At 53.1% G+C, this 60,948-nt stretch overlaps 1 protein-coding gene across 5 annotated transcripts; it reads left to right on the forward strand.

The window, feature by feature from the left end:
* The first annotated feature begins 34,656 nt into the window (after positions 1-34,656).
* Positions 34,657-60,579, forward strand: Inf2 (inverted formin 2). Of its 5 annotated transcripts, none has more exons than XR_008218442.1 (23): positions 34,657-34,790; positions 45,779-46,178; positions 47,245-47,360; positions 47,432-47,591; positions 48,063-48,096; positions 48,966-49,107; positions 49,623-49,764; positions 49,972-50,784; positions 51,239-51,384; positions 51,481-51,542; positions 51,952-52,054; positions 52,229-52,314; positions 52,741-52,841; positions 53,581-53,651; positions 53,727-53,834; positions 54,188-54,258; positions 55,032-55,152; positions 55,497-55,661; positions 55,854-55,956; positions 56,118-56,279; positions 56,819-57,448; positions 57,531-58,023; positions 59,923-60,579. XR_008218442.1 is itself a non-coding variant. In XM_052739121.1 (23 exons), exons 1-22 carry the CDS (start codon positions 43,976-43,978, stop codon positions 58,020-58,022), a joined length of 3,858 nt encoding a protein of 1,285 aa, XP_052595081.1. In that variant the 5' UTR covers positions 43,911-43,975; the 3' UTR covers position 58,023; positions 59,923-60,579. The 5 variants fall into 5 exon arrangements, 2 of the variants coding, with proteins under 2 accessions (XP_052595081.1, XP_052595082.1); XR_008218441.1 differs by lacking the exon at positions 34,657-34,790 and adding an exon at positions 43,909-44,041 and having other exon boundaries at positions 56,822-57,448; XR_008218440.1 differs by lacking the exon at positions 34,657-34,790 and adding an exon at positions 43,911-44,041.
* Positions 60,580-60,948: the final 369 nt, after the last annotated feature.

A 60,948-nucleotide genomic window follows, 5' to 3' on the forward strand; every position in this document is an offset into this window, starting at 1 on the left:
CCATCACGGACAGAAGAGGCTAACGTCAGCCAGGGCCAAGGATGTCTCCGGCCCGATTCGGGTGATCAGGCATAGCTTTGGGGCCGAAGCTCAGCGGGAAGGACCCCACGGTTGGAAGATGCTCGTCAGCTGAGCAGTTGCAGGAATTGACACCATGGACCCCAGCTCACCCAAGAGGACTCTTCTGGGCCATCAGGACCTCGGCTCCAGCCACAACTGGGCAGCTCCAAGATGGTGAACTCTATTGCAGATGGAGACCATGGGATGCTGGAAATGGTCTGCCAGGGCTGTGGTAGGCCAGTAGGGGTGGACCCAACTTCTGTGAACTTTGACCCTTTATCATGCTCAGCATTCAAGAGCCCCGGGAGAGGCCAGCAGAGTCCTGCTCAGAAGCAGTAGGCCAGGTGTGAGGACCAGAGGGAAGCAGGACTTAGGGATACCCAGCCGGTCATGCTTCACTCTCCCGTGATGTTCTGTGGCCGTGGGTCCCATGGCAACTTTGTGCATAGCACTTTGAAGAGCCCTGGCTGTCTGAACCATGTTCACGAGCTGTGGAGGGTGGGAGCCCAGGGTCTCCCACCCTCTCCAACATCTGCTTCCGTCTAGCCTTCCTGTGAGATGTGAAGTGTGGATATCTCGTCATGACTTTGATTTTCACTCCCTGCATGCTGGACATCCCTTCATGGGCTTGGACCATTCATACATCCTTTTTGAAGAAACTGTATCTTAGTGTTCATTTTTCTCCCTTGTGGCTGCTGCCTGCAATCTTCTGTCTCTTCTCCTTCTTCTCTCCCTCCTCTTCCTCCTCTTCCTTCCTTTTGAAATAGAGTCTCACAGTCCAGACTCACCTAAAAATCACTATGTAGCCCAGGCTGGCACTAACTCACGGCAATCCTCCTGCCTCCATCTCCCAAGTGCTGGGATTATAGGTGCGAACCACCAGCCCAGACTTCTTTCACTTTTATTTTACTTTTATTTTTTAGCTTTATATGTTTTTATTCATATGAGTGTTTGTCATGCATATGTATATAAGTGCATCATGTGCATGCCTGGTGCCCTGGGACCAGAATCACAGACGGTTATGAGCTACGATGTGGGTTCTGGGAACTAAACTCTAGTTCTCTGCAAGGGCAACAAGTCCTCTGAACTGCTGAGCCATCTCTCTAGTCCTTAAATTGTTACGTGTTTATTTATTTATTCATGCATGTATTTGTGTGGGAGGGTATACATGAGGAGGCCAGAGTATAACCCACCAGTCGGTTCTCTGCTTCCACGGTGTGGATCCCAGGGATTGAATTCAGGATGTTAAGCTTGGTGGTAAATACCTTTCACCCACTGAACCATCTGGACAGCCCCTTATTTAAAAAATGTATATAATGTGTTTTCATTATATTCACTCTCCATTACCCTTTCTTCGCCCCATCCCACTCCCTCTGGGTCCCTTCAAGAAGTCATCACCCTCCTACACATATGACCTTTTTGTGACACAGAGTTTAATTAGTGTTTCTTGTGTGCGTGTGGGTGTGGGACCATGTAGAGGAGCATGAGCAGCTTAACCAAGAGCGAAGCTACATCACTGAAGGAAAGTAACCCCACTCCTCCAGCTGCCAGTAACTGCAAAGTCTCCTCAGAGAGGAGCAGAGCCTCGGGAGCCCCTCCTGTCCATGCTGGAATGCTGACCGGCTTGATCTGATGCAGATAACTGCAGCTGCTCTGAGTCCAAGAATACGACAGCCATGCTGTGTCCAGAGGCAGCATTTCCCGGCACCGGTCCCCACCCTCCATCTCCTGCATTCTTTCCACCTCCTATTCCACGATGTTCCCTGAGTTTGGGGGTGTAGGGGTGACTTAGATGCCCCACTTAAGGCTGAGCCCTCAAAAGAAATTCTCGATTGTGAGTCTCTGTATTAACTGCTGACCAACCGCTGCAAAACATTTCCCTGACCAAGGCTGGGTTTTCACTTCTAACGTGTTTCTCTTCATCCTTAGCATTGCCTCTTGTTCACTCTGTTCCCTTTACTCTGCTGCCGACAATGTTCTTATTTATTTCTAAGTCCTCCTGTTTCCTGTCTGGGTATTGTTAATTTTCATTTATCTGATGGCCTGTGGTGTCATTGCCGTCATGGTTCACCTCTGTCTTAGTGTAGGAAGACTGACTGTGAGGCTGTGAGGAGGAGAAAGAGGCACGCAGACCCAGCACTGCACATCCAGCACCGCAGACCCAGCACTGCACATCCAGCACCGCAGACCCAGCACTGCACATCCAGCACCGCAGACCCAGCACTGCACATCCAGCACCGCAGACCCAGCACTGCACATCCAGTACCGCAGACCCAGCACTGCACATCCAGCACCGCAGACCCAGCACTGCACATTCAGCACCGCAGACCCAGCACTGCACATCCAGTACCGCAGACCCAGCACTGCACATTCAGCACCGCAGACCCAGCACTGAACATCCAGTACCGCCGACCCAGCACTGCACATCCAGTACTTCACACCCAGTACTGCAGAGCGACATTTCTTGCAGACTTACAGACTGAAGCATAGCACTGGGCAACAGCAAGACCAGAGATCTCCATGATCTTGTGAGGAGGGGGCCAGTCTATACGGTGAGGATGAAAGTGACTTCATCCTGTCTGGAATGTACCTGGTTTACCTTAAGCCACTGTCTAAACACCATGTGTACCTCTGGGGCCAAGGCTAGCTGTGAGCCTCCAGACTCTGATGACAGCCAGGGCTGGCTGTGTCTTTGTGTGTGTGTTATTGTTAAATGGTTGCTAGGATAAATGTGAGGAAAGCCCACGGGGGCTCCCCCGGGCAATTGTGATGGTTAACACTACAGTCGTCCACAGTCAAGTCCAGCAGAGCCCTATAACTGCCTTGATGTGCTGAAGCCAGTTTGGAGTGTCAGGACCTGCTTCTGTGTGTGGTAGCTGACTTCCCAGACTGCTGTGGCCCCTGGACCCTGACTCCCGGATCCTGGGTTTCTGCTGTGGAGTTCTAGCCAACTAGGCTGACCAGTTAGGTGGTCAGCAGGTTGGAGTCCAGTGTTAACCTCTGGGGCTGGATCAGAAAAGAGACAATCACATGATAGAGGCCATCCCGCCGTGTGGACAGCAAGCATCTTCAAGAAAGCCACACTAAGATGTGCCATCAAGAAACTGCCACTGGATGTGAGTCCTTTTAAGCCTTCAGATGGTGTTGCCCGGCTGCCTAGTAACCACTGAACCTGTACACTGGGCTCCCACAAAAGCTACTCTCAGCCTGTTCACAGAAACCAAGAGAAAACCCCGGGAACCAGGGCTAGAGTGGTCTTCCAGGCGGCCGTAGGGACTGGTACACACATGAGAGGGCTCATGGTTGAGAGAGGAGTGTCTGCTATCCCTGTCCTTGGAGTATTTCCTGTGCGGTCCTGAATGTTAGCAGCTGGTCCAGTTTTCCCAGTGTGGATCCAGGATCTCTCCTGTCACATTCCCATGGCTCCTGACCCAGGGCTTCTCCATGTCTCTTCTCTGCCCCTCCCTCCCTCCCTCCCTCCCTCCCTCTCTTCCTTCTCAGCCAGCTATTCTTCAAGCTCTGGCCCGCTCAGCTCCCTCACGCCCTCTAGATTCTGCTGAATTTTGCTCAGCTGCTCAAACCTGTCCCTCCTGCTGGTCCAGGGAGCAGCTGAGGAGTCCAGGAGTCCCCCAGGCCACTGAGACCCTCTGGCTCCCCAGGGTGGAGCTAATAGCCGTGCCTTCCAGCCATTCTGGGAGTGTAGTGTCTCTGCTCATGCCATCCTGTGGATTCTATGTGGTTTAGCAGCGTGGAGCCACGTGTCCCGTGTCCTTTTTCCAGTCTAGGTGGTACAAGGATTGCAGACAGATTTTTCTTTGGGCCACCAGCTCACAAAAAAATAACATGGAGACTTATTATTAATTATGAAACTCGGCCAATAGCTTAGGCTTGTTTCTAACTAGCTCTTATAACTTAAATTAACCCATTTCTATAATCTACGTGCTGCCATGTGGCTCGTGGCTGTTACCTCTCCTCCTCCATGTCATGCTTGTTCTCCATCTCTCAGGGTCTCCACCTTCTTCTTCCCAGCATTCTCTCTACCCCAAAAATCCTGCCTAACTATTGACTGTTTAGCTTTTTATTAAACCAATCCAAGTGACACATCTTCACAGTGTACAAAAAGATTATTCTACAACATCTGCCATGCTTCCTGCCAGGACAATAGTAGATTAAACCTATGAAACTGTAAGCAAGCCCAAATTAAATGCTTTCTTTGATAAGAGTTGCCAAGGTCATGGTATCTCTTCACAGTAATAGAACTCTGAATAAGACAGGAGGAAAGGGTTTATTTGGCTTGCACTTCCACATAATAGTCCATCACTAAAGGAAGTCAGGACAGGAACTCAAGCAGAACAGGAACCTGGAAGCAGAAGCTGATGCAGAGGCCATGGAGAAGTGCTGCTTACTGGCCTGCTCCTCATGGCTTGCTCAGCCTGCTTTCTTATAGAACCCAGGACCACAAGCCCAGGGATGGCTCCATGCACAATGGGCTGCGCCCTCCCCCATCAGTCAGTAATTAAGAAAATGCTCTGCAGCAGGATCTTATGGGGACATTTTCTCAACTGAGGTTCCCTCCTTTCAGATAACTCTAGCTTGTGTCAAGTTGACATAAAACAAACCAGGACACACAGACACAAAAAATAATAAAATGTCTAAAAATACAAATTCATTGAAATTAAAAACTCAGCTGGGCATGGTGGCACGCGCCTGTAATTCCAGCTATTAGGAGGTTGAGGCAAGAGGACGGAGATTTCCAGGCCAGTTCAGGCTTTGTTGTCTTGGAACACAAACAGCAAACTCAGTTGTCATCTCATGCTTGTTAGAATGAATACAGTCAAAAACATCCTAAAATAGATGAGCCACTGCTGTGCACACCTTTAATCCCAGAACTCGGGAGGCAGAGGCAGGTGGATCTCTGTGAGTTCGAGGCCAGCCTGGTCTACAGAGTGAGTTCTGGGTTAGCTGGGGCTATACAGTGAGACCCTGCCTCAGAAGAAATCCCAGAACAACAAGGGATAGAGGGGACTCAGAACGTTGTGCCACGTTGGTGGGAATGTCGGGGCGCAGCTTCCAGGAAACAATGTGGCATTAAGTAAGTCACAGTGTGAACAAGGCTGAAGGAACTGCAGGCGGGGCCCAGGGCAGGCACAGAGGCTCGTAGCAGGACAGAAGCCACCGGGGCAATGGCTCTGGTGTCCACACAGAGAGGCCACTTCAATCTAGAGAGGAAGGAAATCCTGTCACACTCTACAACACAGATGAACTTGAGCCCAAATGTTGAGCAAACAAGGCCAGACACAGAGAGAGGAGTTCCCACAGGACTGCAGCTCATGGCACTCCCCTAGAGACAGGAAGGAGGGTGAGTCTGGAGGGCTCCAGCTGGGGGGTGCTGAGGGACAGGCAGCCAGTGGAGCTGAGGGACAGACAGTCTGTGTCCCTCTTAGCCTCCCTCACCCAAGGTCCAATGCTCCCTGGGCAATGGCTGCTGCCCTGCCCTTCTTAGGTTCTGTCTGTCCCTCCAGCCCAGAATCACTACCAACAGCACAGCCCCTATCTCCCTCTCTGCCCTTATGCCTCTCAGGCTTCAGCTCCCAGCTCTGAGAGGGGCAGGAGCAAAACCCACAGTGAAAACAGGGAGGAGTTGAACTCTGTCCCTGGACAACTGACGCAACCTAAAAGCATCTTCCTCTCCCTGGGGCACTGAGACAGGGGGTTAGCATGGTGAATCCTGTTAAGCCACTGTTAATACCGATAATCCTTCCTTGTAAGCATCCATTTAATATTGACTTTCCCCTTGAATAAACTATAACCTTGGTGCCCAAGGCCATTTCACTCCTATGTAATGGGTGACCTTTCTCTCACGCCCTGGATAGCTAGTAGAGTTAAGTGTCAGGCCAGCGGCCACTGCTTGGACACTCCACACTTCCTTGAGGAAGCCGCCCTGCAGCAGCAGCTGCTCGCTACTGAAACTCAGCTCCCGCTTCAGGAGTCACTGTGCCCGCCCTCACAAATCTGGTTCTGGTTGACTCTACCGCCATTTTCGCCTAGGCCAGGGGGAGAGCATTTCCCCTGTTGACCCAGCACAGGGACTTCTGTGATTGGTGGAAGTGTGGAGGGATCATGCCAGGATTGGTGCAGAGTGCTCCAGTTACATGAAAGACTACCAGGATGGTGCAGTCAGACTTGCATTCCCCCGACTCTAGCCGGGAGACACCTCATCATGCTGCCCCTTGGTGTTGCAGCATTAGACCCCACCTAAACCATCTCTCAAGTGGTGGGGAAAACAGACTCTGCTGAAGAATTCCAAACATTTAGGGAGACTCAGGATGTGGGAAGTGAAAGCCAGGCACGGCTCAGCATGAAGGGCCAGGCAGAGGAAGACCTCAGGGTGGAGTCATGTGACTCCACTTCTCCCAGCTGACCAAGGTCGACACTGACTGTGACCTCATAGCCACAGCGCTCACCCTTAACCAGGTGTAGAGAAGACAGTGGAAGCTTTGTAACTGACACACACCCCAATCGGGTGGCCATGCCATGCGGGGGACAGTACGTGCCACCTGACCGGGGCTTCTCTGGGCTGCCAGTTAAGACAAAAGTGTGAGAAGCTGTCTCCACCTAGAAAGCCCTAAGGAGACATGACAGCTAAATATCACATGGGGTTCTCACGGATGAAGGACGAACTTTAGTTGGCAGTAGGTCAATAGGTTCCTGAGCAGTGACAGGTGGAACTGGGGGACACTTGGTGCTGATCACAGAAGGTGAGCCACACTGTTTTGAACCTTCTCTGTAATCTAAAATTACTCTAAACTTCAAAGTCAATTTTTTAAAAATATGTTTAGTGTGGAACTCACAGAGTCAATTCTGCAGGATCCAGATGGGAACAAGCCTCATCCCTCTTGCACACTTCTGAACCAGGGTGGAGTAAGTTTTCCAGTCAGACGGCACCATGGGAGGGGGCAAACGGAAGACAGCAGACCAGCCTGGCTCGGCCATTGAGTTACTTAAGACTTTTAGTCTCCTGTGGGCATGATGGTGCAGACCCACCTTCCAAGCATTCAGGAGACTGAGGCAGGAGAATTGCAAATTTGATTAGAGTCTAGTCTACAAAGCAATTAGACCAGCCTGATATAGAGAGTGAGGCCTTCACCCCTCCAGCAGCAGATGTTCTGAAGAGACACTGTGGCCCTTCCTTTCAGACGATGAAACCATGGGCCCTAGAAACTGGAATTTCTCCAGGAATGCCATACTAAAGGAAGGCAGTGTCTGAAGCCTGGTGTCTGCCAGAAGAAGGACTTGTCTCCCAGGAAGCAACTTCACACAGCTCTGACAACTTGTCAAGCCAAGGGAGAGACTGGAACCCAAAGGGTCATTGATGGGCAGGACCACACCTTGACCAGAGCTGCTTAGCTATGCATATCTCTTGCCTTCCATGTAGACTTAAGCTTCATGTCAGCACCTCAAAGATGGACTTAGGGTGTCACTACACCTCTTTATTTGTTCTTCACAAGTAGCCACATTGAATAAATCTCGCTCCTCTGATTTTCACTGACTTGTCTCTTTAATAAGCCACTGAGGACAGATTGCCAAGTCATGCTTAGGGCTGCCAGAGCCCAAGGTTTGACCCAAGAACTCCCAAATTAACTTACTATTTTGAGTGGGGGGAGGAGGAAAAAAAAGATTTTTAGTATAAGCTCAGAAATAAAATGGACAAACTTGTTTCTTTCTTAATTATACTTAACTGGTTTCAAATTCAAGATTAACTCTCGCCTTATGAAGGGGCTGCCAGACTCTGTGTGTGTGTGTGTGTGTGTGTGTGTGTGTGTGTGTGTGTGTGTGTGTGTGAATGTGTACATGTGTGTGCACACGTGTGTGTACACAAGTGTGTATGCATGTGTGTCCATGTGCATGTGTGTCTTCACCAGAGGTTAACGTCAGGCATCTTCCTCAATCACTCTCCACGTTGTTTGTTTGTTATTTATTTATTTATTTATTTATCTATGTATTTATTTAGACAGGGTCTACTAAGTAGCTTGGCTGGTCTGGAACTCTCTATGTAGACCAGGCTGGCCTTGAACTCACAGAGATCTGCCTGCCTCTGCTTCTCAACTACTAGGAGCTGTGTGCTACCATGCCTGGTCTCCCCTCTTCTCATTTTAAATCTATTTAAATTTTAAATTTGCTTTCTTTGCAAACATGGATTAACTAGATCTTATAAATCTCAGCACTGGTGAATCACTTCCCATTGAATTCTAAGAGTTTCTGTTTTCCTTCCCTATGGGGTCACGCAGTGACTGTGGTGGTATTGTGTTCCCCAAAATATTGTGCACCCTAATAAACTTATCTGGGGTCAGAGAACAAACAGTCACTAGATACAAAGGCTAGAAAATGGTGGCACTCACACCTCTAATCCTAGCACTCCAGAGGTAGAAATCCCTCTGGATCTCTGTGAGTTCAAGGCCACATTGGATACAGCCAAGCATGGTGACTCACGCCTTTAATCCCAGGAAGAGAGCCTTTAATCCCAGGGAGTGGTGGTAGAAAGCAGAAAGGTATATAAGGCATGAGGACCAGAAACCAGAAGCATTTTAGCTGGTTAAGATTTTAGGCTTTGAGCAGCACAGTTCAGCTGAGAGCCATTGGGATGAGGACTCAGATGCTTCCAGTCTGAGGAAACAGGACCAGCTGAGAAGTTGGCCGGGTGAGGTTAGCTGTCGCTTGTTCTGTCTCTCTGACCTTCCAGTGTTTACCCCAATAACAAGCTCAGGTTTGATTTCATTAATAAGAACTTTTAAGATTCATGCTACAGGTGACCTCGTGGCAGATGCTTGTCTAAACACGGGGTGTGCAGTCACTTACTCTTCCCAGCATCTGTGTAGCATGGGACTTTCACTTTCTGTAGAGCACACAGATAAGCACCAGGGAAACCAGGACTGTTAATCTCCTTCAAGGAAGGGATGTATAACTGTTTTCCACCCGGGAGGCTGGGAGTGAATATCTTTACGTTTTACTGTGCACGTGAAGATGGGATAATTGTTACCAGGAAACTTTTTTCCAAAGTCATACTGTACTTAAATATGTCTGAAATAAACTGGCCTGGCGTCAGAGTCTAGAAGTTTGAACGGGCACTGGCTAAGTCGTGCTGAACAGAGTTCCCTTCTTGCCTCACCTGTTTTTTTTTCCCCTGCCAGCCATGAAGCTAGTTGGGACACACACACACACCCAATTTCCCATCATTTCCAGATGGCACAGAGCAGTGAAGACATTTGCCTAAGTCATATAGAAATGACAGTAGCCCAGAGTCAAGACTTCTGCCCTAAAATTCCAGTATCACTTCTAGATGACAGTTTGTAAATGCACAAAGATAAATGCTCCAAATTACACAGGAAATCAATTATTTGAAATACAATTACCAAAGTAATAAAAAGTCTAATTTATTATAGAGTAATAAGTGACCTTTCTCACTAATACATTCATCAAGATCCAGCCCCAGGGCTCAAGGGCCAAAAGTACAAGAACAAAACTTCAAGGCAGCATAATCAGACAAGATACGTGTCCTGCTGGGATGGCTTTGCACACTCTGCGGGACCACACAGCTCTTCGCCTGCATTAGACAAGGGTTGATGAAGTAGTCAGTACACAGGCTTCCATTCAAGCCCACAAAAGGAATTCTAGTGACGCTAGTTTAGGACACTAGGTCAGAGCTAGCCCCCTCCATCTCCTGTGACCATGACAACCTAAACAAACCCAGGAGCATCCTGCTGTCCATCCTGAGGCTCCCCACATGAATGCTTCTTCAAACAAGTAGGCTTGTGAGGGTAGCTGTGCGGCTTTTTGTGCCCAAAGACACTCTTCTTTCATCCTGATACTGAACAGTGGCTTCTCTGAAGACTCCCTCTGGTCACTTGCTTTTCTTCAGTTCCATGGTACATGGCTGTCTAGATGCTTTGGGAACAAGGACCAGGGCACCTGACTTCTGTGGGGATCTTCTCATTATTTGGAAGCTTTTAGAATTTTCTTTGAGTCAGAGCATAAGTCATGTCTGGGGCTGTCCTTCCATCTGTTTGTCCTTCTGCGCTCTGCCAGTCTCAACCATGGACTTCGGGGGTGGGGGACCTTCTGGTTCTCTACACACCACTTCCCACAGGCTCTGTCCCGTCCAGGGCTTAGGCGGCTCAGCCCCCACACCTGGCTGTCTTCATCTAACCTCCCGAGGCCGCTTCTGCGTCTGCCCTCCTGATCACCCATGTGTCCCTCCTGCACTCTCATGACTGGTGTCATTCAGTGACATCGGAGCTGGTGTTTCCCTTCTTCTCCACGGTGTCCTTCTCCTTATCTACTTCTTCTCTCCCTTGATTCCATTTCTTCATGCTTACTTCATTACATTTTATTTGTTTGTTTATGTAATGTGTGTGTCTGTGTTTCTGTGTTTCTGTGTGTCCATGTGTGTCTGTGTCTGTGTTTCTGTGTGTCTATATCTGTGTTTCTGTGTATGTGTGTCTGTGTCTGTGTGACTGTGTGTGTTTATGTTTCTGTGTGTGTGTGTTTCTGTGTATGTGTGTGTGTGTCCATGTGTGTCTGTGTCTGTGTTTCTGTGTATGAGTGTGTCTATGTGTGTGTCTGTGTCGGTGTGTATATGTGTCCGTGTCAGTGTGTACGTGTGTCCATGTGTGTCTTTGTCTGTGTGTCTGTGCTTCTGTGTATGTATGTGTCTGTGTTTCTGCGTATGTATGTGTCTGTGTTTCTGTGTGTGTGTGTGTATGTGTCTGTGTTTCTGTGTGTGTGTGTGTGTGTGTGTCTCTGTGTGTCTGTGTGTGTATGTGTCTGTGTTTCTGTGTATGTGTGTGTCTCTGTGTGTGTATGTGTGTGTGTGTGTGTGTCTGTGTCAGTGTGTATGTGTGTGTCTCTGTGTGTGTATGTGTCTGTGTTTCTGTGTGTGTATGTGTCTGTGTTTCTGTGTATGTGTGTGTCTCTGTGTGTGTATGTGTGTGTGTGTGTGTGTCTGTGTCAGTGTGTATGTGTGTGTCTCTGTGTGTGTATGTGTCTGTGTTTCTGTGTGTGTATGTGTCTGTGTTTCTGTGTATGTGTCTGTGTTTCTGTGTATGTGTGTTTCTGTGTGTGTGTGTGTGTGTATGTGTGTCTACTGCATGTGCTTGCATGTGGAGATCAGAGGATGACTTGCATCTCTCCCTCTACCATGTGGGTCCCAGAGATTGAACTCAACTCGTCAAGCTTCAACAAGCATCTCTGGCAGTTGGGTCGTATCTCTAGTCCATCTGCATGCTTACTTTAAATGCTTGGTTCCTCTATGAGACAGCATTTCACTGTGTATCCCTGGCTGGCCTAGAACTCCTATGTAGACCAGCCTGGCCTTGAGCTCACGGAGATCTGCCTCCTGAGTGCTTGAGTTAAAGGTGTGTGCCACCACGGCCTGCTTGTTTTTGTTTAGAGGAAGGATCTCATGTAGTCCGGGTTGAGAAGTTACCATGGAGTGGAGAATGACCTAGAACTCCTGACCCTCTGCCTCTACCTCCCAGTACTGCACTACCGCAAAGTGGTGGTGATCCACTCAGGCCGGCTTTGTACATATTAGATAAGCATCCTATCAACAGAGCCAGACCCCCAGTCCTTCAGTTGAGGACTTGATAACACATATCATCTGTCCTGGCAGGAGCCCAGGCTCCCTCCACAGGGAGAGTCCAGGAAGTGGCGATGCCCAGGACTCTGGCTCTGAGAGACCTGATAGGTTTGACCTATAACTAGGAAGGCTCCCTGGTGACCCCCAGGCCTGGCCTAGGGCTGTAGACAAAGGAGAGGGCCCGAGGAACCTGGCTACTCTGGCCACCTGGGCCCATGGGTGATTGGCTGCAGTGGGGGTAGAAGACACCTTTGCCTTGGTCACTGGGATCTCTGGGATAACCACCTGAACAGCAGCGCCAGAAGACACTGCCACCATGTGCAAAGTGTTGAGAGGGCAGGAGAGGAAAGAGAAAGGGAGGGGCCTCACACCAACACGGGGCCTGCGCCCAGCCTCCCCACACACACGCGTCACCATATGCTCCCATGCGAGGCCTACACAGTTCCCTCAAGCCTCTTGGCATTTTCTCTTCCTTCCTTCCTTCCTTCCTTCCTTCCTTCCTTCCTTCCTTCCTTCCTCTCTTTCTCTCTTTCTTTCCTTCTTTCTTTCTATTTTTTGGGGGGCGGGATGGGGGGTTGGATTTTCAAGACAGTGTTTTCCTGTGTGGCCCTGGTTGTCTTGGAACTCGCTCTGTAGACTGAGCTGACCTCGAACTCACAGAGATCCGCCTGCCTCTGCCTCGCGAGTGCTGGGATTAAAGACGTGCGCCGCCACCACCACTGCCTGGCACCTCTTGGCACCTTCTATGCTCCAGTTCTCACAAGAAAAGCCAGAGAGAACCCTGGCCAGACGTCCTAGCTTAAGAAAACCTAAGAACTCAATAGCCTAAAATTTTTTTCTTTTTTTTTTTAATTTCTATTTTATGTGCATTGGTGTTTTGCCTGCACATGCCTGTGTGAGGGTGTTGGATCCACTCAAACTGGAGTGACAGGCAGTTATGAGCTGCCCTGAGGGTGCTGGGAATTGAACCCAGGTCCTCTGGAAGACCAGCCAGTGCTCTTAACCACTGAGTCATCTTTCCAGTCCCCAGCCTAAAAGTTTTCAAATGAGGCAAAATACAGAGGAGACATCTCAGCTTCTCACTGCCTGGGAAACAAGCGCTCCTCCCATGAAGGTATGAACGCCCCGAAGTCCTCTAGTCAGGGACCGCTGGTCCTGAACCAAGCCCAGGGTGGGTACCTTCTCACCTCCTCTACTGTAGAAAAGACTTTATGGCCTATTAGCACCTGGAATGTGAGCCCTGAGGAACTAGGCAGACCAGGGTGGACCAAGGGACACCTAGGGAAGGAAGTAGAGGAGGGTCGCCATTTGCTCAGATTCGCGGAGTGAACCCTACTCGGGGAACATCACTAGTGCCTCGCTGAGCCCAGGCGGCCAGGCCCTTGGGTGTCTGAATCTTGGCACAAGCTGTCTCCTGCTCTGGAGCAGAGGCGGGTTACAGGTGCTGTCCAGCCACCTTACAGGCTCACGGTGTCCTGGGAACTGGTCAGATTTCAGCCAGTCGCTCAAAAAGAAAAGCTTTGTGTCCCTACATCCTTACATCCCTCGAACGTAACAGCCCTCTCCTCCACCCCTTGTTACATGCCAGACACTTTTTTGGTACAAGGCCATGCTGTCCTTGGAGCCAAGTATGATGGTTTGAAAGAAAATGCCCCCCAAAGGGAGTAGCACTATTAGGAGGTGTGATCTTGTTGGGGGAAGTGTGTCACAGTGGGGGCGGGCTTTGAGGTCTCTTTTGCTCAAGCTTCTCTCAGTGTGACCGTCAGTCGACTTCCTGTGGCCTCTGAGTAACACTATCAGCTCCAGCACCACCTCTGCCTGCACAAAGCTATGCTCCTCATCACGATAACAGACTGAACCTCTGAAACTGTAAGCGAGCCCCCTCCGTTAAATGTTTTCCTTTATAAGAGTTGCCATGGTGATGGTGTCTCTTCACAGCAATAAAAACCCTAATTAAGATAACAGGTAACCTCAAGAAACTTGAGGAATGGCAGTTTGGGGCCAACCAGGGGCACCACGGCCATGTTCCCAGCACTCCTCAAGTTCAAGCACACTAGAGAGCTGAGCTTTGAGGAGAGCATAGTTCTGGGATTGCTGTATGTAGACAGAGGCACAGGACCTCAAGGGAAGAATGTGCTGAATCTTGTTCTGGGTCATCCCTCCACCGTGGCATGGGGCCGGGTAGTGGGTAGCTGTTTGAGCCATGCCCTGAAGCACCACCCCTAGTGAGGCAGCTGTAGCTGTTACACCTGCCTATGATCTTGAGGTACCGGCCTCTGGGGCATGGCCACCGTGAGACCCTTAAGACCTGGGATGCACATACACTGGCCCCTCTTGGCTACCTCATGGTTCTGGATGCTGAGATCTTGGACCCAGCCATTCAGCGTGGGACATAGTTCAGCTTTCCCAGACCCTATGATAAATCTCCTGTGGTTGTGAGTTTACCCGCCAATAAATTCCTTTGATCATTAAATAGACTCTGTGGATTTAGCCCATTAGGACCATCCTTTGACACCCTCTGCAGCAGGAAGTTCCCATGCCGTGGCCCACACAGCCTCAGACACAGGTCTTCAGAATCAGAACTGCCAGGCTACTGAACGACACCGGGGAAAATATCCCCTATACTGACAATCAAGAGAAAGACTGGGGTTCATCAAATTATACTCCGAGCAAGCTCAGGGCTCACCAGAAAGGACAAAGTGGGTGATACGCATAACTGAATAGAGGCTGTGCAGAACAGTAGCTGTTACGTAGAGTTTTTTTATTAGTAGTAGTGTAACTCCCTTGATAAGCACAATTAAAAGCCAGGGGCAATCATAATCAAAACATATTGTATAAAAGTCTATCTTCAGTGAGAGAAAAATAGAAAAAAAAAGTCAGGGGCATTTGCTATGCACGTGTACACAGCAACATATTGGGGACTTTTGTTTGAACTGTATATAAAGAATTCCTCTAAGCCAGGCATGGTGATGCACACCTTTAACCCCAGCACTCAGGAGTCAGAGGCAGGCAGATCTCTGTGAATTTGAGGCCTGGTTTACATAGAGAGCTTCAGGTCAGCCAGAGCTACAAAATGAGATCCTACCTCAAAATAAATAAACATCCAAAAAGAGCTCTTTAAAGTCAATAAGAAAAGGGCAGATGTCTCCAAGGAGAAATGGGCAGAAGAACCTGAAAACACTTTCATCGGAGGCCAGTGAACATATGGGAAGGTGTCCAGACTTGTTATAACCATGGAACATGAATTAGAACCATAGTGTGACCTCAGCTGGACTGGTCAGGGAGGAGAAAGGAGTACTTTTAGTTATTTACAAGGACACAGGAGAGCAGGGCTCCTCTGTGTTGCTGGTGACTAACGGTGTATCCGCAATGATAAACTACTGGACCGTACCCATTGATGCTGAACATAGGCAGATCCACTCCCAAGAAGCACCCAGTAGAAATGTATGCAGAGCCAGCCATGAAGTACTACGAAACAGAGCCCCTATGGACATCATAGCCATCTTAGTCTGTATGTCAGAGGATCACAAAGGTGCCCAAGGACAGTCCTCAGAACACATCCAGTCATTCAGTGGCCCAAAGCTGTAGCAGATCTTTCTTTGGACTGTCAGCTCCCCAAAAATGACATGGAGACTTCTTATTAAGTATGAAAGCTTGCTCTTAGCTTAGACTTGTTCCCAACTAGCTCTTAAAACTTAAATTAACCTGTTTATATTAATTTACATTCTGCCATGTTGTTTTTTACCTCTCCTCAGTACCATACGTCTGACTTCCTCCATGTCTGGCTGGCGAACCTCCCATGCAAGATCCTTTTCCAGAGTTCCTAGCTCTGCCTGGAAGTCCCACCTATCCTCTCCTGCCTAGCTCCTTATTAAGTCAATCAAGTAACTTAGGCAGGTGAGATAAAACAGACACATCTTCACACAATGCACAAAAAGATTATTCCAACATCGCCCCCTTTTAGTCCAATAAAAGGCTCTTTCTCTAACTTCAGTAAACTATATACAATAAGAACAATCATCAGATAAGAATTACATTCACAGTGTCCAGTCCATTTGTATCTGGCAACTTTGGAGAAAGCACATTACTATCTATCCTGTCTTGGTGAGGCCAAAGTTTTAACCTAAATCACTTTCTATCATAACTTTTATTACCAGTCTAAAAATATCATTTTAGACCTTAAAACATTTCTTAAACAAATTAAGCTTTTATGTCTCTCAGCCTTTATAAACTTTACATATCTTTTATAAGTTTCTTTTCTGAATTTGGTGACAAGGAAAATGGTAAAACTATAACTATCTAATCTTTAACCCCATCAGAAACCTGAGAAGGATAAAATATTACCTGAGTAAACAGGAAGTGCCGAGCAAGCAACTTGCAAAACTTTAGAAGTGACGAGATATCAGGCTGCCTGGACAGTCACTCAAGGTTCCTCTGCAACATTGGGGCATCCATAGGCCCAGAATATCTGACAGACTTTTCTGTGAAGCAGGAATTTTGAAGGACTGGCCTACCTTGTTTTGGCAAAGTTTGACAGTCAACTTCTTTTGTGTCCTGCTGGTCCAATTTTTGAAAGCATACTGTCAGCTGTCGAGGCAAGGGCAGTTTCTTGCCCAGTGACTAGCTTTTCCACATTGAAAGCAAACTCCATATGGAGGTTCTCCAATGCCCATCATCTTCTCTGAAGTTGATTGGTACTGCCAGGAGCAGACATATCTTACTGTCATGAAAAGCCTTATGTTCTTAAAACATCTTAAATGCTATATTCTGTAGCCCTCTGAAGTGTTTGAAGACCATCTATCTATATAAAATATATCTCTGTTTAACCTTGAAAACATACCTAACATGACTACTAGTTTGATTGTTACAGATGACTAACTACTAACCTGCATTTCTTAATTATCCTAAATAGTTTATAATAATATCTTTCAAGGACTAGAACTTTATATCACATTTTTGAATGAGTTGCACAGGTACAATTCCTTAAATGAGAGTAGAAATATATATACAGTATATTATAACAAAAAGAACCTTAAATTTGTATCAATGTATAAAAATCCATGCCAATGTAAAATATTTGAAACTAGTAGTTGCTTTTTAGTTTAAAAGTAGATTCAATAATCTACCCTTTTATCCTATCATTCTTATATCCCTCCCTCCTTTTTTAACTAGATAAGAGAGAAAGATTAGAGGAAAGTAAAGTGAGAAAGAAAGAAAAGAAAGAGAGAGAATGAAATTACATTGGTCAGAGGCTTATAAAGGCAGACCCCTCAAGGCTATGTACTTCCCACGCCGTCCAATGGGGGCAAGCATACTTCCTGAGGTACTTCCTGCCTTTGTACCTCCTGCCTGTGTGTGATCAAGCACATCCTGTGTAGTTGTGGCAGCCAAGGCTGTTTACAGAAAGCGATAACACATGGCTTCCACGAACAACAGACCCCAGCACTCCAGGAAGTTATCTGTCCTTGGGCAAGTGGGACTTTCAGGTTAGAGGCATTTTTGTTTTGTAGTTCTCTTAAGCACAGTCATTTAAACTTAAAACATAACCTTAGCCATCACGTGTGTTTCTGTAATGACTCTAAGTCCTGACAGTTGACAACCAAGATAGACCATCACACGGGTGAGAGGCTTCAGTCCCCCTGCTCGATCACACAAAGGCAGGAAGTACCTCAGGATGTATGCTTGCCCCATTGGATGACAGTGGGAAGTACGTAGCCTTGAGGGGTTTGCCTTTATAGGCCTCTGACTAATGTAATTTGATGGGGTACTCTGGGAATCCTGGATATGGACCTGGCTCAGTGTCCATCATCTTGGACATTGTTTAGTAAAGCTTGCTTCAAATTTCACTGAAAACTTGTGGGGATGGTCTTATTCTTGCTTGGTGGGATTAACATTTTCTGGAGGCCCAGCAAGATCAGGCCATCCACCCAAATTCTAAACCTTCACTCCAGGACTCCAGGGCTGAAGGGCTGCCTCAGAAGATGTGCACCTTGAAATGTTCCAAGGCTCCGAAGCATGCTTTTGGAGACTACTGGAGTGAACTGCCACACTGAGAAAAGCAGCTACCACCTATGGTGGCCTCCCCTGTTAAGTCATAGTCCATCATCCTGGCCACTATTTAATAGAGCTTGCTTCAAATTTGGTTCAAAAAATGTGGTAATGGTCTTTTTCTCTTCCAGTGGGAGTAACACACACCCCTGGGTGTGTCTATGATGCTGTTTTCTGAGACATTTAGGTAAGCAGGGAACTCACCTGAATGTGGGTGGCACCACCAAAGGGCTGGGGCCGCAGCCTGAATAAGGAGAAGAAAGTGAGGTGTGTGCCAGTGTTCATCTACTTCCCGGCTGCAGACTCAGTACGACCATCTGGCTTACCCCTGCTGCCGTGAACACCCCTGACATGATGTGCTGCATCACCAAACAGAGCCCAAGGAAACCTTCATTCCCTCCTTCTACCCAGGGAAGTGCTCTTGGAAGTATGCTTACACTTCTTTGTCCTTTCGTCAGGCATTTGCTCATGGCAATGAGAAAAGTGGCTAACACACTCTGGGGTCTGGTTTGCTTTTCCTGATGAATGAGAATCAGGAAACTTTTAACAAACTAACAACTAATGAAACCGAAATTGTCTACAGAGGGCTGGGGAGATGTCTCCGTGAGCAGAGCGCTTGCTTCACCAGTGTGAGATCTGGAGTTTGGATCCCCAGAACCCAGGGAAAGGGGACATATAAAGGCCTCCCATAATTCCAGTCCTCAGGAGGGGATCCTTGGGGCAAGTTGGATAACTAGACTAAATCATATTGGCAAGCTCTGGGTCCAGCAAGAGCCCCTGCCTCAATAAAAAGTAAAGAATGGTCAGAGGAGACACTCAACATCGACTGTGAGCCTCTGCACACCCACACACACATGTGTACCGCACCCACTTAACCACATTTTTAAAAATTGCCTACAGAGAAGATGTAGATTTTCCTAAAGACAAGAAGAATACTAAAAGCAATGAACGAGGGGGGCTGAAAGACAGTTCAGGAGTTAAGAGCACCTACTGCTCTTAGGGAGAGTTCAGATCTCAGCACCCACTGGGTGGCTCACAATTGCCTATAACTCCAGCTCCAGAGGATCCAACACCCTCTTCTGGATTTCCCTGGAAGTGTATTCATGCACATATAATCATGCAAAGACACATACATATACACATAATTTGAGGGGGGTGATGTTTCAAGATAGGGTCTATGTAGCTCTGGCTGTCCTGGAACTCACTATATAGACCAGGCTGATCCCGAACTCACAGAGATCCACCTGCCTCTGCCTCCCAAGTCCTGAGATTAAAGGCGTGTGCCACTATTCCCAGCTTATGTACACATAATTAAAAATTTTAAAATGATTTTTTTTTTTTGGTTTTTCGAGACAGGGTTTCTCTGTGTAGCTTTGCACCTTTCCTGGAACTCACTTGGTAGCCCAGGCTGGCCTCGAACTCACAGAGATCCGCCGGCCTCTGCCTCCCGAGTGCTGGGATTAAAGGCATGCGCTACCACCGCCCGGCAAAATATGATTTTTTTTAATGAGGGCCAAGGATGTGGTTCAGTTGGCAGCCTAGCATGCACAAAGCCCTGGATTCTAATCCCCAGCACTGCTTAAACTGGGCCTGGTGGCACATGCCTTTAATACCAGCATTTGGGAGGTGGTGGCAGGAAAATCAGAAGTTCAAGGCCATCGTCCTCAGCTACACAATGAGTTCAAGGCCAGCCTGGAATACATAAGACCCTGTGTCAAAAGACAAAACAAGAGTCGGGGGAGACACTATAGTGGTTGAGAGTGAGTGTTATGCTTGCAGAGGACCTGAGTTTCGTTCCCAGCACCCAGCTCAGGTGCCTCACAACCACCTGGAACTCTGGCTCCAGGGGACCTGACACCCTTTTCTGGCCTCTGCAGGCACCTGCACTCATGTGCACATACCCACACACAGACACATATACACATAATTTTAAAATAATAATAAAGACAAATCCTTTAAAAAAAATAATAAGCAAGAGCAACCACAAAAGAGCTGTTCTTGCCTAAGACCAGGGTTAAGACCAGGGTGCCTGTAATCCTGAGGTTTACCATTTCAGCATTTCTCTCCTCCCAAGTCTAAACAGTGGCCTCATCAACCACCTGAGAAAGGCATTTACACAAGAAAATCTTTAAAGCAAGAAAAGTAAACCAGCTCATATGTTTTCCTTAAATTTAAACTTTCCTTGACGCCTAAACTATGCTTCACTTAAACATTGTTGTAAATGACGTCCTTTGAGAAACGTAACTAAGAATTCCTCAGGCTCTAATACAGCCCTATCTCTCTCTCTCTGCAGACCTCCACGGGAACTCCCACCAGGCCTCAGGATTGTGCATTGCTGTTCCCTACGGGATGCTCCATTTAAATACTTAACAAACTCCCTAACTTAGAGAAGCCAAGGATCCAGCGTCACCTGTGTGAGTGTCCTAAGGGGACAGGGCTGCTGGTGGCTGAGGGGCTGGCTCCTGGCTGCTGCTGACAGAGGCAGTGTCTTGGTTTGTAGCAGGGATCTTAGAAGGTACTTATTAATAAAATCAAACCTGAGGCCAATTATTGGAGTGAATGCTGGTAGATCAGATGCAGAACAAGCCACAGCTACCTCACCTTGCCAATTCCTCAGCTGGTCCTGTGTCCTCAGACTGGAAGCCTCTGAGTCCTCATCCAGAATGAATCTCAGCTGAACTGTGCTGCTCCAAAGCCGGAAAGCTTAACCAGCCAAAAGCTTCTAGTTTCTGGTCCTCACACCTTATATACCTTTCTACTTTCTACCACCACTACCTGGGATTAAAGGCATGAGTCACCATGCTTAGCTGTGTCCTTGAACACATGGATTTCTGCCTCTGGAATGCTAGGATTAAAGGCACGTGCTACCACTTCCTATCTTAAGTATCTAGTGGCTTTTCTGTTCTCTGACCCCAGGTAAGTTTATTAGGGTACACAATATTTTGGGGAACACAATACCACCACATTGGTTCCTGATAATTTATCTGGAATCCAGTGCTTCCCTGCACTGAAATGCAAATGAACTGCAATTTGATGTTGTCTTCCCACACACAGCATCTATAGGTAGCTGTGGCTTGTCCACTCTGCCGTTCTCTTACGTCCAGCCCCTCCTCTCTCTGGACTAAGGCTTGGCGGTTTACCGACAGTTATATCTTAGTTGTTGGATTGAGCTGATGTTAAAGTAACTTTTACAACTTTTTTTTTTTTCTTGAGACAGGGTTTCTCTGTGTAGCTTTGGAGCCTGTCTTGGATCTCACTCTGTAGACCAGGCTGACCTCAAACTCACAGAGATCCACCTGTGGCTCTGCCTCCCAAGTACTGCGATTAAAGGCATGCACCACCATGGCCCGACTAGAACTTCTTTATTACGCTTTTTGTACTCAGCAATGTTTTCAATCAATCAGATTTTGTTTATTTGTTTGTTTGTTTGAAACAGGGTGTCTCTATTATTTATTCCTGGCTGTCCTGGAACTCGCTATGGAGACCAGGCTGGCCTCAAACTCACAGATATCCACCTGCCTCTGCCTCTCCATTGCTGGGATAAAAGGAGTGGGCTACCACTGCCTAGCTGCAAACTTCTTCAACTGGGTGTAATGGAGCACACCTTTAACCCAGTACTCAGGAAGCAGAGGCAGGCAGGTCTCTATGAGTTTGAGGCCAGCCTGGTCTCTATAGTGAGTTTCAGGACAGCCAGGGCTACATAGAGGCCCTGTCTAAAAAAACCAAAGCAATACATTAGTGGAAACATCAGGTAGGCAGGAAGCTACAAGGCAGGCAACCTCTGTTTCAGGGATCAGAGGCTCTCTGATGACGTTCTTAGCTTTCAGGTTGGTGGCTGTTAATACATTCCAAGGGTTTTACCTGATAGTCACAAGGGTATTAGGCCAGACACAGAGGCAGGTGATGAAAAGCTACTGAACAAGTAAAGGTAATTTGCCTGTGGATCAGCAGCATTCCAATTTTCTGCGATCATGAAGTTCCATTCAGTCAGTCAGCCTTGTAAAATCTTCAACACAGACTTGGTCTGGAAGCTTCAGTTCACACTACAAAGCCCAGGCTGGCTTCCAGCTCCTGACAGTACCAGTGCCTCAGCCTCCCTTGTCCAGGGTCACACCAAATCCACACACTTGGCTTAGATTATTCTTACCCTGTCACAGTAAAAAAAGGTTCTTACAGAGACAACAGCTGTGTTTATGGTCACGAGCATGCTTCCGGGAGAGCCAGAATAGTACACTCTCAAGATCACGGTCAGAAAGACCCTGCCCCACTCTGTGAAAAGACCCCCACAGGATGAGGTGTCTGCACCCCACAGGATGAGGACTCCACTCGGTGGGGAAAGGAGGCAGTGCCTGGCCCAAAGGCTTTGAGACAAGCATGCCTCTAGGGCCAGAGGACAGCTGGGCTTGCAGGTGTTGCTGGGAGGGTGACACCCTGGAGACTCCTGGAGATTCTAGATGCCTTGAAGTAGGGCAAGGGAGAGTCCCAGGGGCAGTCCCCAGAGGCCCTTAGGTGGGAATCCTGGGGTTTCCCTGCACAGAATCAGGAGCCCCACCCCTTGGCTTAGGTGGGTCGTGAGGCAAATAGGAGCTAGATGGGGAGCTGCCGTGGAAAAACTTCTCATGCAGCTAGGGAGCTTCCTCCTGGCCCTCCTTGATCCTCCCTCCTTCCCCTCCCGCCCTCTGCCTGCTCTTCCTGCGGAGACAGCTGGTGGAAACTCCTCTTCCTTCATTTTCCGGAGCGTGACTCAGCCAGGCAGCTTCTCCTCCACCCCCACGGCCACCCCCAGCTGGGGCTCCTCCCCAGGGGCTCCCCAGAACTGGCCCCCCGTCAATTCCACGTGTGAAGTCCTGCTGAAAGTCCCTTCCAGACCTCAGCCAGGGAGGAAAAGGGCACCTGAGCAGCCTCCTGGGGGGGAGTCGCCATCCCTCCGGATGGGTGCCTTGAAGAAGCCACACAGATGTGTGGTGGCACTTCAGACGACCACCCTGATTCAGGGGAGGGCTGAGTGAAAAAGAGCAGTCAGGCCAAGACAGGCGGGCGCTGAGGGAGGCGTTTCCGGAAAGCACAAGGAAGCCAGAAAGCCCTGGAAGTTTTCACAAGTAGGAGGTGAGGCCACTGCGGAATGCTGCAGGGAGAGGCAGACTGATCTTGACCCCAGCTGCAGAATGAGAACCTTCCTCACCCTTCATCTCCTGCCTGCCATCCCACCCAGACAGTCCTGGAAAACAGCGGCAGAAACTGCCCTATGGTCAAGTCCCTTCCCCGAGGCCCAGTGCTGAAGGTGACAGGATCCTAGAACCCAGGCCGAGGCACCCAGCCTGAGTCACCCATCCCCACCCACCCTGTGAAGTCCACTTGTGGCAGGCTTGTGCCAAAGTCATGCCCAGGGGACCAGCTAAGAAGCCTTCTGCCTGGAGGCGCTTACAAGCCCAGTTGGATTCTGTTGCCACCCTGGTATTGCACTGTGGCCCTTCTCACGCCCCATCCCCAAGGAGGTTCCCTAGCAGCTATACTGGAGGCTTGTATCCAGCTGGGCACACCCAAGTTATGTCAACTTCAAAGTCTCCTCCCTGCCAGCCACTCCCACCTCCAGCCTCAGTTTCCCTATTTGTAGTCAGGAATAACAAGATGCCCTGCTGTCCTGACTGCTGAGAAGATCTGAGGCTTTGACAACGGGGTCTGTGCCACCAAAGCCCAGATCAGCGATAACCAGATGTGGTTTCCGCCTTCGAGCAAGCCCTTAGCCTCCAGGACCCCAAGTTCACTTGTCCATGGAGAGGCGGCCACATCCGCTGGGCAGGGCCATTCCTGAGACCCAGTGCCTGTTCCTGCGTGCTGAGGACCTGCTACAAGCTTGTACCACTGGGCAGGGTGGGTGGAGAGAGTGCCCGCTCCTATTCTGGACTTGACGAGTTAGCCTGAGACCAGACAAGAGCGGACTACAAAGCAAGGTCTGCTGTGCCCTCTGGTTCTGTTTTTCCAGAACCAGGCCTGACAAGGGCTGCAGGGAAATACGTCATTCCCAAGGGACCTCAGGCATTCTGACTGTGCTCCAAGAGTCACAGGCTAAGAGGAGGGAGGACTGAGACCCTGAGGGAAGACACCGTAGTAGATGACATTACTGCCTTACCTCACCTCAGCCAGCTGACCACAGTGCCGACCCCCAGTGTCTCCAGAGTCTCCTCCAGCCTCAGATCGCCTCTCTGCTCCCTTTCACACCAGCCATTCTCCCTCCTTTTATGCTAAGACTCAAACTCACTCATGCCTAGCAATCTGCCATTTGACCACTCCCCAGCTCTGCTTCTGGCCTCTGTCTGTCTGTCCCACTTCAGCTGCTCATCAGCAGGGCCTTTCCCCGGCTCCTGCTCTTGGAACGAATCCGCCCTTTCTTTCGCACTGATTCAGCCCTTGGCTTATGCCTTCCATGAGCCCCATCTGAAGAGTTTCAGCTACCGCTACACTGGACTTCAGCCAAGTCCTTAACTGGGCTCCTAGTCACTTTTTCTGCCTCTACCTGGCCTTGATTGACATCTTGGCCATTTTCCTTGGCCATAGCTGAAGGACTTGACACACATCTCCGGGTGGCTCTCCAGCAGCCTCTGGAGACTAGAAGCTGGGTTGCTATCATGATGTTCTAAGGCTTAAGAGGCCATAGCTTCCAGCTCCCAGCTCCCAGTATCCTAGGTGCCTGCTTGAGGCCAAACCTCTCATCAGGGAGAAAGAGACGGCCTAGACCATTGAGCACACAACCAGCGGGCCACTTCCTGCCTCTGAGAACTCCCTTGGCAGTCTGAAGCCCGGGGGCAGGAGCTCCTGTAACCCGGCACAGGGTGGTGCCTCAGTGGTCAGTCTGTGCCTGCCCTCCCCCATTCCACCATCCAGCAAACCACAAGTATGACTGCAGTAGAGGGGTGGGAGATGATTCAGGCCCTGAGTCAGCAGCTTCCAGAAAAGGAGACAGCCATCCCTTCACCAACACAGGAAGGGCGCTCAGCTCTGTTAGCATGTCAGTGCTGCTCAAATACAAGTGCAGGGGCCCTGAAACACACACACACACACACACACACACACACACACACACACACACACACACACACACACTGCTCATCACCAGGGCCTGGACAGTGTGGGGAGAAAAGTAACACTGTGAGGTGGGGTCTCTGGACTGAAGACCTCCTCTTTGGCCTCACTGACCACAGACCACTCAGCAGCCCCCCTGCCAAGGATACCCTGCAAACGCTTGAGACAGCGTAGAGGAGACATGAGAAGAGAGGGCCCGCTGCTTTAATTCTGACCTTCCCCATTTACTGACTGACACACAAAAATTCTGATAGAATTGAGAACTCCACCTGCAAAAATCCCACCCTGTCCTTCCCAGAAACATTACAGAGCAGATTGTTAAAGCGGCCAAGAAACCGGTCCTCCAGTCCAACTTCCTCTTGTCCTAGGTAAGTAAGGTCTCTGGCTGAGGTTTTATCTCTTCAAAGATAGAATTCTGTGGAGAAGAAAAAAGAACAGGGGCCTTCAAGATGGCTCAGCAGGCAAAGACTGATGCCCTGAGTTCAGTCCTAAGGACCCTGATGGAAGGGCACAACTGACTCCCATGCATTGTCCTCTGGCCTCTGCACGTACGCTGTGGCGTGTGTGTTCACACCTGTGTATGTGTGTCCATGCAGACATACACGCAAACAAATTAACGTGAAAAAAAATTTCTTTTAAGAAAAAAAAAAAAAACGGGCCAGGCGGTGGTGGCGCACGCCTTTAATCCCAGCACTCGGGAGGCAGAGGCAGGCGGATCTCTGTGAGTTCGAGGCCAGCCTGGTCTACAGAGTGAGTTCCAGGACAGGCACCAAAACTACACAGAGAAACCCTGTCTCAAAAAACCAAAAGGAAAAAATGGGACTGGGGAGATGGCTCAGCAGTTAAGAATGTGTGTAATGTTCTTCCTGAAGATCAGTTCAGGTCACTGAACCACAGTGGGTGGCTCATGATAGCCTGAAGCTGCAGCTCCAGGGCATCCATGCTTCTGGTCTCCGCAGGCACATGCACATCCTATCCTCCCCTCCCCCCCACACACACATTATAATTTAAATAAAAGAAGTATTTTTTAAAAGATAGGCCAGCACGTGCATTCCCGAACATCTCAACTTAACTGCAGATAAAGTAATTCATGGCCTTGGATGGCACAGGTGGTCACTGAGGCGCTTGGAGGCAGCCTTGTCCTGACGTCCACATTTGACGCTCTTCAAGGGCCTCCTGCCCTTCTGCTTTGACAGTAAGTTTACTAGCTTTGTTTTACTTTGACTCATCCTGAAAGTATTTTCTGCGGCAGAGTCCGAGGAGCAGGGTGCCTCTGACCGGAGCGCTGGCTCTGAGGGGACTCAGACTCCGCTGCCAGCACTGGCGATTCCTGCCGCTGACAACACACTCACTCACTCGGCAAACATCCTGACTTCTTGAACCAAGCACCGGAGGGGCAAACATCATAAACTGCTGCCAGAGATGGGAGGGGAAGGGGGAGTGTCGTCGTCCCCACAGAAGGAAAATCGAGCTTGTGAGGAGGGCCTAATGGGTTAGCCAGCCCTTCACACCCTACTCCAGCATGGACTTTCTGAGTGTCTATCTGTTGGACAGAGAAGCGTCATCACTCCAAGTGTAAAGAAGAAGTTCTGGGAGGAGTCAGCCCACAGGGCTTGGCATAGCTTTCCCCAACTCCCAGACAGTAGATCGGGCAGTGGCTCCATCACAACCGGGGTCTGGTGCTGGGGGTGGGGTGGGATGCCCAGGAAGGACTCACTATGAAAAGACTCAGTATAGCATCCGGCACCTGCCCACCTCCCCCATGGGACCCTGGGGCTCAGCACACAGATTTCCTAAAGCCCAGTGAACAGCGTCAGGTGCTACCACTGTCCCTCTCTGAATCCTGATACCACAGGTAATGAAATGACGCCAGTTCATTCACAAATAAGGCCAAGGTAATAAGGTGTCAGCGGAAAAACAGGAGTGAGACACCAGCTGGAGAGTCAGCAAGGATGCTGCAGGTAGAGGGAGGGAGCAGCAGGTATGTTCAGGCCCAGGAAGAGGACCTGAGAGAAGGATGTAACAGAGCCGCATCCCAGGCACAGCGTGCTGCCGGCTACAGCATCAGGGACAAGCCTCCAATTCGGGTCTGAAAACTGTCTCTGCCTGGAGCACTAAGACACAAAGGACCCTTTCCCTGAAAGTAAAGCTCAGAGGTGGATGGGCAAAGCAGGGGCGAGCCGTGTGTTACCTTGGGTTGAGCAGGTAGGCGCAGTGTATAGGGACCCGGGGCAGGACCCGGAGGTGCCTGTCAGGCAGGTAATGATGATCCAGACCAGTATTCACCCATGAACAAGGCAGGGGGGTCCCATCAAGCTGGGAAGCAAGCTTCATGAGGGGCGGTCATAGCTTTGTCTAGCAATAAGACTGGAGGGCAGATGTTATGTAAGAACTGGATGTTCTCAGCTCACTTCATTCAGGCTGTGCATTGGGCAACCAGCCCAAGCCCCGGGGAAAGCCAGAGTGGCTGCTGGCCAGCACCCTAGCACAGGGGTATTAGCCGCCATGCAACAGCACCCTTGCTCCCCCCCACCCCCGCCACACGAGGATCGAGTGTGAAGAGGAAGTTAGCAAACCCCGGGGTTATCTGGGACTCACTGGACTTTGTTTAGATGTGGGGGTATGTCCAGGGCTGGCTCAGCATCACTCAGGAAAGTTGGTACAGCTCTCAGGGCCAGACCAAGAAGGGACCATCTCTCCCGTGGGTCCCCGTGTACTCTATAAAGCAGGGATCTTAGTGCCCAGCTCACTGGGGCTGAGAGGTTCAAAAGAGCCGAGGTTTGCTGAGAGGTGACAGGATAGCCAAGTGCTTATGGGGATGGGTGTGGCTGTTCCCTGAAGATTAATCACAGGTAACCAAGTAACTGACTTAGATCTGTGATTTAAATGAAATGAAATGACAGTGTTAGCTTGCCTTTGTAGACAATATTAGAGTTATTTTTTAAATTTGTGTAGTGTGTATGTATGTGTGTGTGTGTGTGTGTGTGTGTGTGTGTGTGTTGGTGTGTTCTTTCCACAGTGTGTGTAGATGGAGTCAGAGGACAACTTTTGGGAGTAGGTTTTCTCCTTCCAACACGTGAGTTCCATTGAACCATCTCAGTGACCTTTGGTAGGATTTTTCTTATTAGTTTCATTTATTTATTTATTTATTTATTTATTTATTTATTTATTTATTTATTTTTTAGACAGGGTTTTTCTGTGTAGCCTTTCCTGGAACTCACTCTGTAGCCCAGGCTAGCTCACAGAGATCTGCCTAGCTCTGCCTCCCGAGTGCTGGGATTAAAGGCGTGCACCATCACCACCCAGCTTAGCTTTAATTTTTTAAATTTAATTTATAGCTGTGAGTGTTTTGCCTGTGTGTGTGTGTGTGTGTGTGTGTGTGTGTGTGTGTGTGTGTATACAGACCACATTTTCAGGCCTGGTGCTTGCGGAGGTCAGAGCCTTTGTAACTGGAGTTAAAGATGGTGTGAACCACCATGTAGGTGCTCTGCAAAAGCAGCAAGTACTCTTACCCACCAAGCCGTCTTTCCAGCTCCCCATAGTAGGACTCGTAAAGGGACTTGAGACTCACTCTGTTTGATGTCAGGTCTGATGCTTGGTGTGCTGGCAAGATAGGTCACGTGTATTTCAATCGTGAATACATCTGAAAATGGAAGTAAAGCCCTGGAGAATGATTGACAGAGTTTACTGGGTTAGTAAGCAGAATAATAGGACTGGTCAAATAAAGAGCCATAACGTGACTCTGAGTGTGCTGCTGCAATAAAGTGAGAGTCAACCTTGAAAACTCATAGGTGAGGTAAGCCTGGATCCTAAAAGATACAGTGACCCGAGACAGGGAGCAAGAGCAGGTGTAGGGGCAGAACAGCCGAGGTGCTCCATAACCTCTGGGTGGCCCCTTGATATGCCCATTAGCCACATGGCATAGCTCTCTGCCTGTCCTACAGACTCGGGTGCATGCCCTGTGTCCATTGTTTTCTTAATGACCTGGCGTCTCGGAGTTTCTGGACCATCAGCCAGGTGTGGCAAGGCAGAGAGGGTTGTCCATAGTGATCAGGAGACCTGAGGCCAGTATCATAAGTGAGAAGAGATATTCAGGGAGCCACAGAGACATGGTGGGTGTGTGGAGAGCAAATCTGGAGTGGTGGGGTACATCAGGAAGGGCTGAGACCAGTAAGATTGTTAGGAGTCAGCCCACAGTGGCATCCCTTCACTTTAGGGTGACATTCATCAGTGCTGTCACATGCCTCAAAATGCTTCCCAAGACCTAGGAACCCGACCCTCGGTCAGCCCACGGGCAAGCCAGCGGAGAGGACATGTAGACTCCGTTCACACCACTTGAAGAACACAGATGTGTCCCAGCCTTAACCTAGGTGCCCCTGTATTTCTTTGCTCCAGCCCTCTCCCTGCCTGCCTGGCCCTGCCCCCGAAAGTCCAAAGGTTCAAGACTAGTAAGAATAAAGTTACTTTCCTTCAGAGGCCAGGGTTGAGGCAAGGGTGGGACCTAAGCACCCTGCACTCAAAGCTGCAATGGGATACATCAAGGGATTTCATCCTGTGCACACGTCCCTCCCCCTACCCCCAATTCCTAGTATCCAGGCTGCAGACCCAGTGGTTTCTCACGTTTCTCACAGAATTAACCGAAGAACCCCCCTTTTAGGAAAAGACGACCCAACTACAAAAAGTTAAAACTGAGGGGCTCTCCACCCCCATTGCACTAAGCATGTCTTTGGGCTGTGCTCTGTGGGGGGCAACCAGAGGCTTCAGACAAGGAGAAGAGGTACAGTGTGTGTCAGTGTGTGGAGGGGTGGAGTTATGACTTAGGTTCATTGAAGGTCTGCAGAAAGGCCCAGACTATGCTCTGGGCATGGTCTTAGATATTACCACAGCTGGCCAGGGGCTGAGATGGGGAAGGCCACCAAGTAGTTAGTGATCCACATGCACAGCTGTCTAGCTCAGAGCCCAGCTGTGAGGTGTCACCCTTAGAGCAGAGGGAGAAGCCAGGGGCAAGGGTGAGTACTTGTGCCTGCAACCCTGTGCTGGGTGTCCACCTAAGAGCAGAGGCTAGCCCCTACCAGCAAGCATGTCCCGGTGTGTAAGCTGCACATCCTAATGGCTGACTGCATCAACCCCACTGACCACCAGCAGTCTAATGGCTGTATAGGTTGTAATGTGTTTAATGGTGGTATATTTCAAAGCGATGGAAAAGAGTGAGCCTGGGACTTCTGCTGTCAAATAGTGTCCACTAGACATGACAAGGGAGAGGGATTTGTGAACTCTCAACAATGTGGTTGCCTCAACAAGACCAGCATAATGACAATACCGGTTGACATGCCGGCTTGATCAGGAGCAAGTCCACAAGGTCCTACCCCTAAATAAAGAACTACAGGTGGCCAGTGGTTGCTGGGAGAAGGAGAATCTGTTTCCACCAGGGATGAGCTCCTACATAGGCTGTCCAATCTCGAGTGGTCAGCCCTGGACACATGTACATACCAGCCAAGCTAAACAGACTCAGTAGGGGCTGGAGAGATGGCTCAGCAGCTAAGAACACTGGGTGCTGTTCCAGTGGACCCTGGTTCAGTTCTCAGCCCCCACGTGGCTGTTCACAACCATCTGTAACTCTTTCAGGTGACCTCTTCTGGCCTCTGCAAGCACTTCAGTCACATGGTGCAGACATACGGGGCAGGCAAAAATGTCCATACATGGAAGCCAAATAAAATAAACATATTTTAAATGGACTCGGTAGGTTATATAACACATGTGAATATACATAATAACTAAAAAGAGATCGTGAATTTGGGGGGAACACAAGGGGAGTTGGTGGGTGGGGAGGGAGGAGTGGGAATGATATAAATGCAGTGTTCATGTGTAAAGTTCTTATAAAATATATATATATAGAGAGAGAGAGAGGAAGAGGAGGTGGAGGAGGAGGGGGAGGAGGAGGAGGAGGAGGAGGAGGAGGAGGAGGAGGAGAAGAAGAAGAAGAAGAAGAAGAAGAAGAAGAAGAAGAAGAAGAAGAAATGAGTTAGAAATACAGGAAAGCACACAATGAGCCACAGGTTTCTGTAGAAAGAAGCAATTAAATACAAGAGTGGACTTGCTATACAATTCCAGCCCTTCCCCCCTCAAAAAAAAATCTGAAAATGAAGAGGCAAGAGAAATGACCTCATCTCTGGAGGTACAAATTTAGGGGGCAGAGGATACAGTGAAACTTCCAGAGGTCTAGAATGTTTCATGGCTGGTAGCTCCATGGGTACATAAGAATGAAAACTCACCGTGCTATAAACAAATATTTGATTACACCTCGGCTAAATGCATACATTGTTTTATCATTCGTTATGTCCCATAAAGCTGCCGACATAATAAAGACTGACGTGTCTCAGCTATGGGCCATCAGCCAGGTGTGGTTAACAAAGACTGAGCCATGCTTCTGAGAAAACACAAGTGTAGGTGTCTGTGAGCCGCTGGGTCACATGTTCCGGACTCCCTGTTCAATATGCTGTTGCTCAACACTGACTCAGGACTGCAGCACTCGAACTCATACATGGGCCGCCTGTGCTTTCTGCCTAAGACACAGTATGGCCTTTTTGAGCTCATCCCGGGGCCTCTTTAACGGTAAGATCACCAATAAGAAGCGCAAAAATGCAAGATCATGCCCTAAATAGAGAGAGAAAAATGTCCACCTGTCCATTAGTGACCCTGACTTTCTCAAGGTGTACATGTCTGTGAAGGACTGAAAATGTACTTCCAGTATTGATCTTAGGGCTGTAGATAAATTTCACTGAGTAGGCATATCCACAAACACGAATTCTGCAGTTCTGAAATGCTCTGATGTGTTGTGCAATATCCAAACATGGAGGATAGAGGCCTCACCTGAGCCAAGCCTCTGGCTAACCAACCTGCACAGGGCCCCTTTTCAAAGCAGATGCTTAGTGCTTGCTCCAACCTTCCCCTCCCTGGGTCAGGGGTGAGTCCTCTCCAGTGTCTACCTTCTGCAGACAAGCACTTAGGGGCTTTCAGAGCATTCATGCAGACACACAGGAGAAAAGGTGGAATGCAAAGGTCTGCTGTGGGGGGGTGTGGAGGCCTTTGCAAGCTGTACAGCAGAGCTCACACCGAGGGTATGGGCCTGGGATCAGAACCAACGATGGCCTTCTCACTAAGGCCAAGGTAGCTGGACTGGTCTTGTCTCTGTCAGAACACCTGATCAAGGTAGGTGGGTGGGTAGATGAGTGAGCAGGTGGGTAAATGAGTGGGCAGGTGGGTAGATGAGTGGGTGTGTGGGCATGCTTTCACTTACTTCATTCTATAACAGCATCAGAAGGCATCTCAGGGCACCCAAGAGGAAGAAAAAAGAAACGCTTTCAAAGGCAAAAGATAAAAAGCATTCCAGGAACAGAGATGACAGAGGAAATGAAACCCAAACCTAGCTGCTGCTTGGGGTCCCAGGGTCAAGTATCCCCTCTGGGCCTTCAAGAGGTCACCTGCTGTACCTGCTCTTTGTCTGGGCCTTGTACACCACGCCAACCATCCCACCCGGCTGGAAGACGTCTCTTTTGGAAACACCCACGCCTGCTTGCTTTGTTCCCAGCTCAAGCTGGCAGTGCTGAGGTCTGCTCCTCCCTCGTTCCCATCACAGCTGATCTCTGGTTCCTGATGAGGCAGTAGTGAGCTCTCCTCAGGCGGTGACCCTGACATGTCAGCATGGGGCACATCTCAGTGTGGGCAGGTGTGTGGGCGGGCCTCTGCCTGGCTATACTGTTGCCACAGGGCGGGGATGGCTAGTGCATACGCACATGTCTATAGGCATCTAGTGTTGAGATATGAGGACGCACGTGTACTCTTCCAGCTGCAAGGACAGATCCACACCCCAGGATGTGTGCTGTCCACAGCGATGACTTCTAGAAAGAAATTCCTAAAGTCATATAGGGCCCTGTGTGCTGAGCATGGCCACAGAAGCAAATTTCTGAGGCTACTTTGTCTTCCTCCTAACCCTTGGGTGCAGAAAGAAAGCTCAGGATGGGGTTGAGGTGCCTGGTGATGCAGAGGGTGACTGTGGGAGAGAGAGAGAGAGAGAGAGAGAGAGAGAGAGAGAGAGAGAGAGAGAGAGAGAGAGAGAGAGAGATCAAGTATTGTGGCATAAGCCTGTAATCCTATTACTTCCCAAGAGCTGAGACAGGAAATCAAGATTTCTAGGCTACATGGTACAGCTCAAAAAAATAAAGAAAAGAGAAAATGGGAAGGGGCTGAGAATATCAGTCATCAATGCAGGTGGTGTTCCTGAAGCTGAGATTTCTTCTCTGCTCTGGCCAGAGAGCCCAAGCTAAGGTCCAAAGGAAAGCCCCAATCCTCCAGCATCCAGAGCTACAAAATATCAGCTCTCCGACCCCTCACCCCAGCTACCCACTATCTACTTTGCCCTCTTCATCCTGCTCTGGCCTCATGTGGCCTGGCCTGACCTTGAGGTACAGCTCCAATGGGCTCCCAGCAGTGCCCATGGTGCCTAGAACGTAACCTGGTCCTTGGGTCCAGCCAACCCCACTCAGGGAAGAAAGCCTCGAGCAGAGGCCAACGAGGAGGAGTAGGGGTGGGATGGCTCTCCACCTCTGTCGGGGCTACTGCAGAAGATCCTGGAAAGACGGCATAGCCCCCTCACACGGCCTCGCAGCGTGGCTCAGGTAGATGAGGGATGGTGCTCAGGCTGAAGCCAGGAGTCCTCCAGGCGGGGGCTGAAGTCACATTCCTCCTTCCAGATAAATAAACACACCCACTGACCAAAGGCAGCCCAGGACAGAGGCAAGTTAACCTTGATGACCCCTATCCCAAAGGTGCCAGACCTAGGTGATACTGGGTAACCAGAATTGCAGTTCGGACCAGGCAGGAAGTTCTCTGTGCTGAGGGTTAGTGGGGCTGACTGGCTTCTTAGGTAGAAGCTACAAGGACTGTGCTTCTAAGAACAGCTGAGTCCCAGGACAGGAATGGCCACAACTTACATCCCAGGCTGGACAGTGTCCAACAGCCAGTCAGCGCCTGCCTTGGCGGGCTCTCCAGTGCACACCCTGCACTCAGAGGCCATCCCAGTACTGGCTGGCTATCAAAGGCTACTCCTGCCCTGGGGCCCAGCCAGCGTTTCCAGGGATTGAGATGATGGGGCCAGTCAAAAGACATTTACAGGCAACCAAGGGTGGGCTTAATCCCAGGTGGCTGGGGAGCACACTGAGCACCCCAAACATGAGATTACGTCCAGGATAGAAGTGGCTACAAGGCTAAAGAGAGACCCAAAGCGTTTCATTCTGCCCGTCGGCCACATGCCCTCCACCCAGCTTGGGGGATTCAAGACACAAGTGAGTGGAGAACCTTTATTCATGTTCATAAACCTCTTAGAGGTACTATTTCAAACTGGAGAAATTGAAGCTCCGCAGGGGTGTAGCCCAGACTCAGGCCAGGGAGAGCACTTCAGATTTTCAGGACAGAGTTGGAAACTGGAGCTATCTCCCATGAAGGATGAGGGTTGGGCCATCAGAGGACTCAAGCCTAGAGCAGGGCTCGCGTGTTGGAGGCAGAGTGGGACCAGGGGTGGCCAGCATAGGGGGCAGACCAGGAACGTGCTAGGGAGTCCGGGAGGGAACTGACAGTGAGATCAGAGGCAAAGGGGTCACTCTCAACAGGACCCCAGCCCCGCGCTGGAATGTCCACTCCCTCCTGTCTCTCCGCCCCTGCAGAAAAGCCAAACCCGGCTGGGCAGGGCCTCCTTGGAGACCCCACCCCGCCCCGCCCCGGGCAGCACCGCCCCCCACGTGGCCGCCGCCGGGCGGGGCCGCACCTCCCCTTCCTCCCGCCCGCCCCGCCTGGCCCGCGAGCGCGGTTAGATCTTGCGGAAAGCAGCCGCGGGGCCGCCGCCCGCAGCACCAGACGCTCCGGCGCCAGGACAGAGGACCTTCTGCATCACCTCTCACTGCGCCTCCACCCGGTAAGTCTGAGGCTTGCTTCGGGCTAGTCTGGAACCCATAGGGAAACTGAGTCTGGGGGCGGTGAGGGAAACGGTTGAGATTGAGGAGAGGGCTCGGAGCTGCCGCGTGTGCACTAAGGTAGCCAAGAATCCGGTCTGCGCTGTCGGCCTTAGACTACGGGCTGTTCAGGGCGACGCCGCTCACTGCCTGCAGGGTGTTTGCCCAGGGTCTGACTGAAGGAGTTCCCCCACCTTGCGGCTGCCACATCCTGACCATGAATCAGCCACAGTTGTGAAAATAAACTTCAACTCGAGGTCCGCCTCTCGGGTAGCCCAGTGTGGGCTTGCTGCCCCGCCTTTTTGGCTCGCTTCCGAAGATGCCCGCGCCCGTGGAATAATGCAGGCCATTGCATCCCCCTGGCCGACCTGAGGGAGTGACACAGCTCTGTTTCTTGAGGCAACACCTGTCAACCCCATCCTGGGCAAGGATGCTGGGAATGAAGGTGATCTTAGCGGGAAAGCTGAGTGACCCCCAACGACGCCTTGGTGGACTCCCCAGAGGACCATGGGGTGGAGAGTGGTCTATAGGCCTGTCTGTCCAGGCCTCTAACCACCCAGGGCCCCGTGTCACGTAGCGGCAGGTTGGGCACACGAGGCCCTGATCCTGCCTGGTCAGGGCTCCAGGTCAGTGCACCTACTCTAAAGCCCGGGCACCCACGCTGAAGCTAGAGTTGGGAAGTCCCTTTCTCACGAGGCCTCCTGTGGCATTTGCTTTCTCTGGGCCTCAGTGTCTTCACCTATACTGGAAGGCAGAGGACAGTGGCTCAGACATGAGCAAACGTCTAGATCTCTTCAGGGTGTCACCCAGGGCAGGGGGCAGTTGGGGAGCAGACACCTGTAGCAAAAATGGGTGTTTGTTCCAAGGCTGGGGACTGAGACTTCTCCCTGTCCCCACCCATTGGCTCAGGGGCAGCTGTTCAAGTTGACCTAGCAGGGTCCTCCTAGGACCTGGTGGGAGTTGGCCCTGCCCAGTTCTACCCTCCTGCCCCTTCCCTAAGGTAGAGACCTCCAGCCCCACACTGCCAGGAAGGGCTGCCCTCCACCACTCTGCCCAAGCACAGCTGCCAGCAAGGGTTCTGCTCCCGAACAGCAATGAGTTAACCTTCAGGTGAGGCCCCTCACTTTGTGGGGGTGCTGATGGCTGTCGCAGCTAATTGCACACATCTCCCTGTGCGGGGACCTGAAAGCACCCACCTTAAATAGACTTGTTCACCTTCTATCAAAGTGCACTTGTTACCGAGGGGAAAGTTTTCAGGCTCCTGAAAGCTGCTGGGGGAGGCAGGGGGATTGCTAAATGGTGGGTGCAGGCAGGCAGCTGCTGGCCCAGGCTGGGCCGGATTGATGGCGTTCTCTGGAGTAGGCAGAACCCCTGGGCTCTGTGAGGGTGATGGTATGTTGGTTCCTGTGGTCTGAAGGTCACTACCTGACTTCCCTACTTCTGTCCTGTACACAGCAAGTGTCTAATAAGTGCACAGTTCCTCGGCCAGTGGACTTCCTGTCTCTTTCTAGAGTGAGCTTCAGAGTCGGTCTCCCCGGGGCTGCCCCAGGGGCCATAAGAGAAGTGGGCTGAGGAGCATCTGGTGCAGACAGGGAGGGTGGACTCCCCATCACTGGAGATGTGAAAATGGGGCCCTATTACGTAGCCTCACCCTGGTAGCCTGACCTACGTGAAGAAGGTCTTGTTGAGAAAGTTCAGACAGCCTGGGCCTTGAGCCAAAGTAGGATCTGTTCAGAGCTACCCACCTGCCCAGCACCCAGCACATGTCACCTCCAGCTGTACAGGAACTGGGTAGGGGAACGTGCCAGCTGCGCCTCTGTCCCCTTATGCCCCTTTCCTAAAGTGTGATTACATAAGGAACAGGGCAGGGGCTGAGCAGGGTCTCTGCTGGGGCCACCTTCATGCTCCCTCAAGCACTGGCCCCAAGCCCTGCTTCCCTTACTTCTGACAGTCTGTGAGCAGGTCTGTGTGCTGAGAGCAGACGAGCCGAGGGCTGACGGGACCCATCTGCCCCTTTGGCTCTCACTTGGCTCTCACTCCGTCTGGAGAGGATGTGAGCTACTGTCTATTCTGACAAGAGGCCCTTAGAATGCCTGTGCGGTAGGCATCAACTCCTTGTACCCACATCACCCCCCAGGAGGTGGTACCCAGTGATATGACTCACAAAGCCCTCTTAACCTCTCTGTCCCTTATTATGGAGCTGTGAGGATGGGGCCCTAATATGTGGCCTTCACCCTGGTAGCCTGACCTAAGTGAGCAAGTACTCATCCCAGGACAGCGTCTCAGGACGGCACACTACAGCTCAGAGAACCAGAAGGTCTTGCCCTGGTCAGGTAGCTCCTGCTGAGTCTCTAAATAGGGTGAAGCAAGCCTTCCTCTCCCCCAGTGACTATAATTGGACCTGCTGCCCCAGACCCCTGGGGCCTGGGCTCATGGGGCACTGGTAGGTGCAGTAGGGTATGGCTGGGGGGGGTCATAGTTGGGGTTCCTGTTGCTGTGATAAAACACCATGACCGAAGAAATAACCTGAGCAGGAAGGGTTCATTTCATCTTACAACTCTCAGGTTCCATCACTGGAGGAAGTCAGGGCAGGAACTCAAGGCAGGAACTGAAGCAGAAGCCATGGAGGAGTGCTGCTTACTGGCTTGCTTCTTGTGGCTTGCTCATCCTGCTTTCTTAGGGTACCCAGGACCACCCGCCCAGGAATGACATCACCCTCTGTGAGCTGGGCCTTCCCACATCAAACCATCAAGAAAAATGCCCTATAGACTTGTCCACGGGCACGCTGATGGAGGGAGGAGGCATTTTCTCCTCTGAGGATCCTCTTCCCAGATCAAGCTTGTGTCAAGTTGACTAAAGACCAATCGGGACAGAGGGTGTGTACTGCAGCCGAGCACCCTTCAGCACTGTTTGCGGACAGGATGGCCTTTCCTGCGTCCCCTTTACCATGGCTTCCCTTTCTGTAGGAAGCAGACATAGGACAGAGGGAATGAAAGAATCCAGAGAGGAGGCCAGGTAGCCCCGGCCAGTCTCCTGCCTCTGGCTCACTCCTGTGGCATGTGGACTCCTGGAAGGGCAAATGGGCTTGAGGAGAGCAGGCTGGTCCCCTGCAGAGGCCTTGGCAGAGTCAGAGTACCAGGGCAGCAGACCCTGCCAATGCTGTCACAGCATTCCACATGTTTCCAGAGCTGGACTCGGTCAGAGCATCCCAGATCCACATGGCTACTGTGTTCCCATGGGCTCGGCCTCACCAGCGTGTGTGGCCTGTACTGACAGAGTTCAGGCTGACTGGGGTCTGGGTGTGAGGCTCTTAGTGAGGCGGGGGAGGGGGGGGCAATGGAAAACTCACATGAAGGAATGGAGCCAGCATCAAAGCCAAGCACCAGGCCAGCCAGGGCCCGGTGGGTCAGGAGGGACTCACATCCTAGCTTAGCATCCCTGACCGTGGTAGGCAGAGGCTAGCCTAGGCCCCATCAGCACTGAGCAGGATGTTGGCCCTTGCTGGTGGTTGGATGTGGCCTAAAAACCATCTGGACCCCTCCAAACTTTGTAGAGCAAACTGGCATATCAGTGACTCAGTCTCCCTGCCTGTTGGTCCAGGCCCCCTGAAGACCTGGGCTGTGGTCTCCACGTGCAAACTCAGTCCCTCATCATCCCTGTGTCCTCATTCCTGCTCTAGACACAGCTCTACTGCTCCCTGTACCCACAGCAGGGAGGTAGGCATCTGTTCCCCGCCTGGCCCAGGCTGGGAGGAGGGTGCTACCTGTCCCACGCCTCTCTCTGCCCCACTTCATGTACAGACACGAGTGGCCTGAGAACAAGACTTTCCTCTCTCAGGGGCACCTGCACAGAGGGCCTCGGTTGTGGAAGTAGAGACAAGAGTAGGGGCTGGACCCTGGCATGTTGCAGAATCCTGCAGCTCGTTGCAGGGAGATGGGCTGTCTCTGTAAGAGGGATCGGAGATGGGAGGTCACCTCTGAGAAGAGTGAAGGGTGAGCAGTAGAGATGTAGTGCTTGCAGGCCTGACGGTTGATGTACGGACAGTGCTGGGTCAGCCAATCCATGTTGAGTGCCCAGAGCTCCCTGGTGACCATCCTGGCTACTGCACAAATAAGAAAACCCAAGTCCAGAGTGGGCTGGCTCTTGCAGGATCTCTGGTGTCCTCATTTCCAGCCAATACTGTGAGCAAAACATGCACCTCGGCGGAGGATCTTGCTCACCCGGTTGGGCCTGACAGGCTCCCTGGGGCCAGGTGGCTGAGGAATGCTGAGCAGGGGCCTGGGAGACTGGAGCACTAAGCTAGGTAGATGGCATCAGACTGTCAGGGCAGAGCTGACCCTGTGCGGTAGTTACAGTTAAAGTGGCATTCTTTTCTGACAACCAAGTAACCGTGGTACTGGCAGTGACTCGCTTGTTATCCTATGAAGACAGAAATGGGAAGTCCGTTGGGTTGTCCAGTGGAGAGCCCTCCTCACTTGGGCACAGCCTTGTCTTCTCCGTGAGCCCTGGCTGCTGCCCCTGGCTGTGCTGGAGGACACAGGGCAGTCCCTCCCCGTTCTCAGTACGTCTTTGTTCTCCTTGCCCCTGAAGGGAAGCTTGGAGCTGGACACTGGCAGAGGGTGGAGACTGTGATCTGGCATTTGGGTGGACAGGACAGCTTTCCCATCCTGGGCATGGGCAGCGCTGAGGCCCAACTCTCTGAGGGCAGACCAGCGCACAACACTTGCCACGTGCATCCTGAGGAAAGCCTGTCCTACCCAGGTTGGGAGAGGCCCTGCCAAAACCATCCGCGGGATCGGAGAGCACACAGGGTCTGTTGGAGGAGGAATTTCCAAGTTTATCTGATTTTGGAGAGAGAACCAAAGCAGATGGATTCTCGGGTGAGGCTGAGGTCCCCGTGGCCACAAACCCCTGCATGCAACCCTGCAGTTGGAAGGAAGCTGAGGTTAGGAGCGGGGGTCAGTAGCACACTAGCCCTGCCTTCCTGTGGAGCCTAGCAAACCCAGAACCTCAGATCTGCATACCTCACACCTCTCCCTTCCACTGAAGGGGCTTGGCCACAGGAGGAGCTGCCCAGGCCCCTGTGCTCCGAAAGTGCCCTCACAGAGGGCCACTAGATTCCTCGGTCCCCTATGCCTCTCTTCAGCCCCCAGAGCTTCAAGAATGTCCGAGGGGCCAGGCTGTCCTTGTACTTCATGCAGCTGGGGAGACAGGCAGAGAAAGGGGCCTCTCCGGTGACATTGCAAGCCTGGGACAGCTGGAGTCCCCATATCATCCCAGAGCGGGTGGAAGTGAAAACAGCTTCCTGGCGTGGGTGCCTCCACCCTTCCTGTCTCCACCTTGCCTGAGTGAACCTCCCGTAGAGGAGGAGGACACTCTGAGACCACCCCAGCCTGCCCACAGGACCCCAGCACCAGCTGCTCTGTGCACACCTTTCTCAGGGAGCAAGGGCGGAGGGGAGTCCCCTAGCCCTAGCAGGCATTTCCTGTTTACTATTTCTGTGGCCATTCAGGCAGGTGTCTTGGTGACAGTCCAAGTGTTAACTCTAGTTGAAGTCCCACAGCCCCGTCTGTTCTTTCCCCGACAGTGCCGAGAGCTCCTTCGTGCCCACTTCCTCCTTGGGACCCTGTATCCTGGGCCGTATACTAAGGTGGTCCAGTGGGATCCTCACTCTCCTCGCACACCGTAGGGAACCCATTCTGAGCCACGGTGACAAGTGGAAGTGGGCTGATGTGCTGCTTGGACAGCCACTTCACCGAGCCTTACACGTTCCGTGTCTGTGGATACAGGGATGGTGGATGGATGAAGTCTTTTGCTCCCCTGAGGCCTACTGTGCATGTAGGCTGCCTTACCGGAGTTGAGCCTTAGGTTAGCTGAGGTCCCCGAGGGGCTCACAGTCTGGTAGGAAGATGACCTACCTGCTGGGGACTGAGACTGGATGGGAGAGAAGGTCATGGGGTTAGGGTAGGACAGGGGCTGTCCTTGAGCCCCAGGAAGCTACCAGGAACGTGTACACTTCTGTAAAACCAAGGGTTGTCAAGCAGTGGAAAATCTGGGCTCCTGAAAGAGCTAAAAATACAGTGTGGCAGCCCCTGCCACCCAGTTCCGGAATCCCGCTTCTGCTGTTTCTCCCTCCCACCCATGGAAGACAAGCTCACTCCTTTGTGTTTCCCCCAACCCTCCACTGGCTCTGAGCCCAGAAACACCCCAGGCCTTATTCTGGTGCTGGCAAGGCGCCCCCTCAGAGCTGCCTCTCTACCCCTAGGCAGCAGCCCCTCCAGGGGTCCCCTGCCTGGCCTGTGCCTGCCCTAGCCACTTACCTCTGCATTGGCCCCTCAGCTCCCCAGTGCTAGCAGTCCCTTGCAGGGGTTGGGTGCAGAGGGCAGCACCTACCTCCCCAGGGCTTAGGTGCAAAGCCTGGCCTGCGGCTCCTCAAGGGATACCTGAACTGTCTGACGTGTCTGAAAGGCCCGGTGTAACTGGCTGCGGGGCCTTCTGGCTCCTGGAACTATATATAGTCTATGTTTCCTGGATGTAGCAATGAGGAAGTTGAGATGTGGGGTCCTGTGGCTCACTCAGATTCCCTAATGTGTTGGGACACCACCACCACCCTTTTGGGTGCCAGGGGACCCTTGCAGGGCTTCCTGCTGCTGTCTGTGCCTTGGTTTCTCTGTTTGCATGGCATGCTGGGTAAGTGGAGTCGGTCCTCCACGCCCACTCAGCTTACGTCTGATTACTAGGCAGGGGCGGAAGCCTCTGGAGTTCCATGAGTCAGAGTAGCTGCCCAGGCATGTGGGATGGAGGTGCGGGCAGCTCCATGCCAGCCTGGCCTAGAGCTTGTGGAGGAGGCAGCCAACTAATACTGAGAGCCACCCTCCCAGGCAGTGCCCTGAGGCCTGCAGGCCCCGATCCTCTCCTTTCTGGGAGTCCTGTCAGTGCTCAGATCTGGGCTGGTCACCATAGACTCAGAGGGAGACCCCGCCTTCATGAGTAGTCTCTAAGTGGAAGGCCTGGCCTGTGCCTGTGGAAAAAGTAACCCTTAAAAACCATGTATGTGGGCTGGAAAGATGGCCACGGTTAAGAGCACTGGCTGCTCTTCCAGAGGACCTGGGTTCAATTCCCAGCACCTACATGGCAGCTCACAACTGTCCGTAACTCCAGTTCCAGGAGATCCAGCATTTTCACACAGATATATGTGTGAAATATATATGCAAGCAAAACACCAATGCACATAAAATAAAGTTTAAAAAAAGAGCCTGTGTAAGCTGGCATGGTAGTGTGCACCTTTAATCCCAGTACTCTGTAAGTTCAATGCCAGCCTGGACTGCATAGCCAGTCACAGGCTAGCGTGGGCTACATAGTGATACCCTGTTTTTAAAAGAAAAACAATACAAAACAGTAACAAATACAAATACATGAGTAAAGGACAAGCTGCCCTGAGCCCCTGATCTAGGGATTTTATGTTGCAAAGGCCCCGCCCACTGCAGTCCCATGAGTGCTGAGTGAACTGTGTAGGCAGATGGGACAGTCTCCATGTCCTGGTCCCCATCTGCCAAAGCCAGGGCTGCAGAGCTAGCCCTTCCACCCTGGGATGCTGACTGGGGAAAACGGGGCCATCCCCCACACCTTGGGCAAAGCCAGGGCATCCAGGCATCCCTCTGAGTCTCTACCAGGTCTGGCTCAGAGTTGGAAGTGGGAGGGCCGGTCATCCACAGATGCCATTAAAACAGCTTCGTGCCAGCTGTGGTGGCACACGCCCATACTCCCAGCACTCAGAGGTACGGGGAAACGGTCAGGAGTTTGAAGGGCAGTCTCAGCTACACAGTAAGTTTGGGGTTCAGCCAAGAGGACATGAGGCCCCGTCACAAAACCAAAGCAGCTGCAGGTATTCCACCTGTGCACTCTGACCCCTGGCACTGGTTCCGTGCGGGTCCCCCTGCCACCAACCCACTCTGCAGTGAGAGCAGAGAGAGGTCGAGTGAATGTCCCTGAGACACACAGGTAACAAACACAGAGAGGTTCCACCCCAGCCTTGTTTGGCACCAGTAACTTCCTGGGTATTGTTCCCCAGGTCCCCCATGGATGCAGAAGCTGTGTTCAGAGACTGCAGTAGTGAAGGGGTGGACCCCGGTTCTGCTTGTTAGAGGTTTGAAAGCAGGCAGGAGAGGGAGAGCTTTGTAGTTTCGGGCGGGGCGTGGGGGAGGGCGGAGAAGGCCCAGGATGCTTCATGGAGGCCAGCCAGAAATGGGACACCCTGTTGCTTAGATTTGCCTTTCTCTGGTTGGTCCCGAGTTGGCACCATGGACACAGGGGATGAAGGCTGTCAGTCACTAATCAGGTCCCAGCTGTTGACCTTCCCGGCCAAAGCTGATGGACTGTGGAGTGCCCAGGTGCTGTCACGGTGCTAGGCCACGTCACCTGTTCACACTCAGTGTCATTCTACAGAGAGGCGGGAAGTCTGGCAGATGCCACCGAGGAAGGAGAGTGCTCCTCACTTTTGCACCCTGGTTTCCAGCCAGACTGACTCTCCCAGACGGACACAGTCATCACTAGGGCTTTGGGGGCATAGCCTCGTTACCCAGACACAGGTTGCCAGGAAAGCGAGCATGATTCTCCAGGGCCCACCCCCACAGATGCAGGGAGGAGCCCATCAGGGAGTGAGTCCACAGTCCTTGGACAGGGTACACACAGGCCAGGAGGACTGGGGAGTGCCAGAGGGGCAGTTGGGAGGCAAGCAGGTACCCTGACCTTTGTGTCTGGGGGCCTCAGGCCTGGGGCACAGTGACTCTGCTGATCCTGTTGTCCCAGGAAGATTGGGTGGGTTCAACATGAAACTGGGGCTCCTGGCCAGAGAACTCTGGATGCCAGAGGCCAGGTCTGGGTGAGTTCATACTCCGGCCACTCAGCCTGTGCCAAGGGGACAGGGCCTCTGGCCAATGGAGGCAGGGATGGGGGCGGGGAGGCCAGTCCTAGGCACCTCTTTGGGCAGCACAGAAGCTGAGGAGTGTGCAGAGAATGTGAACACAGTACCAGCCTCCCTCCACCAGCTCCGTTCTATGGTAAAGCTCCCACACCTACTGCCAAGACGTACTTCAAGGGTGTAACGCTGCCCAAGAGACCAGGTCCAGGCCGGCAGCTGGCAGCGGGAATGAGAAGTTGGAGGCAGGGCCCTGAATGGGTAGGCAGAGGCGGCCGGAAAGTCTTGCGCATCTGGGTGAGTAGATTGCTGGGTGGCTGAAAGGGCCTAGGACTTGGTGGAAGCAGAGATCAAGGGTAGGACCCTGAGTTCCCCACCCAGTGAGGTGCAGCACAGGGCCAGACTGATCTCCCTGGACATTCCCCTTACCTACAGGCAAGAGGAACAGCCCAGCCCAGTTTCAGGCAGAGACGCAGGGGAAGAAACTGAAGACTAAACAGGCCGAGTGGCTGGATGGAAACCCACCAGTAGGTCTCCAGGCCAATCCCTGCTATTCACCGGGCTGCTTGTAAAAGGGACCTCCTGGCCACCAGCACTTGAACGGGTGGAGAATGGGGAACCAGGCAGGGGCTCTGTCAGGCATGCTGGGCAGGCATGCTCTCCATCCGTGGCACCCACCCAAGGCAGCAGGGCCTCAAATGAGGACAGCAGACACCTGGGACCCAGAACCACACTGGCAAAGTGCCTGAGCTCTCATTTCATTCGGACGATGGTCTTCTGGGTACCTACCTCTTCAGCCTGAGGTCTCCCCTTCCCTGAGAGAGCTGAGTAAACCTGATACAAAGTGCACTAGCCTCCCAGCATTGAGTAGGTTCCAAGGAACACTTGCAGGGTCCAGAAAGTGTGAATGTGAGCACAGTACCAGCCTCCCTTCACCTGTCGAGCAGGTAAAATGCCTGTCCTGAGTCCAGTGGAGAGTGCAGGACTGGGCCCTTGGGATGGGTACGACTGTGGGAGCTTGTCCCACCAAGCCCTTTCCCTCAGTATTTTCCTCCCACAGCTCCATGATGCCTTTCGCAGATGCTAAATATAAGATCCCAGCCATACATGGTTGCAGGAGAGCCTGGGATGCCCCTGACCTTTGAAGCTGTCCCCAGGGGCTATGAGGGGCCAGCGGGGCCTAGGAGATGGCCCAGGAGAATTGCGTGGATGGAGGAGACAACAAGAGTGCAGTTTGTCTGTCTGCAGTTACTCTTTGAGGAAAGGCATGACTTGAAGAATGTTTTAGGCCAGACTTGCTCCCCGCACCCTACTTGGGGGGCATTTCCTATGTTGGAGTTAGACCTGTTGCTAATGAACCAGGTGAAGCTCTCTTTGTTCAGGGACTTACTTTCTCTCTGGGTGCACCCACCCACAGACAAGCCGAGACCAGGGGAAGCTGCCACCCACTCCATTAAGCCCTGGGCATCACATCACACTGTGTCCTCAGCCTGCTCCTGTGACTCGCCCCTCCTCCCACTCCCTCCATCCCCCCCACCCCCACCCCGGCTGTGGGCAGTAGGGAAGCGCCTGGAGCCAGATAAGGGAGCCTCAGAGATGCTGTTTTTATTGCACCATCACCGTGATGCCATAGCATATTCCAGCTAGCATGGCTGCCTGCTGCCTCCCCCAGGCTCTCCCAGGTGAACCTGGACTTGTCAGGACAGCACAAGCTCATGCCTCCATACCCAGGCACAGGTCTCTAATGGAGCTGCCTCTCGCTGAGCCTTGGGGTCTTTGTGTGTAAGCTAGGACTTTCCTGTCTGTTATGCAATCCAGAAGGAGCAAGAAGACCCTTTATCAGGGTCAGGAACAAAGTACCTGTCCCAACTTTCCACCACTGGGCTACAAGCCAGAAACCTAAAAGAGAAACTGAGGCAGCAAACAGTGCCTCCACTTGTCACTTATGGCCAAGCTGGCCTCTGCGCTGTTAATCTGTGGGTCATTTCTGTCCTCTGGTCAGGCTGATGGCCCTGTCCTTCTCTGTTCCTGCAGTTCAGCAAGATGTCTGTGAAGGAAGGCGCGCAGCGCAAGTGGGCGGCGCTGAAGGAGAAGCTGGGGTCTCCGGAATCTGACCCCACGGAGGCCAACCTGGAGAGCGCAGAGCCTGAGCTGTGCATCCGGCTGCTACAGATGCCCTCCGTGGTCAACTACTCAGGTCTGCGCAAGCGCCTGGAGAGCAGTGATGGCGGCTGGATGGTGCAGTTCCTGGAGCAGAGCGGCCTGGACCTGCTGCTGGAGGCCCTGGCGCGGCTGTCAGGGCGTGGTGTGGCCCGCATTGCGGACGCCCTGCTGCAGCTCACCTGCATCAGCTGTGTGCGTGCAGTCATGAACTCACAGCAGGGCATCGAGTACATCCTCAGCAACCAGGGTTACGTGCGCCAGCTCTCCCAGGGTACGCGGTAGGCCATTGTGTGAGGGCAGGGGGGCCTGGGGGCTCATCAGGGAAAGCTCAGCCCTCAGGTGACGGAAGTGGAGACAGGTCTCCCCATTCAGGCCACCGGAGGCCTTCCACCAGCTGCCTCTAGTTCTGTGACCACCAGCCTTATGCTGGCTCTACCCTCTGGCCTCTAGGTCCTGGTACATGAAACTGGTCCCCACATACACTGCTTGGCTCCAAGCCTGGTAATAGCGCAGTCACAGTCCTGCAGGCCTGGTCCACACCTGCTGAGGATATCACCCTCTGCCTTTCAGCACCTTCTCTGGTCCCCACCCCTCTCTCTATACCCAGTTGGCCACCCCTGGCCACACCTCCTGATTCTGCCTTTGTATACCTCAAGACCAGCTTTGTCTTCTGGCTTATTGCAATGCCTTGTCTGCAGCAAGAAAACCAAAGTAGGTAGTAGTCTCTGTCCCTCAGTGGAAGCAGCTAAGTCCCACTGGGGCTTAAGACCTTCTATAGAGCAGTAACTAGTGAGATGGTGTCTGTGTGAGCAAGGAAACCAGAGGTTGCCACATGTATCTAACCCAGGACCCACACCAACTCTAGTCTGTCTCCCCAGCCTGGACCTGATTGTACCCTTCCATCAAGTCCTTTGTGGCTGTTCTCAGTACAGCCAGATGAGAAAGCACCCAAAGACTTCCTTCGCTCAGGGTAGTGAAGGCAGGGGCTCACAGGATGACGAGGCATCCCAAGCTGTCAGGATTGCAGTTGCTGTCCAGTTTGGAAAACATAGAACCTGGAGCCAGCTGCAAGGGCTAGACTGGGCCGGCCTGGGCCAGGCTCTGTAGACTCCAGAAACCTACTGTTGCCTTCAAGCCTTTCCCTGAAAGGGCCTGTCTGTGGCCCAAGAGGCAAAGTCAGGGTACTGGGAAAGATCAGTATGGCAAAGCCTGGGCCTGGAAAGTTAGCTGGAGTTGGCATCCAAGGCTGCAGCGCTGGATTCAGATCACAGGTGTGTTAAAGACTGATGGGGGAAGCAGGACAGTGGGCCTGCTGAGACCTTCTTGACCCTCCACAGCCCTGGATACATCCAATGTGATGGTCAAGAAGCAGGTGTTTGAGCTGTTGGCTGCTCTGTGCATCTATTCACCTGAGGGCCATGCACTGACCCTAGATGCCCTGGACCATTACAAGGTGAGTAGTGGGGGCCTGGGCCAGTAGCACAGGATCTGCTGGAGCATGTCCTGATCCTGCCCAACCTACAGACGGTGTGCAGCCAGCAGTACCGCTTCAGTGTCATCATGAATGAGCTCTCAGACAGTGACAACGTACCCTATGTGGTCACCCTACTCAGCGTGATCAACGCCATCATTCTGGGTCCTGAGGATCTCCGCACTCGTGCGCAGCTGCGGAGCGAGTTCATTGGTAAGTGCCCTCACCGGCTGGCCAGGCATCTAGAAGACCTCCAAAGTGCCTTCTGGGCCAGCCCAGCCTGTGCCACACTCCCTGAGGAAATGGGACTACAACAAATCCTGCCCCTACCCCACATCCCCTAGGACTCCAGAGTAAGGCACTGTCCCAGGGTCTGCATCCCTCCTGCCACCCCCTCCTATGGCAGATAGGACAGCGGTGCTGAGGGTTCTGTTTTGAAGCTGGCTGGGTGGCAGGGGCAGACGGGTGGCCCGCTTCCAACTCCAGCTCTACTCCTTCAGGCAGTGGCCGCTGAACCAGCACTAGCTTGTATCTAGACCTTGTCCCCTCTGGAACTTTAAGACCCCCTGATGGTCTTAAAGGAGGGAGATAAAAGAGAGTCAGGAGGCATGTGACAAGGAGCTGGAGGCAGGGAGAGGCCAAAGGCAGTTTCCAGACTTTTCTAATCCCATCCGTCCATCCCAGGGCTCCAGCTGCTGGATATTCTGACCCGGCTACGGTGAGTCCATGCTGTGGCTGGTTGTGCCAACTGCCCCCTCCCCAACCCTTCCTTGGGGTTCCAGCCACCTGGCCCAAGCAGTGTCTCCAGAGGGGCTAAGGGGTTCCTTCCAGGAGTGGACCTAGGACTCAGGCACTGCCCAGGGCCAGATTGCAGGTTAGCTGGCCGTAGCTGTGGGTAGGACTTACTTCTGCTGACGGTTGCTCACCTTGCCCTGAAGCTCAGGTGTAACACAGCCCGGAGTCTGTCTGTTGACCCTGGTGTCTCCAAAGGCAGCCCGTCTAGTTGGGAGCCCTAGTCCTGACTACAGTCAAGACAGACCCCACTGGGGGCTCTTTACCTCCAGGAAGTCAGCATGAGCAACCTTACAGACTCTGCTGTGTGTAACTAGCCCAATGCAAAGCTCGGACCTGTCCCCGGGTGGGTAGTGAGGGGGTCAGTTATTGGCCAGGCTGAGGTGATGGCAGCACCTGGCCCCAGTATACACCCTACATCTGACTCAGGCTAAGCCCATCCCCTCTCATGTTTCATGGTGGCCTGTCTCATGTGTGATCTTGCCTGTGTTTTCTTTAACCCTCTACATGAGGGCCAAACCTCACCCATACCTGTCATGAGAATCTACCCTGCCCCATCGCTGGACATACCCAGGTGGCCCCTGGGCAGCCTGGCAGGGTGGGAGACTCAGACCCATTAATTACCACTCAAACTGCCCTTCTTGCTGCCATGCCCCAGGCTGGCTGCGGCACACTGGGCCTGGCTAGGAACTCTGTGTGCTCAGGTGGGCTGAGTAGAGGTAGCTGCATGCAGCCTGGATCTGTGGGGAAGGGTCCCATGGGGCAGCAGCTCAACTGGTTGTCCTCATCCCCTAGAGATCTAGAGGATGCTGATCTGCTGATCCAGCTGGAAGCCTTCGAAGAGGCCAAAGCGGAGGATGAGGAGGAATTGCAGCGTGTTTGTGATGGTATCAACATGAACAGCCACCAGGAAGTCTTTGCCTCCCTGTTCCACAAGGTGGGGCTTGGCTGTCTAGGGCCAGGGCCTCTGCTTCAGTCAGCCCCACGATGGCCGGGCACAGAGCTGGGGTCGTAAGGCCGAGGCTGTGTTGTCCTGGTAATGGTGGGATGCAGGACAAGCCTCCAGAGGTCAAAGCTGTCCAAGCTGGCCGGGCCTTCCTGTGCCTCAGCTAGGTAGTCATTACTGGGGACTTCAGAGAGCTTCAGTGCCAGGTGAGGGGTCAGGAGACCGAGTTTATGTGCCCCCCAGCCCCAGTCATTGAATGCGACAGCTCTCATCTGGGCATGACGGTGATAGGTAGAAACTAGGGGTGCCATTTAACGTCTCACAGCATGTAGGGCGACGTGTTACCACCAGTAACACAAAGAGCTCTGCCTCTGAGTCACCCATCACCAGGGCTTTAGTGAGGTGAAGGGGCCATAGGACAGGATGCCCCCGGCACATGGGCTGGTGGGTATCAGCCTGCCCACAGGAGGGGATCGCCATCTACCTGTCTGCTTTGGTTGACACAGGTGAGCTGTTCCCCAGCATCAGCCCAGCTGCTGTCGGTCCTGCAGGGCCTCATGCACCTGGAGCCCGCTGGCCGCTCGGGCCAGCTGCTCTGGGAGGCCCTGGAGAACCTGGTGAACCGGGCTGTGCTCCTGGCCAGCGATGGTGAGAAGCTGGGAGGGCATGGCATGCGGGGGCACAGCCTGGTGGGAAGACCCTGAGGGAGGGCATGGCATGCGGGGGCACAGCCTGGTGGGAAGACCCTGAGGTCTTTGGCCATGCGGGGGGCCATGTGGGGAGGTGGCCTCTTTTCGCCTCGTTTCCCTCTCTGGCCCTCTCTCTCCCTTGACCCTGCATATTTCCTTCCTGCAGCCCAGGCTTGCACCCTGGAGGAGGTAGTTGAGCGACTGCTGTCCATCAAAGGGCGGCCCCGACCAAGCCCCCTGGACAAGGCCCACAAGAGTGTCCAGGCCAACCTAGGCCAGAACCAGGACAGCTCCTCCCAAGACACTACTGCTCCCACAGCTAAAGTGGAAGGCCGGCAGCCAGTAGTGGCTCCTACCTGCCAACATGTGGGCAGCACCCAGCCCTCCAGTGATGACCTAGCTCCGCAGCCAACAGCCCTTCAGCAGGCAGCCTCACCTCTACCTACCCCACCGCTCTCCAGCTCCACCCCTGTGCTCCCCCCACCCCCACCCCCACCCCCCCTGCCGGGCCCAGGGGCCATATCTCTTCTCCCAGCACCCCCAGCACCCCCTCCACCCCCACCCTTACCACCCCCCTTGCCAGCCTCAGGGACCATATCTGCTCCTCTACCCCCACCCCCACCTCCCCTGCCAGGCTCAAAGGCCACATCTCCCCCAGCACCTCCGCCACCTCCACCTCTGTCTGACGCCTGGAGGACCCTGCCCCCACCCCCACCCCCACTCCCTGGCATGGGGTGCCCACCTCTCCCCCCTCCCCCTCCCCCACTGCCTGGAACAGGCGGCGGGATCCCTCCCCCACCTCCTCCCCTGCCTGGTTCCTCTGTCCCGTCCATGGTGGGTGCTGTGGAGGAGATCATTGTGGCTCAGGTGGACCACAGCCTGGGCTCAGCCTGGGTCCCCAGTCACCGAAGGGTGAATCCACCCACACTGCGTATGAAGAAGCTGAACTGGCAGAAGCTGCCATCCAATGTGGCACGAGGTGAGCCCTTGTTCCAAGCCAGCCTCTGAGGGGGGTAGGTGCATACTGGTCATTCCTCCTGTGAGTATCCGCCATTCAGCCACCTTTGCTCAGTGGGGACAGCCAGGCCCCTGTCAGGGCTCAGTTCTTTTGTGTCTTGCATGGAACTTAAAGCCACCTCAGAGCCCTGTGGGTCACAGGTGCCTGCTGCCGAAGGCCCTGCCCCGCCTTCCTCCGTAAGGCTCTCTGTGTGGTGCCCTCGGTGCTCAGGGAAGGCCAGCCAGAGAGAGACCAGGGCAGCTACCAGCATGGATGTGTGTGCCCACATGCATGCACATAGCTTGACTACAGCTTGGAGGCTGGGCTCCGGGCTCCTGTTCAGTCCCCAGAGGCCTTGGCACACCTGCCTTTGGACCCACAGGCCCACATTGAGGATGAGTTTCAGCAGGGTGCCTTGCCTGTCCCTCCCCTGTAGAGCGTAACTCCATGTGGGCAACACTGAGCAGCCCCTGCACAGAGGTGCTGGAGCCTGACTTCTCCAGTATAGAGCAGCTGTTCTCCTTCCCCACGGCGAAGCCCAAGGAGCCCTCTGCTGCCCCCATCAGGAAGGAACCCAAAGAGGTAAGAACAGTGATGGAGGCTGACCCATGGCCTCCCTGGGTTGGAATGACCTGCTCTGCCCACCCTCCAGATGCCAGCTAAAGGTGCGTCTTCTAGGTCACTTTTCTAGACTCCAAAAAGAGCCTGAACCTCAACATCTTCCTGAAGCAATTTAAATGGTGAGTGAAGGACTTAATGTTGCTGCCAAACTTGGCCCCAGCCAAGCGGCCAGCTCTGCCCGAGCCTCCCAGGCCTGCCCAGCAGTGCCCCCTGCAGGCCGATCAGGTCCGTGCATGCTCCATCCCCAGGGCAGGAAGCTAGCTGCCACAGACTGTCTCATCTAAGATTGTATAAGCTGGGGTAAAAGTGAGGCCCAGAAAATCACTGAGGTAGACTCCCAGACCACAGGAAACTGTGGCCAAGTCAAGGGAAGACTAGGCCCTGCCTCCCAGTTTCTAAACCCTTACCTAAGAGCCCCCTACAAGAGCTCCATGGATGCCCATCAGCCGCCCCCATCTCTAAGCATGGCAGGGGACAAGGGGAAGCGGGAAATTCATGCTTTTCGACCCCGATCCTCACCCTCTCCAGCTCCAATGAGGAAGTCACCACCATGATCCGGGCTGGAGACACAACCAAGTTTGATGTAGAGATTCTCAAACAGCTCCTAAAGCTCCTTCCAGAAAAGCATGAGGTGAGCTGGGGCCCAAATCAACCAAAGAAGCAGTGATACCAAGGTCCTGGCCCACCTCACCCCAGTGGAGAGCCGCTGGAAGGCTGGGAGCCACCACGGAGCTTCATGAGGAGCCGGAAATAGGCAGGTGTTGGGCAGGCAGACAACTGGTTCCTACATGTGGCATCCATGCAGATTGAGAACCTGCGGGCGTTCACTGAGGAGCGGGCCAAACTGGCCAGTGCTGACCAGTTCTACGTTCTCCTCCTGGACATTCCCTGGTGAGCAAAGCAGCCTGGGATCCCGTGTAGCCTGTGGGGAAGGTGAGCTGGAGCGAATAGGGCAGGAGCCAAGCTTGGGTGAGGAAGAAGGGGTCAGGAATGCAGCTGTACACAGTCCCTAGGGCCCCGAGAATGGGTCATCTAGTCTGCATCTAAGTGTCACCATGTACTTCGTCCCCTCTCAGAAAGCAGAGGCGGCCTCTTAAGTTCTGAGGCCAGAGTCTTCTGAGACGCTCCGGGCCCCCTAGGCTGCCCCCCAATTACCCAGGCCTTACTTCTGTCCTGGGGACCGGCCTGGAAATGTGCATGTTCCCAGGCCAGGCCATGGGGACCCCTCCCTCATCCCATCCCCCAAAAGCAGAGCATGTTCCCAGTGGCAAGCGTGGTGGAGCCTCCAGGCCCTAACCCCCTGCTCTGCTGCACCAGCTACCAGCTGCGGGTGGAGTGCATGATGCTATGTGAGGGCACGGCCATCGTACTGGACATGGTGCGGCCTAAGGCCCAGCTGGTGCTCGCCGCCTGCGAGAGTGAGTGGGGCCCAGAAGCCTACGGGGCTGGGAGGGGCATGCCTGCCACACGTCAGCCCCCGCTATAGCCCTCTCGCGATGGCCGCTGAGAGCTGGTGACGTGCTGGCCTTCTCCACCGAAACCCACGGTCACCTCTGCCGCTTCCCCATGACACACAGGAGTGAGGATACGTAGTCCAGACCCACAGGTGTAGCGTGCATGCGGATATATTCATGTTCAGCCGCTCCCATGCAGACAGAAACACAAGGGCGTGTATACATAAGTGTACATGCCCCTTCTGTGAGTGAAGAGTGGTGGAGCCCTGCTTGGCCACCAGATCAGGGACACAGATGGGCTCCAGTGGCCCAAGGACCACTCACTTCGGCGTGATACATGCCTGTTCCCATCTCAGCCACTGAGCCAGGAGTGTCCTCCCTGCAACCCAACGGACAGGGACCTGAGAACTAGGGTGGCCACAGATTGGAAGGGGCGCCTCTAGCATTCCAGAGTCCTCTCCCAAAGAACATGTGATGGCCGTATACCTTCTGGGGTTGAGGGTTCAGCAAATGTGGACGTTGCAGACAGTTGTTTCGAGAGTCCCTCCACCTGTTGATGAAGGAGTTCCTAGTCCCCCGTAGCCCCTGCCATGTGTCCTTTCTGGTGCTGTGATGGGCCTGGGGTCAGGAAGCAAAGGAAGCAAGCACCCCCTGGGGACCCTGGAGGCTTTGGCCTTCCCTCAGCCCTGCCCGTCCGTCACAGGCCTGCTCACCAGCCAGCGGCTGCCCATCTTCTGCCAGCTGATCCTCAAGATCGGGAACTTCCTCAACTATGTAAGTCGGAGCCATCCTGTAGCTGTGTCCCACCACACCCTGGGAGTCAGGGGACTCACCCCCGGTCCCCCGCAGGGCAGCCACACGGGAGATGCGGACGGTTTCAAGATCAGCACATTGCTGAAGCTCACAGAGACCAAGTCCCAACAGAGTCGCGTGACGCTGCTGCACCATGTGCTTGAGGTGACCTCTGGGGGACCCGTCGGGTGGGGCGCCCCCTCCTCATGCCACCCCCTACGCTGGCCTTAGGCCCATTATTCCAGAGACTGAGCCACAATACTGCCCATCCCCAGCAGGCCTTACCTACCACCACCCCCATATACATTGGGACAGGCCCTCTTCTCTCTCCAGGACATCCACCCATCTCTGGAAAGCAAAACTGTTAGAAGATCACAGGCCCGCGGCAGGATGTTAGAGGCCCCAGGAGGGTCAGAGGACTGGTGGAGGTTCCACCCAGGATTGTGCAGGGTGATATCCACAGGCTCAGTGGGGTCCCTGGGATCTTAATGGGAAATACTGGGCACATTGTGTTACAGGAAGTGGAGAAAAGCCACCCAGACCTCCTCCAGCTGCCACGGGACTTGGAACCACCCTCTCAAGCTGCAGGGTGAGCGCTCCTGCCAGCCTAATGCCTCAGCAGCTCAGGCCCCAACCTCCGATCCCAGTCTCCTGGCAGCAGGGCCTGGCCACAGCTGACTCACAGCCCTGTACCTCAGGACCCCCTACCCCAAAGAGTGCTGACTCACTTTGGGACAGGACCGTGTCCGGTCTAACTGTGTGACTTAGGTCAGAACGTGTGAAGCCTAGAAGGGATGAGGTCAGAGTCTGGCACAGCCTCTCTACAAAGTGAACCTTCACAACAGCGTAAGCTAGGTCATGCCACCTCATGATACAGATGAAGAAACTGAGGCTCAGGGAAGTGGTGTCGTCATCCTGGAGCCTCAGCACCCAGCAGAGAGGCTAACTGGACACCAGCTCCAGAGTCTGTGCTCCCAGGCTCCACTGCCCTGGGAGCTTTTGGTCCAGCAGCTGCTGGGCCTTAGGGCCAATCAGGCAAGAATGGGCCCAACAGCTGGGCTAAGGTTCCCAGGTATGCCCATCATGGCACAGGCCCTGCTCTACCATGAAAAGCCAGTATCCTAACAGGACTGGCTGGTTTGAGTGTCACAGAACAGGCACCTAACCCACCATACAGAGCCCTCAGGATTGATGGCTTCTGGGACCTGCAGTGTGAAAATTGTGATGAGCCCAGGGTCAGCAGTGGGGTGTGTGGAGAGGGCTAACATAGTCTCAGGGACTGTGCAGTCAAGGACCCATTGTGACTGGTGGTCAGCTGATGCCTGATGTATCTTGCCGATCTTGCCCCTCGGTGCCTTTCAGAATCAACTTGGAGATCATCCGCTCAGAGGCCAGTGCCAACCTAAAGAAGCTTCTGGAAACAGAGCGGAAGGTGTCCACCTCAGTCCCTGAGGTGCAAAAGCAGTATGCTGAGCGCCTCCAGGTAGGCTGGGCAGTGGCAGTCTGGTGGCTGGCAGAGGAGGCTTCCCAGTACAATCCAGGGAGGAAGGCAGATCCTGGGTGTCCAGGACCATGTAGAGCGAGTAGGTGGGCGAGCAGCTCTGCTGTGAGCCCAGGCCAAGGGGACACGAGAGCCTGAGTCAGCAGAGCAGCTTCAATGGTTCTGTTCTAGTGTTTCCTGTAGGGTATGGACTCCATGGCCCCAGGCTAAGGCTCCCCAGGTACATCCAGCATGCCACAGGCCCTGCGCCCAAGCGTCCTGTGCCCAAGGCCTCACCTGCATGCTCCCCTGGCTCACTGGGTAGTGACTGAGACCTATGTCCCCAGGCCAGCATTGAGGCCTCTCGGGCACTGGACAAGGTGTTTGAGGACATTGAGCAGAAGAAGCTGGAGCTGGCTGACTACCTGTGCGAAGACCCCCAGCAGCTGTCTCTGGAGGACACGTTCAGCACCATGAAGACCTTCCGAGACCTCTTCACCCGTGCCCTGAAGGTGTGGTGGGCCCAGGAGGAGTTAGGTGATGAACCCCCAACTAGAGTGGGGTTCCCAGCCAAGCCAGGCAGAATTCGCCCCTTTGTTCCCAGCTGTGGATAGGGACAGCTGTGAGCGCCACCCTCCTTGTCCCTTGGTATACCCACTGTGGGTTACTGGGTTGGGTGACAAGGCTCCTGTCTGTCTGAGCAGGAGAACAAGGACCGGAAGGAGCAGATGGCGAAGGCAGAGAAGAGAAAGCAGCAGTTGGCAGAGGAGGAGGCACGGAGGCCGAGGGGCGAGGACGGGAAGCCTGGTGGGTCTCGGGGGGCAGGTGGGAACAGTGACAAGCCTTGGGATCCAGGTGGGGCGCTCTCCTTCCTCTCCCGAGCCTTGCAGTGCTTCCCCAGCTCTCCTGGGGCTCCCTGGGGTGGCCTAGGGTCTCGGAGCGGCTCTCTGAGGTCTGTGGCTCTGCAGTCCGGAAGGGACCTGGGAAACAAGAGGAGGTGTGTGTCATCGATGCCCTGCTGGCCGACATCAGGAAGGGCTTCCAGCTACGGAAGACAGCCCGGGGCCGAGGGGACACCGAGGCGGGCAGCAGAGTGGTTCCAGCAGATCCTCCAAAGGCCACAGAGCCTGGTAAGACCCAAGCCTGTGACCCTCCCCCGATTACCTCACTGCTTACCTGTGCTCGCCTCCAGGAGGCCTTCTGGGACCTTCTACACTCACTGCCCTGGAGACACTAAGGGGAGGGTGAGGGTGAAGGCCCCGTTGGCACAACTCTGAAAAGGCCTTCTGAGAGGGCTGTGCCTCTCCTGGACATTGTCTTTATAGCCTTTGAGTGGCCAGGAGATGTGGGAGTTGGTGGTCCACTGATGGAGTGAGTTCAGGGCACTGAACTGAGGTGTTAAGACAGGCAAACCTTAGGAAAGGCTCCACTACTGGGACTCTGGAAGTGGATGGTTTTTATGGTCCGTTGGATATCCCCCAGTCTCCTGGGTATGGCCAGAATGAAGACACTGCCCTGCCTTGGCCCATAAAAAACCATGCTGGAGGTCCCTGAGATTGAAGTTTGGAGTAGTTTAGGAAGGCTCAGGGTCAGCAACACTTCCAGGGTGGGACCAGAATGCCTAAGAACCTGGCCCTTGCACTTCACTGACATATCCCTCCATCCACAGCAGCTGCCACCAGCCCTATACAAGCCACAAACCACCCTGCCTCAGAGCCAAGCTTGGATACTACGGCAGCTGGCGAGCCACAGGGCTGGGACCTTGTGGACGCTGTAACCCCCAGCCCCCAGCCCACCCAGGAGGAAGGTGGTCCCCCAGCCCTGGAGAGGCGCTCTTCCTGGTATGTGGATGCCAGTGACTTCCTGGTCCCTGAAGATGCCCTGAATGCCCAGCCCTCTGAGGGGGTCTGGCCAGTGACTCTGGGAGATGACCAGGCCCTGAAGCCCCTCGAGTTCTCTAGCAAAAAGCCTCCTGGAGTCCAGAGCTCACACCAGGATGCTATGGATCCTGAAGCCTTGTGGGGTGTCCACCAAGCCAAGGCTGACAGCACCAGAGAGGGACCAGAGGATACAGCTGAGCGCGGCCACAGCACCCACCTCCCCTGCACAGGCCCAGGAGAGGATGAGGATGAGGACGACACAGCCCCAGAATCCGCACTTGACACGTCCCTGGACAGGTCCTTTTCTGAGGATGCAGTGACAGATTCCTCGGGGTCAGGAACCCTCCCCAGGGTCCGAGGCCGGGTCTCAAAGGGGACGAGCAAGCGAAGGAAGAAACGCTCCTCAAGGAACCAAGAAGGTAACTGGGAAGTGGGCTGTGGTGAGCAAGCTGGGGGACATATGGGTCTGGCACGTGGTTAGAGCTGATTGTCCCATGACAGGGCCTGGGACCTCTCCCTGCCATCCAGCTGGTCCCTCCCCTATCCCTGCGGGTACTACAGGCTCAACCAGCGTCCAGGAGAGAGGGTGATTCAGTGGGGACACAGCACTTCACACAGAGGGTGGCGGCTTTGGGGGCCACTGCCAGCACCACCCTCACCTGCAAATTCCTGCCTTCACACCCTTCACTTCTGCAGGGAGTGGAGCAGGGTGGCCCTGGGCTCTCGCTGATGCAGGGTGGTCTGGCACTAAGGTCCTGGCTGTCTCTGCCTTTGTCACCGTGACCAGAGAGTCTGGGCTTTGGTCTGGCGGTTTGTCTCTGCCCCTGACCAAGAGTGTTGGCGTGGCTAGCTTGGCCCCCTCAGATCCCACCACCCTGAGTTCAGGGCTGCCCACCTGTGATAAGCTGATGAGTGTGTTTCTTTTATTTGAAAGCAGAGTTTGCCCCTGATTCTGATGATAATAAAACAAAAAGGCTGTGTGTGATCCAGTGAGGTATGTATGCAGCCTGGCTTGTGCTGACTAATGATAGCGGCGGGTGCCGGGGCCTCAGCCTGCTGCCTGGCCCTCCTGGGCACTAACCTAGCTTCTCTCCAGCCCTCTGGGTATATCAGAAAGCCCCAACCTTGGCTCTTGGTGGTGGTGTCTCTGCTGTTCCTGCCTTGTTGGAGAAGGCCCAGCTGCCCAGCCTTGCCTGCCCTGGGTTCTTTTCTTCCTTGGCTGGACACAACCTCAGAGCTGGACTCCAAATGTGTTTCCAAGAAGGGTAGATAAAGCCAAACTGGGCTCCCTGCTTTTGTGGGTACAGTGTGGGATCTTTGGGGATGACTGTTTCTTGGTCCTGCAGGACAGACTGAGGTTGTTCCTATCCGTGTCTTGGTCCTACCCATGGCCATGGTAATTCTGCAGCTTTACTAACCTCAAGTCCCCAGAAGACACTGTCCCTCTGCATGGGATCAATCCTCCCAAGACTATTCCAACTCTCCCATGGTCCAACTTAAGGCCAAGCACATGCCCAAAGAGACTGTGAGGAAATGGATGTCTCAAGTAATACAGATGCTGCCAGAGGCAAAGGCGCATGCCCCCCCCCCCCCATAGCAGGAGCAGAAAGGGATCGGTTTAGATGTCAAGTCTTCCTCATATGTGCCATATGGGTCTTCTAGACCCCATTCGTGGCAAGACAGCCAGGGCCAGTAACATGGCCCAAGAGCTTAGAGATGCTGTTGGACCAGCTTGGGCCCTGCTCCGTGGCCAGGCTTCATGAACAGAGGAAGGCCCAGCTTACAACAAAAAGCCTGACCCCATCCATGAGCTGTGAGGCCAGGATGGACAAATCCCAAGCACCTCTGGCCATGCTCAGGGACCCTGGGTCTGCCTGGCACTTTGAACCCACTGGCCACTAGGCTAAAGTCTCAGGATCAAGGTACAAGGATGAGGGGTGTTAGTTCATTGTAGGCAAGACCCACAGGGAGGTCGGAACTCCACTACTCTTGGGGCTCAGCCTACACGTTATGATTAATACACATGAGTCTATTTAATGGGTAATAGGGATTTATTCCTTTTCAAGAGGTCATGTACGAAGGCAAGAAGCACCGTCTCTTTCAGACCGTGTAGCCCAAGGCCATGGGCGGAGCAAATACCTGCACAGTGTTCTTCCCTCGATTTTTTCAGTGCTGTTAATCCTGCATATGGATTGCCCCATTCTGTAATCCCTTTTTATGGAGACCAGCTCCTGTATCCCTGGATCGGCAGCCTCTCCATACTGAGTGCCAGACTTGCTACACCCCTGCCTTGGTTGTTGGTTCATTTCCCCACTCCCTGTGGATGTCCTGCTAACACCCTGGGTGAAGTTTTGACAGCTCCACTCATTTCTCCACTCTGTCTTGAGCAGATTCTCAGACTCAAGCCTCCAGGGGGTACCTGGACCCCCACCCACCACTGGTGGGAAAGCAGGCTTTTTAGGCAGCACAGAGTGTTGGGAGCAGGGTTCCTTAACAGGGCAGGATGGTGACAGGTCAAGTATGTAGCTGCCAGCCCAGGGCCCTCCCTGGTCAGCACCCAGCCAGAGAGAAAGCAGGAAGGACCAAGTCCCAATACGGGTTGGTGAGGCTAGATAGTGGGTATGGGTCTGAGATGTGAGAAGTAGGCCACACGGACCCCACTGCCCACGAATCGAGCTCAGGTACCAGGCCTGGCTAGGACAGCCTCCGTAGGAGCAGCCTGCTGGTGTCACCTTGGTTCCATCCACTCTGATGAATACTGCTGCCCCAGGGAAGAACCTGGAGTCAGAGTGGACCTGGATGCGCCTTGGCAGTGGCAGTGAGACCCTGCGGTGGGCACCTATAGCTTTCTGAGAAAGGCTCCTCCTGACATTGTCATTTCCTTCCCCCACAGGCCTCAGGTCCAGGCCCAAAGCTAAATGAGTGCCCTCAACGGCTCAGCACAGCAGCAGGGTGCTGGATGTGCTGCCTGGAGAGGCTCTTCGGGGCCAGGCTGGGACTGGGCCCCCCGAGAAACCGAAACTCCGTGCCTTACCCAGCCAGGATCCTTGGAAGCCTTGGCCATTGATGTTAGGACCTGGCCTGGCATCACCCTGGACCACCTGCACGCTTATAACCTCACAATCTGCTTTGCAAACCACTACCCACCCCGTCGCATGCACCACAGGGGTGGGAGGGAGCCTCCCGTCTGGCTCTAGGGAGATAGGTGCAGACACCTGCAATGGGCTGCAGCATCCGCAGCCTGCCTCCTGGGCTCAGTTGATTTTTAGCTGAGTACTGTTTGCTGCATCTTCATTCTGCTGTGGCTGAGTTGGGGATAGTGAGGGAGGCTTGCTGGCAGTGCTGGGGTGGGACCTAGCTGGTAGGCCCCAGGGAACAAGGCAAGCTGAATAATGGATGGTGACCACAGCAGCTGCCTTCTCCCTCAGTGTCTGCCCAGCAAGGAACAGGCTGCCCCTGCTCAGCCCCTTTGCCCCCACTCCCAGGTATGCACTGTTGAGTCTGGAGTCCAGCAGGGATTTTAACCAATAAAGAGTAACCTTGTCTGCCATGGCTGTTGTATGTATCCCATGGGAATGAGTGGTGACATTGTGGTGAGGGTCTGGCTCCTGTGGGACTCCCTGGCGGGACTACATGGAAGGAAGTGAGTGGGAGAAAGGCTGGGTGGGAGATGCGTGGTGTGGTGACACGTGAGTGGCCAGGAAAGTCTACTCTCCTTCCAGATGTGGAAGAGGAGCAGGTGAGGAAGCACCAATCTGGAGTTTGTATCCAAAGGGCAGGACCTGGGCCCCGTGCATGAGTGATCTGGGGCTCTAGACGCAGTCATCACCCCTCATGCCCTGCAGCAGATAGCAGGGTGACACCTGAAGATATGTACTGACAGTCTTCAGCAGGTCGTCACCTGCCATTGGAAGGGGTG

Source organism: Peromyscus californicus, unplaced genomic scaffold (assembly GCF_007827085.1).
Source record: "Peromyscus californicus insignis strain IS unplaced genomic scaffold, ASM782708v3 Scaffold_15__1_contigs__length_86483966, whole genome shotgun sequence".
In the NCBI taxonomy this organism is placed as follows: domain Eukaryota; kingdom Metazoa; phylum Chordata; class Mammalia; order Rodentia; family Cricetidae; genus Peromyscus; species Peromyscus californicus.

What these genes read in the sequence shown, in the direction of transcription:
- Inf2 (XM_052739121.1), top strand. Translation starts at nt 43,976, where the DNA reads ATGAGAAGTTGGAGGCAGGGCCCTGAATGGGTAGGCAGAGGCGGCCGG. An exon ending in GCTGCGGAGCGAGTTCATTG is followed by an intron (nt 47,592 to 48,062) that starts GTAAGTGCCCTC and finishes CGTCCATCCCAG; the next exon opens with GGCTCCAGCTGCTGGATATT. An exon ending in GGTGCTCGCCGCCTGCGAGA is followed by an intron (nt 52,842 to 53,580) that starts GTGAGTGGGGCC and finishes CGTCCGTCACAG; the next exon opens with GCCTGCTCACCAGCCAGCGG.